This window comes from Chenopodium quinoa, unplaced genomic scaffold (genome assembly GCF_001683475.1).
Source record: "Chenopodium quinoa cultivar QQ74 unplaced genomic scaffold, ASM168347v1, whole genome shotgun sequence".
In the NCBI taxonomy this organism is placed as follows: Eukaryota; Viridiplantae; Streptophyta; class Magnoliopsida; order Caryophyllales; family Amaranthaceae; genus Chenopodium; species Chenopodium quinoa.
In genome coordinates this window covers 1,171,579-1,243,667 of record NW_018744895.1, presented here as the reverse complement: position 1 = coordinate 1,243,667, position 72,089 = coordinate 1,171,579, and the positions used below count along the sequence as shown (strand labels likewise).

The 72,089-nt window shown below is 39.0% G+C and overlaps 3 protein-coding genes and 1 long non-coding RNA gene across 11 annotated transcripts; all 4 read right to left on the bottom strand.

Annotated features, from left to right (window-relative positions):
• Positions 1-20,583: 20,583 nt before the first annotated feature.
• Positions 20,584-21,603, bottom strand: LOC110705978 (prohibitin-7, mitochondrial-like). The gene is made up of 2 exons (XM_021883902.1): positions 21,280-21,603; positions 20,584-20,973 (listed from the first exon to the last, which is right to left on the bottom strand). The coding sequence occupies exons 1-2, from the start codon at positions 21,526-21,528 to the stop codon at positions 20,923-20,925; spliced, it is 300 nt and encodes a 99-aa protein (XP_021739594.1). The 5' UTR covers positions 21,529-21,603; the 3' UTR covers positions 20,584-20,922.
• Positions 21,604-24,440: 2,837 nt separating this feature from the next.
• Positions 24,441-25,775, bottom strand: LOC110706096. Its single transcript, XM_021884011.1, has 3 exons — positions 25,522-25,775; positions 25,348-25,454; positions 24,441-24,468 (listed from the first exon to the last, which is right to left on the bottom strand). Exons 1-3 carry the CDS (start codon positions 25,681-25,683, stop codon positions 24,441-24,443), a joined length of 297 nt encoding a protein of 98 aa, XP_021739703.1. The 5' UTR covers positions 25,684-25,775.
• Positions 25,776-50,008: 24,233 nt separating this feature from the next.
• On the bottom strand, positions 50,009-57,827 carry LOC110706007 (protein-tyrosine-phosphatase MKP1-like). The gene is made up of 4 exons (XM_021883922.1): positions 57,655-57,827; positions 54,789-57,422; positions 50,801-50,968; positions 50,009-50,274 (listed from the first exon to the last, which is right to left on the bottom strand). The coding sequence occupies exons 2-3, from the start codon at positions 57,264-57,266 to the stop codon at positions 50,912-50,914; spliced, it is 2,535 nt and encodes an 844-aa protein (XP_021739614.1). The 5' UTR covers positions 57,267-57,422; positions 57,655-57,827; the 3' UTR covers positions 50,009-50,274; positions 50,801-50,911.
• A 2,639-nt stretch (positions 57,828-60,466) lies between these two features.
• LOC110706005 lies at positions 60,467-64,122 on the bottom strand. 8 transcript variants are annotated; one of them, XR_002508180.1, is made up of 6 exons: positions 63,670-64,097; positions 63,162-63,319; positions 62,167-62,232; positions 61,814-61,901; positions 60,897-60,976; positions 60,467-60,794 (listed from the first exon to the last, which is right to left on the bottom strand). It is a non-coding gene; the product is annotated as an uncharacterized LOC110706005 (long non-coding RNA). The 8 variants fall into 8 exon arrangements; XR_002508183.1 differs by having other exon boundaries at positions 60,893-61,901; positions 63,670-64,122; XR_002508177.1 differs by having other exon boundaries at positions 60,897-61,901; positions 63,670-64,121.
• Between the last annotated feature and the right edge of the window lie 7,967 nt (positions 64,123-72,089).

The window sequence follows — 72,089 nt, the reverse complement described above, 5'->3', positions numbered from 1 at the left end:
TCAGCATGGTCTTGGAGAATTGCTGCACATCCGGCCACCGGGGGGATTCATCTGCAACAGAAGCTAGATTTGGTGAGAAAGCTACATAGGCGCCACCAACAGATTGCCGGCTGCCTGAGGAACCCTCCGACTGTAGCTGAGAACGTGACTTGACCCGCATTGGCCAACCCAGCTCAAAGGGGGAGTCGAAGGGGTTATTCGTACCTTGGGGATGATGCTGAAGGCTTAGGTCACCCACATCCGCTGCAGAACTATTGGGTTTCGTAGTGTCCAACACTACGCGGAATGAAACCCTCCCAAAATCCGCACACAAATTAAAGTAACTAAACATGCATATTAATTAACAATCACATAATTAATTAACAAAGAGAAAGAGAAAGACAATCATACACTTGATGCGTACTTTGCTCCTTTTAGAGCTCGAACTTGAAAGCGTAGAGCTTCGCAAATGAGCAAGCCTCCAACGGCTCTCACCCCCGAGACCCGACCCGAACGACCCCTACCCCGAAGCTTAGTCAGGGCTAGACCAAAAGAACATAGAGTATCAGAACAAAAGTTTTCTTTTCTTGGAGATCCCTTAAAGTTCACAACTCAAGTGCCCTTTTCCCAATACCAAATGATTGGTATTTATTGTTAAAGGAGCCCTTGAATTCCAATCTCCCATCAATGTGGGAGAGATGGTAAAGTGAGAAAAAGAATGATTTAATTTAATTTTAAATTAAATTAAATATCCATGCAATTAGTAAACAACAAGTGGCACAAGAACAAGGAGGGTAGATGGGAGGACCACCAAGCCTTGGGGACCAAGTTTGGATGTCCGCTCACCACGCGCCAACTGGCAGCAGCTCCCTTAGGCAACAAGGCGTGCTGTGATAGCAGCCTTGTGCTCCAAGGCTGTGATGTCGCTGGGCTTTGTCGCAAGGCCTGGCTGGCTGCCAGCCTTGCTGTGGGCACAGCCAGCACACGCACAGGCCAGCTTGCGCGCTGGGCCTCGTGTTGGGTGGCTTTGCTGCTCACATGGCCTAGCATGCTAGCTAGGCCTTGCTTCCCCATATGCGACCTGCTGCCAGGCCCCTGCTAGCCCAGCCATGCTTTGGTGCGTGGCGTGCGAACAGGTGCACCAGCCTCGCAAGCTTGCTCAGCCAGCAAGCATAGCACGTGCATGCATACTTGGCTTGCGACATAGCCATGCTTAGCGGTTAGTGCCCTATGTTAGCCTAGCCTTTGCATGGCTAGGCCAATGCAAGGCTACGACTTAGCTTTAACTTGTTGTTTGCTTGATTTCTCGTCTTCGTCGAATCCTAAATTTGACTCGACTTACGACGATCGGTTTCGACGCTCTAAGCTCAATATCCGACATCTTTGTTCGTAATACTCTAATGAATCATTTAATCCTTCGGATTAATTCGTCGTTTCGGTTCGGTTACTCAATTAGGTGTGACCCGAAGGGTTCAGTCAAGATTAAGCTGTAATATTAATTAGGTATTAATATTGTTGATCGGAAGCAGCCTTCAGCTAGGCATTCCGATCACTTGACCTCACTAAATAATTAGCTTTCTAATAATTCTGAACCCTCTATTAGAATAATATACTTGTTCGAAGGACACTGTTTCTTTCAATCTCCCGGTTGTCCTTCCAGACAAGTGTGCTGTTCGTGTATAGCCTATTTCCTATGTCACTTAATGTCTGTTCATGAACTATAAGGTAAGATTCTATGTCATCCTTATTACGTCTAGAAGTGTTTCTCGATTTCTAAGTTCGACTGTCAATAAGTAGATGATTTCTAAAACCCATCTGAGCAAGGCCATGCATTTTCACAGTCTCGCTCTTGGAGAGGCCTTGTAAACAACAAAGACATGTTCCCTATTGTTAATAGGGGGACATTCCTAGTCTTGCATTATTAGCTTCCCTTACTAAGAGGACCTAGCCGCTTGAGTGTTGCCGTTATAATCCCCATTTATGGCAGACGTTTGACACTGTCAAAACGGACTAGTACTCAAACAAGAGAACTTACAATACTCATGGTCGAGGAAAGAGGTTCAGATAGCTATAATGAGCGATATACTTATGAAGATTGTCAAATCTCTTAAAGTATTCTCATAGGTCGATCCGGTACTGATCCAAACTAATACTTGTGCAAATGATTTATGACAATCATGTCCTTGTAGCACAAGAAATAGTGCTATAAATCATATTACACCACTAATCTCATACGCTCATTAGTCATCTAACTTTCAAATGACCTCGATTAGGGATGATTTCTATATGACATTCAATGTTTACTTAATAGGTGTTGCTGTATCCAAGACATGGCCTTGATACCCTATTTTGAATGTTCAAATTGAACGGACTCATAATTTAATTCTAAACCACAATTAAATAGAAATGGAATAATATTTACAGAAAACTTAAATTAGTCCATAAATGAATGGTTTTGACATGGTGTTTTACATTAAGATATCCACAACTTATTTAAAACACACAAATAGGGAATTCAAAGCCAATCTCCAACGTGCTTGATTCCCATTGCCTCAACGTGCTTGTTGTGTTTCACTTGAGGCAAAGGTTTAGTGAGTGGATTGGCTACATTGTCGTCCGTTCTAATCTTGCAAATTCTGATTTAACCCTCGACTTCCATTCCCTTATCATGTGAAATCGCCTCATGATATGTTTGACTTTCTGATGCTCCTCTGGCTCCCTGGACTGAGCAATAGCCCCACTATTATCATAGTAGAGGTCTATTGGTCCCTTTATTGAGGGGACAACACCAAGTTCACCAACGAACTTACGAATGCAAATTGCCTCCTTAGCTGCTTCTAAAGCTGCCAAGTATTCGGCTTCAGTTGTAGAGTCTGCAGTTGTGCTTTGCTTAGCACTCTTCCAACTAAACGCTCCTCCATTAAGACAAAACATGTATCCTGATTGTGACTTGAAGTTGTCCCTGTCAGTCTGGAAGCTTGCGTCGGTATAAATTCAACAACAAAATCATTACTCCCACCATAGACAAGAAATTTATCCTTGTTCCTTTTCAGGTACTTTAGGATATTCTTGGCCGCAGTCCAATGCGCCTCTCCTGGGTCTAACTAGTATCGGATCGTAGCACTCAAGGAATACGATACATCCGGCCTAGTACATATCATGGCATACATGATTGATCTAATAAGCGAAGCATATGGAATCAGACTCATCTTCTCTCGCTCATCAGGTGTCTTCGGACACTGTTTCTTGCTAAGAGTTATGCCATGTGACATGGGTAAGTGGCCTCTCTTGGCTTCCTCCATGTTGAATTGTGCCAGTACCTTATCAATATAAGTACTTTGGCTCAATCTAATCATCCTTTTAGATCTATCTCGATAGATCTTGATGGCCAAATGTATTGTGCCTCTCCCAAGTCCTTCATTGAAAAACACTCTCCAAGCCAAGTCTTTACAGACTCCAACATTGGAATGCTGTTTCCAATGAGCAATATGTCATCGACATATAAGACAAGGAATGCGATGTTACTCCCACTAACCATCTTGTAAACACAAAACTCATCTAGATTCTTGATAAAACCAAACTTACTAATGGCTTCATCGAATCGCAAATTCCAACTTCTGCGTGCCTGCTTTAATCCATTAATGGATTTCTTAAGCTTGGATCAACAAAACCTTCTGGCTGTGTCATGTACACAGTTTCTTCCAAAATCCCATTAAGGAAGGCGGTTTTAACGTCCATTTTCCATATCTCATAATCATAATATGCGGCAATTGCTAGGATAATCCGGACGGACTTAAGCATGGCGACAGGCGAAAAAGTTTCATCATAATTAATGTCGTGAATTTGCCTGTAACCTTTTGCCACCAATCTAACTTTGTATACATATACATTTCCATCTTTGTCGATTTTCAATTTGAAAATCCATTTGCAACCAATAGGTGTGTAACCTATGGGCGAATCAACCAAGTCCCAGACTTGATTTTCAAACATGGAGTCTATTTCGGATTTCATGGCTTCTTGCCATTTTGCAGAGTCGGGGCTCATTATAGCTTGTTTGTATGTCGCTAGCTCATCTCCATCCACAACTAAGATGTCTTAATCTTCGGCTAAGACAACACCGAGGTATCTGTCTCGTTGAGACCTTGGCTTTTACGACCTACGCAAGGTAATAGGTTGAGCATTTTCATTGTCAATTTGACTTTGCACATTATCGGTTTGACTCTGACCAATATCAACAGCTGCTTCTAAAGCACTTTGATTGTCAGTTTTATCAGATTGACTTTGTTGCTCATCTCTCGAACTTCATCAAGTTCGATTTTCCTCCCACTTGTCATTTTGGAAAGATACTCCTTTTCTAAAAAGACACCGTCTCGAGCAAAAAATATTTTGTTCTCTGACTGGTTGTAGAAGTAATACCCTTTGGTTTCTTTTGGATAGCCCACAAAGAAACACTTATCAAATTTTGGTGCTTGTCAGATATGAGTCTTTTGACATATGCTTTGCAACCCCAAATCTTTAGAAAAGACAATCATGGAGGTTTCTTCGTCCATAACTCATATGGAGTCTTTTTGACAGCTTTTGACGGAGCGCTGTTCATAGTGAGTGTCGCGGTTAACAGTGCGTGTCCCCAGAAAGAGATAGGAAGATTGCTAAGACCCATCATTGATCAAACCATGTCTAACAAAGTTCGATTTCTCCTTTCGGAAACTCCATTACATTGTGGAGTTCCAGGAGGTGTCAATTATGAGAGAATACCATGTTCTTCAGATGATCGTCAAATTTGTGGCTCAAATACTCGCCACCTCGATCCGATCAAAGTGCTTTGGTTTTCTTACCAAGCTGATTTTCCACTTCACTCTGAAACTCTTTAAATTTCTCAAAAGATTCAAATTTGTGCGACATAAGGTAGACATAGCCATATCTACTAAAGTCATCCGTGAAAGTGATAAAATAGCGATAACCATTTCAATTCTTATGGTAGCGCTCATTGTTCCACATACATCCGTGTGTATAAGACCCAATAAGTCACTAGCCCTTTCGCCCAATTTGGAGAATGGTTGCTTTATCATCTTGCCTAGTAAGCATCCTACGCAGTTTTCAAATGACTCAAAGTCGAATGAGTCAAGAATACCTTCTTGTAGAAGTTTCTTGATACGTTTGATGTTAATGTGGCCAAGACGACAATGCCACAAGTAGGCTTGATTCGACTCAATGGTCTTAGTTCTTTTGGTGGTATCATTAACATTTGTCTAGTCACATATAAAATGTGTGATCTCATAAAACATATAAGCAAGACATTCTAAAACAACCATTGTTATAGTCTTGTGATCAAACAACCCGGCGTTCAACGCCCTAGATCAAAATATGTTCAATGTTAAGCAAAACATAATAAAACAAGAATTAGTTCTATTACAAGCCAAAGAAAAATAATGTGCCTACAAGCACGACAGAAAGACCATCTTCATTGTCCGCTCGTAGTTGCACATCCACTTGTGAAGCCCTCTCACTTGGTCCCTGAAAATGAGAGCATAAAGTGAGTTATACATGGTATCCAATACCTATGAATAGCTTTATACACAAGTGTTAATGAAGAAACCTGAGGTAGATGAAACATTTCTCTTCTCCTCATCCCTTTGGAAGATCTTGCATTCCCTCTTGTAGTGGCCTTTCCCACCACAATAGAAGCATCGCATCTTCGCTTTGTTCTTGAACTCCTTCTTCTTTGCTCTCAAGGGCATTTTGGTTGCTCCATAGGAGTTGGCTTTGCAAAGTAGCTGCACTACATCTCTTAAAGAGTGTGACTCCTTTCCCGCAGCTATATGCATCCTAAGTGCATCATAGCCCGAGAAGTGAGGCAAGCGAGATATGACCCGCCATCTCATCCTCCAATGGGATTCCGAGAAGCTCCATGTGCTTGAAGAACCTAGTCATTCTAAGAACATAAGGCTGGAGGGGCAAACCGGGTCTCAATTTGGTATTGTAGACCCTTGACCAAAGCCGGTACTTCTCCTTATCAAGGAAACCCTCTTCCGGTGGCTTTATCTTCATGTTTGAGAGTGACCTAGTAACATCAAACACAAGTCCATCATAGTTGCCATTGAGACTCTTGGTGACTCTCACATTGACAATGTCCTCAAGTGCTTTGAGGAACATGTCCGGAAAATAGGAGGAGAACTTTTCCTTCCATTCTTACGGGATGGAATTAGCCATTAGTCGTGAGACTTTCTTGCAATCGGAAGACCATGCATCATGAGCTTCATCACTCATGATTCCCTGAGAGAAGAAGCTTAGAATGGGAGTATCAAGAATGTACTCCATGGAACAATTCCGAAGAGTTTTCCGGAGTATCTCTTCCCATTCCTTGAAGTTGACCAAGTTTAGGCTAAAAGCCAACTTGTTTGGGAGTTCCGGTCACATTAAGTTGTTGTTGTTATTAGTTGCAGACATGATTCTACAATTGAAAGAATTTGCAATGAAAAACCATTCATTAAACCTATAAGTTTGAAATTTAAAGCATACATGCAAATTTTCAATCTTATTGAGCGTTTTATCCACACATTTAAAATTGTCCCATTTAGGCGAGAATAAAATGATTCCAAGACCCCAAAAATCAAAAAGTGATTAAGCATGCTTTGGCTTGTCTTAACACTTAATATTTTAAGGTAAGCAATCCAATTGCTAATAGCTCTAAGCTACTCTTGGTTCGATAAAACGTCGCATCTAATGCTTTCTTGACGTTTATCTCTATTGCGACGACATCTAAGAACTCCTTACTCATATCGTTGAGTCTAACCAAAACTAACGTGTATGCGATGCCTTGCTTTGGCAAGCCCACCAACATACCTTACTTCCCTAGGAAAGTAGTAATGATGTACTTTGGCACAACCCATTACTTTTCTCGTTAGTTCCATAAGTGTCATTTTGGAATGGAAAATTTAACTCAATTTTCTTTGGGACTTAGGGTTTCTATGCTGGTTAATTTAAGTGAACTAAACTTATCATCAAAACTTTCTAAATCCTAAACATGCATCTAACATCGCAATTATATAAACAAAATGCATAAAACGTAATTCAAGATGCATTTGGCAACTAGTATGACCCCTTGAGTCTTCAAGTCTTCAAGGGTCTTCATCACATCATCTCGGCCTTGTCTTCTAAGAATCGCCATCTTTGAGACATCGCCATTAATAATGCAACTACTAGTAATTACGACTAGGACTAATTTAAATATTAAGGTACAAAAATATGCAACAGTACGCATACCGTATTTAGGTTTACAAAAATACATAACGGAACGCAGTCCGTATTTACTATCCTAATCGGGCCCCACTAGTTGCCATTTTCATAAAACTTGTGATAGAATATTCATTCCATTCATCCATTCACTATATGTGGATGGCCCATGCATTTTACAACGTAAAACAAGAAACAATGCATAACACGCACAAACTAGTAACTAACTTAGGTGGTTAATCCAATTAACGCGCCTAATTAAAACTACTCAAAGTTGTTAACCGATTTTGTGATTAAACGCAATACAATTAGCTCAAGTAATTAATGAATCTCCCACTAAATTCCGCATCCAACTTAATTAAAATTAATCCAATTAGTCTAATTAAGTAGGTTTACCCAAATTTTGCCAAATTAATTTGTAAGTTTCGGAAAAACCGAGGCCTAGCCTCGAGAAAATAATTAATAAAATAATTAAAACGACAAAAATCGAAAAATTGCATAGCCCTTCGATGCCGAGTATCTAACACCAAGCAACGAGGCTTGGTTTGTTAGGTACCGAGCCATGATTGCCTTGCGTGGCTGCTGCCCCTCGCACATCCACTTGCTGCGCCAAGCACGTGCATGTGGCTGACAGCATCGCACCAAGTGCGTTATGCTAGCCACACCAGCATGCTTGTGCGCACAAAAGTGAGGGCCTCAAAGGCCTGCTCTTGTGCGAGGTGCATGTTGCCTAGCAGCCGCAAGCCGCAGTCCACGCAACAGCACTACACTTGCGCACCAAACAGGGCACCAAGGCTGCTCGCACACGCGCGCACTTGTACGCACATCGACGCACCAGCCCAGCAACCCTCAGTAGCCACATGCGGGCTGCACAAGCAGCCCGACTAGCCGAATGTTGTGCTTTGGGGTTATGCCTCGATTTGCGTGCTTGTGCCTCAGGATTTTATCCCGATTTTGTGTGACATAAATAATTAATTCTAAATTAATTTTTAGAACCAATATTGAGCAAAAATGAAAATAAAACAAGTTCAACTGAAATAAATTCAATTTTTTAGTGCACAAACCAAAATTAATTCAAGAACCATTCTTTAAGTTAGTTTTGGCTCAACTTGATGCTACAAAAATTGAGGGTTATTCTCATAATTAATTTAACTAAACAAAAATTAATAATGAGATTTGACAAAATTAAAGGGGTTGGAAAAATAAACACAATCATGCACTGAAAAATTTCCAACACTAACTTGTGTAAACTTGAAAAATTACATCTTCAAATTTGAAGATTAATTAAATTTCAATCACAAGTTTTGAACTTTTAAGACTTTAATCAACTCAAAATGATTAAATCAAAATTAGTTCAACGTGGAATCTAGAAAATTAAGTTCCAACCAAATAAACAATTAAAGATTGGATCTTTAACATTTTTAGGGACTTCAAAATTACAAATTCACTATAAACATTCACACTTGAAGCAATTAATTTGCAAAAATGTGAAATTGCAAGTTTATGTGAAAAAATGAACACACCAAATTAAGCACCAAATGTGATTTCATAAACATGTTTAATAAGGGTTATTATTGCAGTAGATTAATGATGTAACCAAACACATAACCTATCATTAACATGCCATAATTAATCAAGGTTTAAAGATTTAAATTTTTTTATCAAAAACGAAAAATCCATCGTCGAAAAACATGTTTCTGGGTGGATTTTGGCTTTTGGAAAATCCTTGAATATGGGTCAAAACTAATTTAGAACATTGATTCCACCCAAAATTCACTACTTTTGGGTCGAAATATGAGTTCTTTAGTCAAAATCAGCATTAAAACGAGATTAAAACCAATTAAAACGAGCTTCTAATCTAATTAGAAAGCAAAACCAGAAATTTAAATCCATTTAAATCAATTCAATTAATTATTAGTTACAATAATTAATTGAATTTGGCTCTGATACCACTATTGGGTTTCGTAGTGTCCAACACTATGCGGAATGAAACCCTCCTAAAATCCGCACACAAATTAAAGTAACAAAACATGCATATTAATTAACAATCACATAATTAATTAACAAAGAGAGAGAGAAAGACAATCATACCCTTGATGCGTGCTTCGCTCCTTTTAGAGCTCGAACTTGAAAGCGTAGAGCTACACAAATGCGCAAGCCTCCAACGACTCTCACCCTCGAGACCCGACCCGAATGACCCCTACCTTGAAGCTTAGTCGGGGCTAGACCAAAAGAACTTAGAGTATTAGAACAAAGGTTTTCTCTTCTTGGGATCCCTTAAAGTTCACATCTCAAGTGCTCCTTTCCCAATGCCAAATGATTGGTATTTATAGTTAAAGGAGCCCCTGAATTCCAATCTCCCATCAATGTGGGAGAGATGGTAAAGTGAGAAAAAGAATGATTTAATTTAATTCTAAATTAAATTAAATATCCATGTAATTTGTAAACGATAAGTGGCACAAGAACAAGGAGGGTAGGTGGGAGGACCACCAAGCTTAGGGGCCAAGGTTGGCTGTCCGCCCACCACGCGCCAGCTGGCAGCAGCTCCCTTGGGCAACAAGGCGTGCTGTGATAGCAGCCTTGTGCTCCAAGGCTGTGCTGTCGCAGGGCTTTGTTGCAAGGCCTGGCTGGTTGCCAGCCTTGCTTTGCGGCAAAGCCAGCTCACGCACAGGCTTGCTTGCGCGCTAGGCCTCGTGTTGGGCGGCTTTGCTGCTTGCATGGCCTAGCATGCTAGCTAGGCCTTTCTTCCCCATATGTGACCTGCTGTCAGGCCCCTATTAGCCCAGCTATGCTTTGGTGCGTGCTGGTGCTAGCTTGCATGCGACTAGGCACACCAGCCCCGCAAGCATGCTCGGCCAGCAAGCCTAGCACGTGCATGCATGCTTGGCTTGCGACATAGCCATGCTTAGCGGTGCTAAGTCGTAGCCTCGCATTGGCTTAGCCATGCTTAGCGGTTGGTGCTCTATGCTAGCCTAACCTTCGCATGGCTAGGCCAATGCGAGGCTACGACTTAGCTTTAACTTGTTTTTTGCATGATTTCTCGTCTTCATCGAATCCTAAATTCGACTCCACTTATGACGCTCGGTTTTGATGCTCTAAGCTCGACATTCGACATCTTTGTTAGTAATATTCTCTAATGACTCATTTAATCCTTTGGATTAATTCGTCGTTTTGGTTCGGTTACTCGATTGGTTGTGACCCGAAGGGTTCACTGAAGATTAAGATGTAATACTAATTAGGCATTAATATTACTGATCGGAAGCGGCTTCTAACTAGGCATTCCGATCACTTGACCTCACTAAATATTAGCTTTCTAATAATTCCGAACCCTCTATCGGAATAATACACTTGTTCGAAGGACACCTTTCAAGAACCGCTTGCAGCTTTGGGTGGCTCGCCACCCTTCGGCCCTCAAGGGCACCCTCTTATTTGAGAGGTCTATCACCAGACCAAGGTTCCTAATACTTTTCCCACCGATGATCAGACGACCCTTCCCAAGCAGAAACTCAGGAGTCGTCTGAACATAAGACACCTTTTTGGACTTAGCCGAGCTTGTGACCTCGTCATCAGGCTTCCGTTTGATTAGTTTGGTAAGGGATCTAGGAGCCCCCTTGTCTCCATCCTGGACAAGAAAATGCAAACAATAAGTATACAGTCGGTCATAGCCATCTGTGTATGCAAAGGGAGAGAAGACTAGTGCAGGTGGTTCCTACCTGACCCTTGGCCGCCAGCTGGGCCTTCTTTTTCTTTGCATAATATTTTCTTATTTAAGCTGCAGAGCGGCAGGCGTCTTATCTTGAGGAAGCATACTTCTGCCGATTTCTGCAAAAAGAACCTTCTGTCAAATCATCAAACAAACAAGAGTTCACTAGAAGCAATAAAGACGACATAAAGATTGTCGGATGCATGCTTTACGTACGTCTATCGAACATGGTGCTCAGACCGCAGGCGGATAGAACGCCTCGTCTCTCAGCCACTCATGTTTGGGTACCCAGTTCTTGGGTACACTTATTAACTCGCCGGTTGATAGGGGTGTGGTTGTAAGCTAAAAGAACCTTGGCTCTATTATTTTCTCATATTCCTCATCTGAAACCTTTGGGAGAGCACACTTCTGACCCAATAGATCCGGCTTCTTATTGTAACAACGATATTCGAAGTTATCTCGCCGTTTGGGGGCAGAAACCAGGTAAAACCTGTTCTTCAAGTCAGACCCCTTAGACGGTTTGTCTAAGGTCATCAGATAATTAGGGTAAGTGAGCAATGTGTACCACGCCCGCCAGCCGCCTGGGCTACGGCTAAGGTAGTGCATATGGGCAAAAGCCTACCAGCCGGGATGGAGGCCCTTTATCTCACAGGCGGCAATGTAGCCTAGAAGGTTAACCTAAGAATTTGGGGTCAACTGCCACACACCCAGGCCATATCCTCGAAGGGTAGCCTTTATTGCATCATGGAGGGGGAAGCGGAGATCAGCTAAGAAGGCCGCCTCATAGCAGCCGAAATAATTGTTGGCATTCTGCTGGTCATCCTTCCAGGCAATGGTGCCCAGTGCAGGCGGCACCCGGATGTCATAGCCCTCACCAAGAGGACGTTTTAATTTGAAGTCCTCTAGGCCTTTTTCCATGTTCGCCATGTCTTTGGCAGATACATGGATCCGGAACAGATCCCCCTCACTGTTCCACTTTTCTCTCTATTTTGCCTCACTATCCTCAAGCGGCAATAGTAAGCCACTACTGCTCTCCCCAGAGCTCGACCTAGAGGCGGTCTCCCCCTCGTCTCCCTTAGAGACAGCTTCATTATCTCCCTCAGAACCAGATACAAAGGCGGCTTCTTCACTGTCTCCCTCAGAACCAGATACAAAGACGGCTTCTTCACCGTCTCCGTGTTCTGATTCAAGGATCCCATCACTAAGAGTGCTAGGTGCACTCGGAGGTGATCCTCCCTTATCTTCAGCCGGTGCCACCACCTAAGTTGTCTCTTCCTCAGGCGGCACACCGTGTGTGCCTTCTTCCCTATATTCTAGATCAGGTGTCGTCCACATCGTCCGAGCCATAGTGTCCTGCACAGACACGGAGACGGTCGGATTTGGAGATGAACAAGGGTGGTCCAAACACCCAGAGACGGCACCCCCAGTCCTAGACTCAGTCGTACCGGGAGACCAGCTGACTACTAACCTAGGTTGTGTCGTGTGTGCTGATGGTGAATCCATTTATTGAATGATATGTACACAAGCGGAAAAAAGTATGAAAGAGCTGAGAAGTGGAGAGACGGTACCTCAAAGATTTGCTTCTAAAAGGGGTTCAAGCATTGACCGGCTGTAACAGGCGGGCAAAAATCAAGCAGCTGTTTGTTAGATACACAAACGGTTAACAGACTCTCTCTCTCTCTCTAGAAAACTTCTTTTTCTCTCTCTAGACTTTTATGCAAACGTCCAAAATGAGGGAGGGGTAAAACCCTATTTGTAGAGGGTTAAATTCAGGGTCAACCCTGTAATTTCCCCCAGAAGGTGAACAATTAAAACTGTTCACCAATGATTGAGTGACAAGTGTTACAGATGCCACATGGCACGCCACGTGGCACTTGTGAGGGGAAAATGTCGCAAAACGGCGCAGCCCCCCCCCAAATCTAGGTCAGAATGACCTAGATAGGGGCACATTTACCAACGACCCTATAAATAGGGAGATTTCCCCATTTTGGGGACACGTTCATTTTATTACATAATCAATTCTCTCACATTAGAGAAAAACACCTGATCTCGGGATTCGAGAAGATCTACTTTTACATTTCCGCACTTTTTATCTTACTTCGTCCGGTTCTAACTTGATCGTCAGAGGCCGAACTCCTACCAACAGGAGCTTCTGTTGTTTTGCCGGTAGGAAAATCAGTTTTGGTGACGTAACTCTCCCGAGGGACAAAAACCCCAAAACACTATTAATAAGAGTTTTCTTGAACTTTTTATAAGGTAGGGAAATATAACACAACTCCACATAACTTTGTTATTTCTTACGAAATACAATATATAATAGGAATTTTACTTATATATGTTCAATTAATTTTTTTAGTTGACTATATGACAATATGAGTTGTAAATGACATATACAAAAATAAACAAAATCATTTGTAGATATATGTATGACTTTTTTCATCATAATATTATGCTTACTATCAAGATTAATTGGAGTAGTTCAAAATGATTGCGGATACCAACTAAGCTACCTTAGTTGCTAAAGTCTCTCAAAGATGACAATAAAAATTTGAGCTCTAATTTCACATAAAAATAATGATATTATTGACATCACAATGAATCATGATATATGTTCAAATCAAATTATTTACCCATACAATTATGTTAGCATCTTATGTACTTTATATACTACTTTCGGTTTTTTTTATGTGCAACTTTGAGTCATTTTGCGGTTCACGAAGCAAAAAATTGAAGGGTACAGTTTAAGAAAGTATAATGGTGATTAATATATTATAGGAGTATGTTATTAAGGTGGAGAGAGAATGTTTGGTTAATTAATCAAACAACCCACTGCCACCACCATGCCCAGCCACCACCATCGCCGCCTTCACCAAAACCACCGCCGGCTTCACCACCACCACTACCACCCCCACGAAACCACCACAACCAACCCCCCGAAACCACCACCACCCTCACATCTTTCCCTCCTTTTTTCGGCAGCCCCCTCCCTAACCAAAAAACCAAGAAATCTATCATTCCCCTCCACCACCACCCCTAACCACCTCCAACCCAGACCACCCACCCCTCAAACCCACCTCTAACCCAGACCACCCCACCACCCAAACTCACCTCTAACCCAAACCACCAAAACACTCTCAACTATACACACAGATCCATCAAAACAACACTCAATTCAATCCAAAGTTAACCTCAAAATAATAACTCGAATTAAAAAAAAAAATTAAAAATTTCAAAAATCAAAGAAAGAAACAGAATGTTAATCCAAAGTTTTAAGATCGTAGTGAAAACAAAATCAAAATCAAAATTGAATAACAAAAACAAAAAAAACCTCAAAATCGATCGAAGAAACCAAATTCTGGAAAAACAGAACACAAAAATTCCGATCTAACTTAAGATCGGATAAATTAAACACCGTACAAAAAGAAAGAAGAGAGGGGAAGAGTGAGATCTACCAGTTACTGAATGCAGAAGAAAACCGAGGACCCAAAAATCGAAAATCAGAAAATCGAAAAAAAAAACCCAAAAAGCCGGTGGGTGGGATGGAAGGTGGTTGTGAAGGAGGAGAGAGAATGGTGGTGGGAGGGGCGGTGGTCGTGACTCTTGAGGGAGGAGGGTGAAAGAAATGAAGAGGGTGAAGGTGAAGAGGGTGAATGGGTGGTGGCTGGTGGGTAGAGAGATGAGTAAATGGGTGGGTAAAATTAGGTTAATTATTTTAGATTAGACAAAAAAGTTATTGTGTTTAAAATAAAATAAGGATAACATTAAGAAAATTTGAATTTTTAAGTAAGGGCAAATTTGTAATTTTTAGAATTTTTGTTTACTAAAAATAAAAAGAAAATAGAAAGTTGTACATAATTATAAGCGGACTAAAATGACAAAAGTTGCATATAAAAAAAAAACCGGAGGTAGTACTTAATATGTATTTTTTGTATGACAGGTGTGAATGTTTATGGCCGGTTTTGAGATCTCATGTATCACAAAAAGTGGTGAGAAAATCAGAAAAATCAGAATATCGTACAAAAACAGAGGGAATGAGATAATGGGAGATGTCTTCCTTTGACTTATAATGTAGAACATTGAAGAAGATTTTGTAGATTAACAAAAGATTATCACATGTAATACAAGTTTTTAATTTCTTACCTAAACTTTTATGTATGAACATATGATAATTAAAAGAATAATAGAATGACAACTGTACGAGGAAAATATAATTAATTAAGCAGGAATATTCAATGATATGGTTGTTAGAATAGAACTTAGAATGTTCTTGTCTTACCAAAATTTTAGCCTCCTTTTTCTTTCTCACTTTGTTTCTCATTAAAAATTTGTGGACGGCAAGCCGACCTTTTAATTTTCTCAATCGATTTTCTTATAATAAAGTCATATTCTTACTTTGAAAAATATACGATGATTATTTTTTTCTTATTTTTTTTTATTATTTCTTTGTAGTACACAAATTATGAAGCATCTAATCTACGTGACTTGGTATTATTTTAAATCATACGAGTATTATATCAAATTTTATTACATACGTATTTGATGGTTTTTCTTAAATACAACCCTTCATTCATTTCTATTTATATATACCTAGGATTCTCCACGTCTATAAAAACTCTTCATTTTTACGGGCGTAAATTATGAATATAATTGCAATATTCTAAAGGAATATGATAGACATAGCTCTATAGGATATGTATATGAAGCTAAAAAAAGAAATATTAAAGATAAATTAACATTAATTATACCGATATATATATAATTTTGTCATGAATTTTTAACTTAATTCCATTTTAAAAAGCATATTTACTGCTTATATATAACCCTAATCTAAAATCCATCTTTATAAGAAAATGCTAGTTTGAAAGTACAAACAAAAAACCAAAATGAGATTTGAGTAGAAAATCAATTGAAAATTTTCATATTCTCTCTCTCTTGCTTTATTATTGTCGGCTTACTCGTTTTATCATCTTACCTTTGACCTCACAATAAGTTAATTTTTCAACTCACTTTTTTTTTTTATTTAATTTACTTTATTTTTTTTTTACACCCCACCCCTTTTTACAATAATATAGACATTGCTTGGTAAAGAGGTTTTTAGAAAGATTATAGCTTATTGAGTACTATTAGTGGTTTGATATTTTTAAAAGCTAATATAGGTGTTTGGTAAATTGCTTATTAAAAAAGTTTTTTGGTGTAAAAAAGCTCTTTTAAAAAAAGTTTAGTACAAGAGCTTTTGAAATTAGCTTATTGAATAATTAGCTATTGACTAATAAATACTTTGAAACAGCTAATTATAAACAACTGTTTATCAAACATCTTTACTCAATCAACTATTTAAAACTAGTTAGTCAAATCATCTAATATAACTAGCTATTCAAACTAGTTAATATAATCAGCTATATCAATTAATTAACAACTAATTACCAAACAGAGCCATATCTCTTATATTATCCTATTTTGTCTTACACCTGCTCCTTTCTTTTAACACTTCATATTTTCTTAAATGTATAGAGTATTGTATATCAATAGTAATTAAATAAAACTTAAAGAATGAAGAGGGTATAACTACCTAGATTAGATTATAAATATTGCACAAAATTTTTATATCAATAACATACTTTTTAAATATAAAAATCAATATAGATATAACTCTCAACCATATCATTTTATTACATCAAGAAAAGATAATTTTCCCAAGAGTAGGACATGCACTCCAATATGGTACCAATACGGAAATAAGGTCAAGAACCAAGTATCCTTGTAGATAAGGTTGTGTTTCCTTTATCTTGTTATTAAATTAGGAAATTTCGAGCTTTATCTTGTACCTTTTGTTTTTCTTAATTATCCATAGCTTGAGGAACATGGCCCACATGAAGTACCACACTGCCAGTCTGCCACTAATATGAAGGAGAATAAAAGTGTTAAAAAAAAAGAAAAAAAAGTGCCACTAATATGAAGGAGAACAAAAAGGTTAGATAGGTGGATACATCTAAAGGGGCCACATTGGCCCACATAAAATTATGGACCCACGTCAAGTTGTAGGTAACCTTTATGGGAGGGTAAAAGGCCCAAGAGTGGGGCCTAACTGAATGGGATAGAGATAGACTATAGAGGAAATGAAAAGTAATCTTATCTAAATTTGTCGAATTTTGTACACCCGTACCATAATAATTCCAATTCTTATCTTGGCAGAGTTTTATGTAAGTATGTAACACAAGTACTTCACTACTTTGTACTGTTTTGTCTTTTAGGTGTAATGGGTTGGTCGTTGGGATGATAACGGATCGGAGATCGGACAAAGTTTTAATGAATTTAGATTCGGTTTTTTAAGTTATTCAACCCGGATTCTTTAGGTATGGAAAAAGAGATCTCACATATTTAATTAGTATTTTCTCTAATTTTTGCAATAAATATAATTTTCAAATAGATAGGATTTTCCTTTTGGAGTAGAGACTAGAGAGAGATAGAGTTTGGCCTTTATTAAATTGGGGGTTTAGAAAATTGAGCCTTTTGGTTCCTTAGGGAAAAAATATTATGAAACAATGAAAAAATGAATAAACAGGTTGATACATTAAGATTAAATCCGTACCCAAATTCATTTTCTTTTACCAAAGAACTCAGATCCGACCAAAATTTGTTGGGCCCATGATGCACTGCCATTTCGAGTTGGTCGTTATAGGAGTTTGAATACTCCCTTTGTCTCGTTTTGTTCCTATTTGAAAATTTGGGAGATTATAATGTAAATAAAATTTTATACTATGAGGTACGCAACTCGTTAATACTAACGGTTCGGATAATCGATAACCAATATCACTGAAAATAATATCTATAAATCGAACCGATAAGTTCGGGTGTCCCTATTTTCAAATCGGATGTATTGTACCCAATATAATATCCAATAATAATATTTAAACTTAATAATGTAGTTATCTTGATATCATTCAACACTAATTAACAACAATATCACATGATCTTGACCAAATTAACAATAATATTACTAATAATTTATATTATAAAATGATTATGAAGTAAAGTAAGTATTTAGATTTTAGATAAATATATTTAAGTAGGAAAAAAAAAATTTCTTATCGGATCAGATCAGGTAATCGTTAATGCTAAAATGATACCCAATAACCATACCCGATAACAAATTATCAGATCGGATACTCAAACCGTTATGGTTATTGGATCGGATACCCTAATTTTCGGATCAGTTACGGATTGGATTTTCGGGTTTTCGAATAGTTTTGTTCAGCCCTACTTTATTTACTTTTTATACTTCAAAACACACTCATGTGGAATTTTGTTGGATTTCGTCTCGAATTTTAGTTTTCAATTATGAAATATTCATGGGTTTTTATAATACGAAGCTTAAGTTGTTTTTGTTACAATATTGCATTGAAACTGTGCAAAAAAATTAAATAGATTAAACTAATGAAAATCGGCAGGGCAAGTGCACCGGGCATATGACTTTGCCCACATTTTGGGCCTTCTTCTCCCTTCTTTGCTCCATGGCCTGATTCTCAAATCTCTTCCTTGGACTTCATTTTGGTCCATTGCTTCTAAAGCTAACCCGACTTGCTAAAGATGACCACAAATCCCGGTTCTCTTTCTTCGCCGAGCTCTTAATTACTGGGCTTGTAACTCCTAGCTCGATAATGGGCTTAAGACACCGGTCATATATGTGCGCTTCATGTCCAATGTTCGTAGTGGCTAAGTAATCTCGAGAAATGCCTCAAAATTTGCAATTTTCTAAAAAAATAATACCGAAAATACTTGAAAACGCATAATAATAATAATAATAATAATAATAATAATAATAATAATAATAATAATAATAATAATAGCTCTGAAGAGCCAAAAATACTCCTAACTATGACGAAGAGATGGGGGTAAAACACTAAAAAAATAGACACATCTAAATTCTTAAATGAATTTTCATGTGAAAATGTATCATGTTATTAGAAGAAATATCGTGGATAGATCAATTCAATTTACCATCTCATTTAGGAAATTTTTAGGAGTTGAAATTAGAGGGTGGCAATCAAAGTTGTTGAATCTTTTGGGAGATGTACTAGGGTAAGGGCTAGTCAATCATATGTCAACTAAACTAACCCTTTTATCGGTGTAAGATAATCTTTTAAAAATGTGTTAGAAATTTTTGTGGAATAGATGGATAATATCCATTATTCTCCTAGAATTAGTTAGAGGCATGTTATGAAGCCTATAAAAATTGGTGATTTGGGGAGTTAAAAGACTAAGAGTGGAACCTCACTTTCATGGATAAGCTTTGATGGAGTATCATGAACAATCCAACTAAACTTTAACTTGGTTTAAATCATCAATAATAATAAAAAAAATAAAAAATAAAAATAATAAAGAAGGCAACTTTTCTTGATTGTACTCCCAATAATTCTCAATCTTAGATTTGGAGGGACATCCTAAAGGGTAGAAATCTTTTAGCTTTCAAAATGAAACTAGGTATAGTAAATTCAAAGTCCTTTTGGTTCATCATAAGGTAAGACCCCATGCATGGTACAACATAGATATTTTAATAAGTATCTAAAGTCCAAGGTTGAAAAAGGTGATACGTCATTGCAATTACTACACAATAATGTGACGAAAATAATATGGCATGTTATCCCAAGTTTCAAGTGAGTTTTTGCTTAACTTAATTGTTTGGGAGTGGGAGATATCGATGACGATCCAACGCTGCACATATGGTTTTGCGCCGACCATTATCACTAGCCTAAAGGGTAAGAGTTTTGCATAAACATTACAACACACAAATGTCATTTTCTCCATTATTATTATAATCTTTTCCACTAAAGTTTCACAAGAAAAATGCTCTTCATGGTAAGGGTGTTTGCCCTTTTGTGGTGCATGGGTCCCACTTCTAAGCAATATTAATGATTTTTTAGTATGAAGTGAAAGTGGAAGGGCCGCTTTTTTTTAAAAAAAAGTTCTACCCTTAAGATGATTCGAGTGAGCGTTATCCAACCTTAATTTTTTTTTTTTTTTAACCGAATGGTACACGAGTGAGTCATGTACTGATCTTATCTCAAGATACGAACACTAGGGGATGGGGGAATATCCCAGTATAATGCTGGGGTGAGGTTCGATCTCTTGCCAAAACTAGGGAAAATGGGGATGCTACCACTAACCCATAGCCCAAACCCCAACCTTAAATGGCCTAAAGTTTATGGCAGAGTCAACCTTTGCTTGGTGGAAGTCCTACTTTATAGTCTGTGGTATTTGAGTATTAGACTATTTGGATGTTTTGTGGACCGTATACAATTGATACTAATCTTATTGGCTCCTAAATTTTGGACTAATGACAACGATAGAAGGTGATTTCATTCCCTTGTTGCTCTCCACTAATAAACTGACCTAAACAAATAAATGTGTGTTGAAATATATAGTGGACTTGGGTTGACCTTTGATTAACATTTGGCTGGTTTGATTGGATTTGCCCCATTACATTGATAAAACAGTAATGCATAACTTCTTGCATGTCGTTTTCTTATGTATAAACTTTCAAATGGTGTTGTTTCGTAGTATTTTGTAGGGGTTGATTTGCTTAATTTTACTATATCACAACAATTATTACACCCTCAAGTTTTGTGTAATGTACGTGTATGTTGTGTAAACCACTTTGATAAGGCCTTTTGAGTTGTTGCAGCTCCTGGGTTTTTCATACTTCCTATTGTGCAACTTGCAAGCATAAATCAATTTGTTGTTCCTCGAAAAAACATTATTTGGAAGAAGAGTTACAGTAAAGGAGGAGAAAGAGAAGGAAGATGACCCACCTATCACCTAAACCAACAGAATTTATGTATTGAAGATTGATGAAAATTGTACTTGGATTAGATTTGACTCATTTCTTGTAACCTGTATCTAAGCTCTTGAGGTCGATTAAGAGATAATCAGAGCTTAGATACACATGATTATCTGCATTTGACATCGATTGTGTTTGATGCTTCAACGTGCCTTAGTGCTATAAAAGCTTAATTTTTGGACACGGCCTCACCAATCAATTGTGCACTCTTTGCTTCACCCTGCATTCATTCAATCCAATATGTTAAATGACATTCTAACATCTATGTAAAATACTAGTATAGTAGCAAGTAGCATCTTCTAAGACCTTAGTTTATATACTCCTATGAAGAATTAAGGGTGTATCTCTTTGTTCGAAGGATATGCAATAAAATATCGATTGTCTTTCGGTGATTTGGTTGAACTATATATCATTGAGTTCAATCCTCGCAAAAAATAGACAATAACTTAATGTTCCCTAATGAAATGGAAGAAAGTTAATAGAAGTATATGGTAATAAAACAAAAAGAGTTGAGTAAAAGATCAACCTGAGCCCTAATGATGGCACTCTTCTTCTCTTGTTCAGCTTTCTCTACAACAAACTTACTCCTCTCGGCCTCTTGCTGAGCAATCTGCTTAGCTTCAATTGATTCCATGAACACTTTTCCGAAATTCAGGCTCGTAATCGACACATCGTCAACCTCTATGAAGAATGTTGATGCCCTCTCCATGAATAATTTCCGTCTCTCTCTACTAACATTCTGCACCAAAACAATTTTCATCACGATTACGATCATATAACCATGTTAACTATCCTAGGGACTAATAGATTTCTTCATTCGTGTACAAATTATTAGTTGTTAGGTTATTTAATAAACAACTAGATATCCAACTTGTGGAAAAAATCATAACTTTACTTTATTATAGGACCTACGTATCCTATCGCCCTTTTTAAAAGGAATGGTGTCCTTCGATGTATTATTCCGATAGAGGGTTCAAAATTATTAGAAAGCTAATTATTCAGTAAGATCAAGTGATCGGAATGCCTAGTTGGAGGCCGCTTCCGATCAGTAATATTAATGCATAATTAATATTACAGCTTAATCTTAACTGAACCCTTTGGGTCACACCCAATCGAGTAACCAAACTGAAACGACAAATTAATCCGAAGGATTAAATGAGTCATTAGAGTATTACGAACAAAGACGTCGGATATCGAGCTTAAAGCGTCGAAATCGAGCGTTGTAAGTCGAGTCGAATTTAGGATTCGGCGAGACAAGAAATCAAGCAAAACAACAAGTTAAAGCTAAGCCATAGCCTCGCATTGGCCTAGCCATGTGAAGGCTAGGCTATGCTACTAAAGCATGGTTGTGCCACAAGCCAAGCATGCATGCGCGTTCTAGGCTTGCTGGCCAAGCATGCTTGCGGGGCAGGTGCGCCTCGTCGTACGCAAGCTAGCCAGCACGCACCAAAGCATCGCTGGGCTAGCAGGGGCATAGCAGCGATTTACTCTCAATAATCTCAACTTACATTTATTCGGGAGCACTATGACCTTTTGGGTTGATTTTCTTCCACTACATCGATTTACCAGTGACTTAAAGAAAGGGTGATTTTTATTTTGTAAAAGTCATGTGTGATGTATTGCAACAAAATTGGTCCAAAATTTTTTTTGTAAAAAAAGAAAAAAAAAATTAAAAATCCTTCCCCACCAGCCACCATCCTTCCTCCCCTTAGCCCCAACCCCCAGCCCGACCGAAATTCAACTGCCCGCCTCCCCTATCAACTAATAACAGTCGGTCGGCCCCTCCCTACCCCTAAAACCACTCGGGTGACCCACCTAAACCATCAAAACCACCCCCCTTCCCCCATCCCCAAAATAGCCCCTCTCTTCTCATGTCGATGAAACCGCCCCTCCTCCCTTCTCTCGTCATCGAAACAGCCGATTTTTTAGCTCCCTCAATTGGAGATTATTGCCAAGAAATTAAATGTAGTTGTGTTACTCAAGGTTTTTGTGGTAGATTTTAAAAAAAAAATAAATAAATAAATAAATGGTAATTGTTCTCAAAAGTAATCATTATAATGGTAGTTGTTGGTAAAATTTTCTTAAATTTTCACAAAATTACCCTATATCTAAAGTATAATACTCCCTTCGTCCCCTTTTAATGGATACGTTTTGACTTTCACACGTTTGTCAAACACCTATTTGACTATTATTCATTACATACTTTTAAAAATAATAACGATTGGATATTAATAGAGCATTCGTTGAGACGAATTAAACAAGATCTCACATGACTCTTTTACTTTTGTGAGTAAATTTGAAGATTATCTAATACTCCCTCTATCCCGGAATACATGACACAATCAACATTGCACACATGTCAATGCACTACTTTGACTTTATTTGTATATAATTAAATATTAATGAAAATTATTATAAAAATTATATTTTGAAACTTTATATATATAACTATTTAACAACATATTTTATGATAAAATATGTTTTTATTATGTTAGTAAAAAATTATGATCAAAACTAATACATGAATAGTGAAAAAAGTCCAACGTCTCATATATTTTGGGACGGTGGAAGTATTATGAATAATGTTTAAAATTTGAACATAACCAATAAAAAGAAATGGAGGAAGTATTATGAATATTATTTAAAATATGATAATAACCAATAAAAAGAGACGGAGGGGTAACCTACAAATTTAATCATCCTAAAGTAATTGAAACGCTTTAATATACATTTTTGTTGATACATAACATTATTTTACCTATAATAATTTTGATCGTAAATTTATTATAATTAGTTGATACTATGAAATTCTATACAATGTATCAATTTCTTTGTGCATATTATTTATAGAATTTAAGTCAAACTCCTAAAAAATTATGCCGATTAAAGTGATGCGCACTTTAAAAAATGGAGGGATTATTTTTCTTGTATTAAATATCTGAATTTATTATAAAATGATTTATTATATTGTAGTTAAATAAAGATATCTTAATGAATGCTATTTTTTTATAGTAATAATTTATATCAAAGTTATCAAAATCGAGATTCCACTTTAAATTGGAAGGGACTTAGATGTGTATGTGTTACTGATGATAGTAGTCGTTTCAGAAGTTTTCCTACAAGTTTTCATTTCTCACATGAGAAGGTTTTTTCTTGTTTTAGGCTTTGAATATTTTAATTATGTAATTTTATTTTGACAATAATTATTTTTACGATATAGAAGAATCCGAGTGAGATGATTTTTAGTGGTTGTGACTATTCACCATAATTTTATTTGGTATGTATGCATGTATGAATTTTTTAATACTCGCATAGTATCATATTAAGTATTTTATATACTTTGAAATTTGAAGTGACATCATTATAAAAAGATTATGATTCTTGGATTGTTTGATGAATTCTGTTTAATGACTTGTTTACAAGCATGATAAGAAGTGATAATTTAATTATGACATGATACATTTATTAAAAGTAAACTGAATCATGTAATTATTTAATTATAAGTAACAAGAAAAAATTAATGTAAGCTTAGTTCAATTTTATAAGAAAGAGCTACATTTATTATTAATTTTTTTTTTTGAGGAAACCGGCAGCAAGTATTATATAAGATCAATGTCCGTCAAAGCCAACAAGCTTTATGGGAAAGGATCAAGACATACAAACTCATCACAATCTTTCGTATCCTACCTAGCTACCATATGAGCTAAAGTATTGCCTGCCCGTTTTACATGAGAACAAACAAAAGTATCAAAAGACAAAGAAAGAGAGACGATATCATCAATAAGAAGGAAAAAAGGAGTAAGTCCAGTAGCTTTGCGTTTGATACCCGCAACCACCGAGCTAGCATCGCTTTCCAAATGCACCCTAGGAAAACCAAGTCGTCTAGCCAAGAGTAGACCAAACCTACACGCAGCAGCCTCTGTGACGTCCACTGCCCAACCAGCTGTAATACCCCGTATTTCGTATTTTAATTTAAATAAGTATTTCTTAAAGTATTTAAATATTCGAGTGAGATGATTAATTTAAAAAATTTATTTTAATTAAAAGTTTATTTTTAATTATTTAATAACCTTAAAAATATTTTATTTCATGATTTGGAAATATTGGGGCATATTATTTTATAAAAGGAAATTGTAAAGTCAATAAGTTTTTAAAGAAAGTCAAAATACTAGTTTGACTAGGAAAGAGATCATTAAGGGTAGTAAAGGAATTTTAAGTAGGAGGGTGATTGAGAGAGGGTATAAATACCCATCATATGCCTAAGGTCGAGAGCACCCAAAGGTAAACTCTCTCTCTCTCTCTCCTCTTATTTTCTTTTCCCCTTTATTTTTGCCCTTCCCCTTTATTTTATTTTTGTTTCAATCACCACCCATACACACGCCACCAGACCACCGCCGCAGCCACCAGCAGGCGCTGACGACAGTAGAGGCACCACCAGCAGGCGCGCAGTAGCATCCCTGCTGTGGTGTCGGTGCTGCGGTGTTCGAACAAAAAAAAAGATTATTCTTTTGTTTTTAAATCCTAATCTAGCCTTGATCAAATTATTGTTTTGGGGTTTGTGATGATTTTATGATGTTTAATGATAAGTATTAACCTCTCCGGCCGAAGACTAGTGGTAGGTGGTCCTGCGGAGCTTTCGGAGAAGGGTAGCCTAGTGTGTAAGCACAGCAATGAACCGCGGCGAACCCTCAGACGACCCATCTAAGATTAGGAAGGAGATCCTCAGTAGTGGTGACCCTTTCACTCTTCCACGGACTTAAACATGTACCAAATGCTCATACGGGAAAGTTGACTCCTGGGTCTGGAACCTGGGGGGTTGCTCCGAGAAATCCTTTCTTTCTCGTCCACTCAGGGGGGTGCGGACACACCTGCGCGGATTACAGGTGACGGTTACAAGAATGGCGGGGAAGTGAATAGTACCCGACGACATTCAGGGATGGATGTAGACCCATCGAGCAGGGGTAATCATTCTGGTCCTGGGAGAGGTAGCGACCCTTCTTAAGAACCAAAAAGACTGAGCTGAGGGAATATAAATTTTCAGATTTGGTTTTGAATTAAAAAGCCCCAAATTATAAACCCTAGGTTTCTAAGTTTGTGTATATTGATGGAAATTGTTTATGGATGATTAAAATTATTGAAATAAGTGTTTTAAAATACAATTACACCAATTTTAGATGATTTATTAAAGCTGGAATTTTTATATATAAGCTATAATTATGTTTCTTGAAAGGATTTTTAATTACCTAATAATTGGGAATAAAAGTAAGGGTTTTAAATTAAATTTCATCTTGTTTTAGAGGGTTTATGAGTGATTTAAGGAGTGTATATATTGCTGGAAATTTGTGTGGAAGAGGTATTAATACTTCTATGTAATTTTGGTTTGTAGGAGACTTCCAAGTGAGTGATTTTATTTAGTCGTGGCGATTTTGAGATCATAATCAAGGTACGTTTCGCATACTTGGTAATTACTTGAATATGTAAGGGCATGCTAGGCTTTGTTTAATTTATTTCAAGTAGTATCATGATAGGTGTTGGTTGGAATTTGTTGATTGGATTGATGCTGGTAAATGATTTGTGATGTATAAATTATTTATGATGAATTGGTGATTGGAATTAATTATGCTGGCATGTTAATTATAAGGGAATTTTGTCTAGAACTACCCGCAAGATAGGGTCATTTGTGAACAACTATCCATTTTTTTTTATTTGTTTAGAACTACCCGTAAGTTTAAAAAAGTTTGGGTAGCACTACCCATTAACGTTTTCTATCCAAAAAACCCTTAGTGGGCCCCACATTGTACACGTGTCAATTATTTATTGGATAAAAATTTGAAAAAAAAAAAGAAAGATTAGAACCCAACCCCACCCTCCTTCCCCGACCACCCCATCCCCACTGCCCACCGGCCACCGGAACCCAGCAACCCCATTCCCCTCTCCACTGGAAAACCCACAGCCCACAACATCAAACAACCACCATCACCACCAACTTAAACTCCAATCACCACCCATTTTTGTGAAGAACCCTAAAAAATTGTTTTGTTTGGTGAATCAATTCATAAAATTGTTTGCTCTAATTGATTGTATGTTGAATTGTGAACATTCTGGTACAAGTTTAATAAAATTTGGTGAAGAAATGATGGTCGGCATCGGCGGAGAAATGGCGGCGAGAGAGAAGGGGGGTGGGGATTCGGGGTAGTGGAGGCTGGTGGCTGGGGTTCCAGGACCGTCGGCGGCTGGGGTTTGGGGTTCAATTTTTTTCTTTTTTTTTCATTTTTTTATCCAATAAATAATTGACACGTGTACAATGTGGGGCCTACTAACAGTTTTTTGGATGGAAAACGTTAATGGGTAGTGCTACCCAAACTTTTTCAAACTTGCGAGTAGTTCTAAACAAATAAAGTTCTAAACAAATAATAAAAAAAAAAGGTAGTTGTTCACAAATGACCATATCTTGCGGGTAGTTCTAGAAAAAATTCCCTAATTATAAACCACACTTTTATTATTGACATGATAGAGAGCATGTTTAATTAAACTAAAGGTTTAATTTGGTTTGGAATATGAAAAGGAATTTTATTACGGTTCATATAATTTTTATTGATGCTTTAAGCATGGGAATTGAGCTATTTAAGTGTCTTAGTACACAGGAATAAACTATATTGCGGTGCCTACATGCACTTAAGGTGTTTCTAACACCGATGGATAGGATTTGCGGTGCATTATGCGTTTAAGGTGTCTTTGACACCGAGGTAGATTAAAAAGGGTTCAACAATTATTTTATGTGGTCACTAATTATTCAAGAATTAAATTGGTATGTTTGATTGCTTGAGTGAAGTATAATGTTTGATTATGCTATGGTTGAGAGTCATCGCCAAATATAATAATATGTAAACAACGTAAAGTGAAAGAGATTCTGCACCAAAACTCTTGGAACGTATATACCTTGAGTATGAACATATTGGGTGAGTTATGCGACTTTATATTTGACCATAACTTCTACTGGGAGTACAGGATGCTGTATTTTCCTTTTTATTTATTTTATGCGCAGGACGTCCAGTCACTTCATGTGACATTTGCCTACCCGGTTAGCTCCTGGTGTAGTTTACCTCAGTTTATTTGGGGCAAGGATTTGGTGGGAAACCCGTTCGATGCGTAATCAAATTAAATAAGCAATTTAGTTATTCATTTATTTATTGATTGGTAATTTGGTATGTTGTATGCTTGTAAACAGGTGCAACAAGGTAAGTTGTGTGATGATAGGATGAAAGCATGTTAATGTGTTTTGTTACGCTTATGTACTCAACATTGCTGATTGTGTGTTGTATGTTTGTTTGGCCTTGTCTTTACTTTGGCCCCATTTCTAATGGCGAGTAGTGGGGACAAGTAGAGAGAAGTTTTCAGGTGATGAAACATTTTCATGATGGGCATGAGTGAAGAGCGAATCCTGCTTAGTTTCCATAGGATTATGATGTGTTTTATTTGCTTTGATTATTATTATTATTTATTTATTATGCTCATGAGACTAACGTAAAGGTTTTCAGTATTGTTTGGTTTTAAGGACCTACAATGGTTCCAAGTTGTAGGTTGATTTTGTTTGACTTTACTTTCATTTGGTTTGACTTTTGAGTTGACTTGTTTTAAATGGTTTTAGAGATAGTCTTCCACTGTGTGCGTCTTTGATATTTGCCTTAGCCGTTTTCACAGTGGCGGTAATGTCTTAGATTTTCCTAAACTATTTCGTATTTTAAAAGGGTAAAATAGGTATTTTAAAGGATAGGAATTTCTAGGGTGTTACACCAGCCCCAAGTCTTCTAACTGCCGCAGCAACAATAGCCCCATTCACATTTCTTATCACCACCCCCACCTTCGACACAACTCCACAGTGAGCATCACAATTAACTTTCACCACCCCCCCACTTGGACAGCTCCATGAACTTCTGCTCTACATATTACCACGGTAAGGGTCCTTAAACACCTTTGAAGCATACCCATTATAGTCATGAACAAGTCGAGAGAACCCCATAGCAATACCCACCGGATCAACCGCATTGTTCTCGAATGTAAATTCATTCTTGCAATGCCATGAAGCCCAGGCAAGCACACTGTCAGAAGTTCTTCTTTAGATACGTTTTCTGCAAACCACAACAATATATCCCCAAAGTGAGAAGTCGGAGCCTGAGCAAAAAGTGATTCAAAAGCACTCCCTCTCCATATATCTTTCGCACCCTTACACTCAAAAATGGCATGTAAAATTGATTCGTTACCTGTCTCACAAATGGTACACCTCATATCAGATATAATGTATCGGTGATATAATCGTTGTCGAACAGCTAAAAAACCTTTACACGCCCTCCATAAAAAATGACATAGTTTCGGAGGAGCTTTAAGGTTCCAAACAATCTTCCATGTCAAGTCTTCAGTATTAGAAGAAGCATCAAAACCATTTTGCTTAGCAAACCAATAACCAGATTTTACTCTGTACACGCCATCCTTAGTGGGCCACCAAAACATTTTATCATTAGTGCTACAATGTGACAGAGGGATGGATAAAATCATTGCTTGCTCCACATTATTAAAGGTACTTTGAATCACCTCCAAATTCCACACGACTAACATGGTCAATTAAATCAACCACTCTCAATGATAAATCACTATTAGCGGTCGGTGTAGTAACAGCAGTTGAAGTATTTCCCGGAAGCCAAGCATCACTCCACACATTAATTTTATCGCCATTCCCAACACGCCATTTCAAACCCTCAGGAAGGAGGGATTTAGCACCCCACATACTACGCCAAGCATATATAGCTAAGATCAAACCCCCTATACGCACCCAAAACATCACTATATTTAAAATATTTGACCTTTAATAGAGTGCAAGAGTGTACCCGGATTATGGTGAAGCCTCCAACACTGTTTCGCCAATAGAGCTTGGTTGAAACACCTAAGATCACGAAACCCCATACCTCCATGACTCTTCGGACGACATAATAATTCCCATCTTTGCCAATGTAACTTCTTAGTCGACACGGAAGACCCCCACCAAAATCGAGACAAAAGATCATGAATTCATCAATGAGAGTATCTGGGATTTTGAAAATGCTCATCATGTATGTTGGGATAGCTTGGACGACCACTTTTATAAGAACCTCTTTACCCGGCTGTGACAATTATTTTTCTTTCCACCCCAAAATAAAGCTTTTTCCATATTCTCTCTTTCAACCCTGCAAAAATCGCCTTTTTTGATCTTCTGATGATATTGGGAAGTCCAAGATACTTCTCATGTCTCACAACCTCACGCACACCCAAAATACTGATAATTTCTTCTCTTCGATTAGAACTAACCATTTTGCTAAAACAGACTTATGTCTTGCTAAGATTGACACTCTGATCTGATGCTCTCTCGTACTTGCTAATTATGTCAGCTATAACCGAGCATTCTTGCACATTGGCTCTTGCAAAAAGGATACTGTCATCGGCAAAAAATAAATGAGAAACCCGAGCGGCTCCTCTACAAATTCTGGCACCATGAATAAGGTTACCTGCAACCGCTTTAGCTAGTAAAGTGGAGAAAGCATCAGCACACAATAGAAAAAGATACGGAGAAATTGGATCCCCTTGCCTCAATCCTCGAGACGGAGAAACTGAACCTGAAATTTGCTCATTAATTTTAAAAGAAAATTTAACACTCTGCAAACACTTCATAATTCGATAAATCCAGTTCAGAGAGAATCCCATCTTTTCCATAACTTTTTCTAAAAACACCCATTCAACCCAATCGTATGCTTTACTCATGTCCAACTTTAAAGCTATAGAAACATTTTTACCTTCCCCACCACACTTCATAGCATGAAAAATATCAAAGGAAACAATAGCATTATCCGTAATGAGTTTCTGCGGTGATTTTGAGACACCACCTCTTCCAAGAACCCTTTTAATTTATCGGCTATAGTTTTTGAAACAATTTTATAAAATACATTACAACAACTAATAGGCCGAAAATCAGAAATCAACTTCGATTCATCACATTTGGGAATAAGGATAACACAAGTATTATTTATCTCCGATAAATCCTCATTTCTTTATCTCTTCTTGCAAGGGTTTTTTGCTGACAAAATTTTGTTCCTGCTGCTCTTGAGTGAGGTACTCACATTCGGGTCCAAAGTCTTCATCACCGTCGTCGACCTGCATGTCCTCCCTCGTGGGGGTTTTTGTAGTCTAAGACAAGGGTTAGTCTTCAAACAAAGCTCGAATTTCAGCTCTGGTATCTCTAGGCTTGCTAGACTCTTTGGTCTCATTTGGTTTACTTGGGGCTTTTGCCTCTACAGGCCTGCTAGAAACCTTCGCCTCTAGAGCCTTAACCTCAGGCAGCTTGCCTTGAGCCTTAGACTCATCCTTCTTAGCAGCCTCATCCATATCAGATCGCCTACTCCCCACAGATGGCGCCAACTGTTGTAGCAATCTTAACTCAACAGTACACTTGTTTGAGTGCGAGGTAAGCGAGGCGTCACGTTAATGCTACTGAGGTGTCAACAAGGAAATCTTCTCGTACGAAGGCTCCAAGTACCTGCAAAAAGGAGAATAATCCTTATAGGATTATCTCCCCTCCAATGCCTAAGTTAGCACTCAACTAGGGGGTAAAGTAACTTAAAGAAAGGTAAAGAAGTGTTTACTCTCTATTTTGGGAAATCTCTGAATGATTGATTGTCCTTTCTTTCCCCATTTGGGGGGTATTTACAGTACTCAATTCTCTCTTTGACATATGATGTTGAGCCACTTGTATGGCCACATTAATTCTTGTTTTTTCCTTTCAATCTCATCCATTTGCTTCCGCTAACACTTGTCGCTTTGTGGTGAAGAGTTGAAAGGTTGACTGTCCACTTTATGAAGGACACGTGGCATTTTATGATTGGTCCCACATCAGGTTTTAATGGGTTCGATGGTAATAAGTTAAACAATATAAATTAATGAAACAAACCGGAAAATATATAAAACTATTATCACTATTCAATAAACAATGATATGAATTATGTAACAATTTGGGCAATTTATAAGACAATGGTATAAATTAATGAAATAACATGGACAATACGTAAAGCTATTGTGTTTATTTTAAAAACAAATGAATAAATTAATGAAACAATCTGGACAATGTAAAAGACAATTGTAACAATATAAAAAAACAAACGGGTGAATTAAGGAAACAATTTGGACAATATTTAAAATAATTTTGATAATTTAAAAAATAATATATGGATGAATTATTGAAGCAATGTATTTTTCGTTTTCTTGGGTATAATTGTTAGTATTTGAATCATAGTGTTTTAGTCCAAATTATTTGACGTAGAACATCTTTAAATTTTGTTTAATATAAAATAATATTAATCATCTATTAAAAATAGTGATAACCTAATAAGCTGATAGGATATAAAACAAGAGTAACAATTTATAAAACCATATTCATCATTTGTAGAACAATGGTGGTACACTATAAGAGAATTGGTCAAATGTTTTAAGAAACAATGGAAAATGGATATAAAATGATAAAATAATTAATTTAATTTTATTATACATCCATTCGAACACTTGGAAGTGATCAAGTGAACCACAAAATTCTAGATTGCAACAATTACAAGCATAAACATGTTGTAGCAAAAACTTCTTGCTTTGACTAAGGAGAATAAAGCTTTGAAAGCTCGTGAGGAAGCAAGGAAGAAAGCAACCAAGGAATTGGAGGTAGCCCCTACTTCAAGACCTCTTAAACTTAAGACAATGGCAGTAAGAGATAGCGCTGAAAAAACTCGACCAAGCTCCAAGGTGACGAAGACAACAAAACAAGTTCCTTTGAAAATTGCGAGAGCACATACCAAGGTTTACCGGACCACACCGATATCCTCTCGCAGGGCAATCTCACGTGAAGACGAGGCTGAGTCTTCAAGGAGAGGTCCAGTGCAAGGAGACGCTTGACAATATCTGAGGTCCAAGAGGGCCGAGGCGGCCAGGATAAATGCAAGGAGAATTTTCGAGCGCTAAAGGGCAGAAAGAGAACAACGAGATCGAGAACGGCCAAAAAGGGAGCACTCTAGAACAGGCTCCACACCTATTTGTTCCAACCTCGCTTACTCAATGCACATGTTTAGAGCTTCTAATCATTCACCAGTGAGAAGGGAGACTCCCATTGAGAACCCTCAGGTATCTCTTACCCACCATGGTGGAGGACATTCTAATATTGATGTCTATGGGAATGTTAGAACCCACCTCGGTGGAGGGCATTCTAATGTGGGAGCCTATAGAGATGCTAAAGCCCCCCCTCTGCCACTGAACAATCAACTTCAGGCTTTGTCCTTAACACATCAAACACCTTTCTCTCCAGCAATTATGTTAGCTCCGAGAATGCATAAAGTGAAGTTTCCTAATATAGAGGCTTATGATGGCAAGACTGACCCTGATGATCATCTTGCGATGTTTAAGCATTTAATGCTAACTACAGAAGCAGATGATGCCACTTGGTGCAGGTTCTTTCCTACCACTTTGAAAGGCGTGGCACAAAAGTGGTTCAATGGGTTACCTCCTGGTTCTATCAATAACTTTTCATAGTTGTGTATCTTGTTCACCGACCACTTCATGGAAAATCGCTAGGAGAGAAAGAGTAGCATGCATTTGGGGAAGATTAAGCAGAGGGACAATGAAAGTCTTAGGAGCTATGTGAAGAGATTTAATAATGAGACACTTCAAATTCCAAGGCTCTCAAAGGAGGTGGTGCTGGATAACTTTTATCGAGGACTTCATGATAACAGTGATTTAAAGTTTGATCTCATGAAAGGACGAAATAGCAAACATAGTCACTAATCCCGCATTACAACAAATAAAGAATGGAGCTGCACCCTTATACAATGAAAAAACTCCTTCATATTTAACCATTTGTTTCACTGCGTCTGTTTCGGGGTTTTTTGATGTCCTGGGGGAGAGTTACAATTCCAAGACTGGATCCGTGCGCATGTACCTGCAAAACAACGGAAACTCCGGTTGGTGGGAGCTCCGCCTCCGACGATCAAGTTAGAACGTGTTTAAGGAGTAAAAGGTGCGGAAAGTAAAAGTGATCTAGTTCCTCTAAGGGGAGGAGTGATCGAGGAGTGCAATTAATGGTAAGTCTGGTCTAGCAAGTAGTATGCACGAGGGTTTAGGCTTCTCTTGGTGAGATCATTAATTAATTCTGAATCTGTTTAATGAAGGCTAATTACTGTATTTATAGCCTCGAAATACGTGCCCAATACTAGGTTAGATGGTAAACTAGGACTGATTGGGCTTGCCTCGGGATTCGGGCCTCGTTGGCCGTTCTCCAGGTTGGCAATATAGGTGCCACGTGGCGTGGCATGGTTGGTCCACGTTGGACCTGCTGGAGTATGACACGTGGCAACCCCTGATTGGTCCACGTGGCTGACACGTGGCAGGTGCTGATTGGACCACATGGCGGGGAAAAATCCCCTAAACATTTGCCCTCACTGGGGTCACGTGATGCCTGTGACAGGTGTCGGCTCGTAACTAGGCGACGGCCTGTGACAGGTGTCGGCCTATGGTAGGCCGTCTGATTTTTCCCGCCTATTTTTGAATTTAGGGTGTGACCCTTCAAATTCTTGGATAACCCTATATAAGGGCATTTTGACCAAGGTCTATTTCACATTTGTGAACTTTGCGAGAGAACTCAGAATCTCCGAACTTAAGCTCTGAAATCTTCTGGACGACTGTTATTCATCCGACTATTTGCGCTAGCCGACTATTTGTGGAGACCGGCTGCTTTAGACTTCCATCTCCTTTCTAAAAGAACTTCCAATCTTCAGGTAACCGTCTGCTCTTGCACTTTTTCATTTCTTTGCACTTTTCTTTTGAAGATATACTATCCCAAATGCACCCGGCATGACCTAGGTTAGTGATTAGTCGGTCACCGGGGACGGCTGAATCTAGGACTAGGAGTGCCGCCTGCCCCTTTTTGGACCAATCTCTGCCCTGTGCTCCAAGTCCGACTGTCTCTGTATATGTGCAGGACATTATGGCTAGATATACAAATTCAGACGGCTCCTCATATTATGTTTAGATGAGTGAGCTCTCAGACCAGCCGCCTGGTCCCCCAAGCACTCCAAGTGATTCAATTTTGGGAGAATCTAAGGAGGTTCAGGGGGCTACTCCTATGCTTGTTGATATGTCAGGACTAGAGCCGGTCCTTTCTGAGAAAGAGGAGTCGGCCTCTTCTGAGAGCTCAAGTGACTCTGAGTCCAGCTCATCCAGCCGGCATTCCCCGGATTCAGAAGAGAGGCATTCTCGTCTTCATGAGGCGAGGGCTTCTCATGCTATCAAAAAGGGGGACGGCTGGGCAGAGCCGTCTGCTTCTCATATGGAGTTGAACACCCCCTTCTATTGTCATATCCCCAAAGGCAGGATTAAAGCCATGGCCGAGAGTCTAGGGACATTTTAGGCGGACCATGTAATGGGTCTTGATTATTTCCTAATAGTGTCGAATGTTGAAGATACGGTAGTCTGGCCTGCGGGGGCCAGCTATGGGGACGCTTGTTTTGGCTGCTATGAGGCGGCCATTAAGGCTTGGTTAAGATTCCCCTTGCATCCGGCTGTTCAACAAATTCTGGATGGGTACTAGGTGGGGCTCTGGCAATTGGCCCCAAACTCATGGTCCAACATTCTGGGGTTGAACCAAATTTTGCAGCGTTCGCCCAAATGAACTATCTGAGTCGGACCCCAAAAGCAAGCGGCACCAGCTAGTACCTGATTTCCAGCCATAACGGCTACTTGATGACAAGGGGGAAGGAGAACAAGTGGAAGGACTGGAGGAATACCTTCTTCATTGTTTCCAGCCCCAACAAACTTCTCAACAAGAGGTACAATAGATGGAACAGGGATCCAACTCTTCTCGCAGGCGGCTCTGGGCTGCCGCCTGTTCCTCGTAAAGCCAAGGAGAAGATCCTTGATCAAGGTCTCTTTAAAGTAGAGATCAGGTCCAACTCTGCTACAGGGGTACGAGAGTTAATCCCCTAAACTGCATACCCAAATTCAATTGGTTATATGATGAGTATTTCTTGGCCGCCTGTGGCCTAAGTGAACATACCACTAGAGGTAGTCGGCTCTTTTTATGTTCTTGCATTTTTTGTTTTGCTTGAATTTTTACTAACTCTGTGTTGCATTTTGTAGCTGAAGCCATGGACAAAATCTCTGCTTCTAAGAAGGCGGCCACCCTTCTTCGCGCGGCTATCATTGGCCAGAAGCGGCCCTCTACCGACTCTCCCTCAAAGGAGAAGTCCAAGGTGAGCTTCCCACACTTGTAAACATTCTTTGTGCTTTCCCCCTTTTTACCATACTAATAACTTTTTCTTGTCGCAGGACGGGGCACCCAGATCTTCTCCCTCCCAACAGCCGAACCCCAAGGTTCGGAAACAAACGACTGGGAGTACACCTGGTTCTACCAGAAAACATCCGGCTGAAAAGCAAGCGCGGACCCCTCAAAGTGGGTCAAAACAAACAACCGTCCTTAGGGACACTCGGCCTCCAAGAGGTAGAATTGGTTTAAATTTGTCAACCTTTCTTAGATCAAGCGGCGTGTTGCTTTCCCCTTGTCTAATTTTCCATGTTTTCTTTTGCAGGCGACCATTAGGAGCCGGACTTGGTCCAGATGGCCAAGTCTATGGTCAAGGCTATTCCCTCAGATGACAGGGAATCAGTCAGGGGAGTCGGCACCCTTGACTTGGAATCTATAATGGGTCTACTCTCTGAGGTAGACTTGGTGAATTTTCTTCGACATTGGGCAACATTGGCATTTAAGTGCCGCGTGTTTCTTGGAAAATTTTGACGCCTGTTTTGTTGATTCGCAGGCCTTACTTCGTGTTCATGGTCTCCGCCGACCCATCAACGAAAAGAACAAGGAGGTAAAGGCTGCGAAGGCCATGGCCGCCTCTGATTGTGACCGGGCAATGTTTCAGATTGCCCAAAATGAGATTTTGACAACTGACATTCTGTATTATCAGGCAACTGCCACCTTGCAGGTCAAAACCGAATTGGAGGCGGCCAAGAAGAAAAACTTGGAGCTGGGAAGGTGATTAAGGACCTTCAAACCCAGTTGTAGCCGCTGAAGCATGCATAACATGTGGCTGAAGTGCTTAAAAAGTCAAACCAGAAGCTCAAGGAGCGCCTGTCAACCCAGGAGGCTGCCCTGACCAAGCAACTCAGCGCTAAGGCTGAGTCCATGAAGATGGCCTTTGCCCAGGATATGATGGAGGACTCTTCGGCCATCATGAAGATGATCTGGACTGCCCTCTTCCCAGACTCAGACTATGAGCAATGGGAGTCCAAATTCGCAGCCTGCACTGAAGAATATAACATCAAGATTATGCAGCAGGCGAACGATGAGGATGAAGTGAAGGATGAGGCGGTCGGCTCCTCTTCGGAAGGTGAGGATGAAGATGAAGACGAGGAGGAGGCGGACGTCAACAAGGGGGAGACTGAGAAAGAGGAGGCGGACGCCAACCACGAACAAGCGCCGGCTAATGAGCCACAAGAGAGTGTGCTTGAGGAGCAAACGCCTATTGCCAAAGCTGATCAGGCGGCCGCCGTTACTGAAACCCCTCTCTCCAATGCTTAAGCTGCTTATTTTTCAACTCTTCTTCGGCCTGCTTGACGTCTTCATTTTTTGTATCTCTTTACCCAACCAAGGCGTCGGGGTCTACGAATATTTTTGCCGGCCTCAATGGCCGACTGTTTATGAATGAATTTTGGCGACTATTTAGTCGTCTTGTCCAGAAATCTTAATTTTTTTATTTCCCTTTGCCAAGTGTAGAATGTCTTTAATAGCCGCTTGTTTATCATGCCAACTGTTCTTGCTTGTTGTCTTCCTTTTTGCATCAAAATTTGCCATTTGAATGTTGCTAAGTATAGAAGACGTCTTAGTGGGTGTTGCAACCGACTGATATTGTTGCCCCTGGCCGACTGATTGTTTCTTTATCATTCAGTCGGTCATGAGTTCAGTCGGCCTTCCCTTAAAAAATTAGGATAGCAGACTTTCCAGACTTGGATTATTTTGGGAACATTACCCAGGCCGCCTGTTGGTCGCGCTTGGGCACAGGCGGCTGTTTTGAGGGTTTTAAGCAATGGTCGTACCAAGATCTTAGCAGGGTTCCCCAAGCCTTGGACCATTGTGGGTAACCGCCTAGTTTGATGGAAATAGGCCGTTTGTAAACGGGACGCCTGCTTTGATGGGATCCGCCTATATTTGCTACAGACGTTCCCTTAGCGCGAACGGTAGTGAACAGCCACCTGTTTTCAAGAACAGGTGGTCCTTTAATACTGTTAGTTCTATTCAAGGGAGGGCGACTGGTTATCCAGTCACCATCTATTCTGTTTGAGTAGTAGGAGGGTCAAGCAGTGGAGGCCGCTTAACTCCCTTTATTCGCCAAGTTTCATTGGCTATTAACCCTAATTATGCCAAAATGTTTCAGCAGTTTACAGGGCGTTAGAGTTTGGTAGAGACAGGCCGCCTGTTCATGTGGGCGAGGCGCCTGGTCTGTACAAATGCGCCTGTACTGGTGGACGTAGTTGGAATAGTGGCCCAGTACCCTTGTTTGCCAAAAAATAAATGTTCTTGTGGTTCCAAGCTAGACTGATTTGAGTAGTAGAGATACCAGGTGGCGTAGACCGGCTGGTCCCCTTGATTCTCCAAGTTTTGCTTGGCTATTAACTCAAAAGGTACCGTCTGCATTTATCCCAAGTAATGACAGGCGGTCTTCCGACTCAGATGTAAACTAACTACCACTTTTTTGGTTAGTGGTAGTAGTTATCTTTATCTCAAGTGTAAACGGCAACAAGGTTATCCTTGGGGACAGTCGTTCGGGTCCGTTTGTTTATAGTTTATAAAGCATTATTCCACCCAAAAGGGAGCTTCTCTCTGCGACGAATCTCATCCAGAGGGATGTCGCCGGACGCCTGCTATGATGTTGGGACAGGTCGTATTAGTTTAATTCTAAGGTAGGATCAGTCGGCCTGGCGTCTGGGCTGATCATCCGGCCATAGGCCTTGTTTAGTTCATGGTGAACGTAGATGCTAAGTTACCTTAGACTTGAAGTATAGGAGAGTAGTCATCTGTTTTAAGTTCAGGCGGCGTGCCTATCTGATAAGTAATACACATTGGAGAGTAGCCGACTATAAATGTACGGGCGGTATGCCCCTCTAATAATGAGAGTAAAATACATTTTGGAGAGTAGCCGCCTGCAAATGTACATGCGGCATGCCCCTCCAATGACCACAAAGTGTTAAAAATAATTGCAAGTTTTATTATTGATCCCTTGTACAATTACATCATTCAGAAGTAATACTTCTTCAAATTGTCTACATTCCATGTTCTAGGTAGAAGTCGGCCGTCTGGTGTTTCCAGGCGATAGGTGTCGTCTCTAACCTCTTCATAGATCCGGTAGGGTCCTTCCCAGTTGGGAGTTAGCTTTCCCAACTCATTAGCCCTACCGACTGCTTCCATTTTCCGTAGTACAAAGTCCCCCACTTTTAGTGGACGCCTGTGTACTCTCTTGTTATAAGCTCTGGTCATTCTCAGACGGTAGATCTCATGGCGTAAGGCTGCGTTGCCCCTACGCTCGGGAAGTGAGTCTAATGCTAGGCGCATGGATTCCCAATTGGCCGCCTCGTCATACAGCATGACACGAAGAGTCGGCTCATAATGCTCAATGGGTAGAACAACTTCTGCCCCATAGGTCAAGAGGAATGGGGTTTCCCCAGTCGCCCCTTTTTCAGTCGTCCTTATGTCCTAGAGAACATGTGGTAGTTTGTCTGCCCATAGGCCGCCCGCTTTTTCAATCTTTTTCTTGATACCGTCAGAGATAATCTTGTTGAACGCTTCTACCTGGCCATTTGCTTGGGGTCGGCCAACTGATGCAAAGTTGTACGCAATTCTTTGATCCCCCAGCCAGTTCTTGAGAACAGGCGTCTCGAACTGAGGACCATTATCACATACCATTGACATAGGCACCCCAAATCGTGTAATGACGTTCCTCCAAATGAATGAGATAACGTCCTTGCTCTTGATACCTTTGACAGCCTCGGCCTCTACCCATTTGGTAAAGTAGTCGACTGTTACCAGGATGTATCTCCGGCCGCCTGTTGCGGGTGTATACGGACCCAAGACATCCATGCCTCACTTGGCAAATGGTAAGGGGCTATGTATGGCCGTCAGATCAGTGGCTGGACGATGGATTAGCTTACCAAACCTATGACACTTGTCGCATTTTTTCACCATCTCCATAGCGTCTCCTTCTAGGGTTGGCCAGAAATATCCCTTCCGCCTGGTTCTACGAGCTAGGGACCTGCCGCCTACGTGGGAGGCGCAATATCCCGAGTGCAAGTCCTCTAAGATCTCTCGCCCCTTTTCCGGGGTGACACATTTGAAGAGAGGTTGGAGATAGCCCTTTTTGAAAAGTTCCCCTTTATGCATTTCAAAGTTGGACGCCCGTTTTTTCAATAGGACCGCCTCTGAGTGAGTTGCCGGCAGGGTGCCGTCTGTTAGGTATGCCCTGATGTCATCCATCTAGGTGGAGCTTCTGTCTAGGATCCCAATACGGTCCTCCTCGATGCTTCTTTTATCCATTACCTCCCAGAAAATTGTCCTAGGTGTGTCGCAGGAAGCTGATGATGCCAATTTAGAGAGGGCGTTTGCCTGATTATTCTCGGATCTGGGCACCTGATTTAGGTGAAATTCCTCTAGTGTCCCGGCCTCCTATTTTACCGCTTGTAGGTACTTGATCATAGCCGGATGTGTGGCTTCATAGTCACCATGGTATTGGCTTACGATCAATTGTGAGTCTGAACAGGCGGCTATCTTCCTTGCCCGGCCGCCTTACACATGCGGATACCAGCCAATAGAGCTTCATATTCCGCCTCATTGTTTGAGGCTTGGAACTTAAACCGTAGTGCGTACTCGTATCTGTCCCCTTTAGGGGACTGACATATTACGCCTGCACCACAAGCATTCATTGTAGAGCTCCCGTCCACATAGACTTTCCAGACTTGCTCAAAGTTCTCTAGATCAGTCGGCCTGGTTAGTTCCACTATGAAGTCAGCGAATGCTTGCCCCTTCACTGCTTTCCTTGGCTCAAAAGTGATCTCTAGACTTTGGATCTCGATGGCCCATTTGATCATTCGGCCTGACGACTCCATGGTTGTCAGTGGCCGCTTGATTGGCTGGTCGGTGTAGATCACAACCGGATGTGCCAGAAAATAGGGCTTCAATTTTTTAACTTCCATGAAGAGGGCAAGTCCAAACTTCTCAACCATAGGGTACCGTAACTCGGCGTTCTTTAAGACGTGGCTGATGAAGTAGACCGGGAACTGGCAGCCGTCCCTTTCAGCAAGGAGGATGACACTAAGGGCATAGTCAAAAACTGCTAAATACATGTACAGTACTTCCTTGGGTAGAGGGCTGACCAGCCTTGGCAAGGAGTGCAGATGTTGCTTTAATTTTTGGAAGGCCGCCTCTGCATCCGGCCCCCATTCAAACATGATCTTCTTCTTGATAGCTTAAAAAAAGTAAAGACACTTGTCGCTCGACCGGCTGAGGAACCTCCCCAATGCCGCCAGGCAACCCGTAAGCCTTTGAACTTCTCGGAAAGTGCGGGGCGACTGCATGTCTATGACCGTCTGTACCTTCTCAGGGTTAGCCTCTATCCCCCTTTGATTGATTAGAAACCTGAGGAACTTCCCAGACTCAACACCAAAAACACATTTCTTGGGATTGAGCATGACCTGGTGCCGCCTGAGTGTGGTGAATGTTTCTCGGAGGTCAGCTAGGTGGTCCGTCCGGAGTTTAGATTTAACAATCATATCATCTATGTACGCCTCCACATTCCTTCCAATCTGGTTAAAGAAGACCGTAGTTATCATTCTTTAGAAGGTTGCAGGCGCATTCTTTAGTCTGAACGACATGACAGTATAGCAAAAGAACCCCTGATCTTTGACGAAAGCCGTCTTCTCTTGATTTTTCTTCCACAAGGGTACCTGATGGAAGTCTGAGTAGGCGTCCATGAAGCTCATCAAGGCATGGCCGGCTGTAGAGTCGACCAGGAGATCGATCTTTGGGAGCGGGTAACTGTCTTTGGGACATGCCTTGTTCAAGTCTGTGTAGTCTACACACATGCGCCAGGTCCCATTCGACTTTTTGACAAGTACTACATTCGCTACCCAGTCTGGGAAGTAACACTGTCGAATGAATCCCGCGTCCAGCAATTTCTTAACCTCGGCGGCTGCCGCCTGGCTTCGTTCTTCACCATGGTTCCTCTTTTTTAGCCTGACCGACTTCTTTTTGGGATCCACAGCAAGCTTATGTATGGCCAGATCCGGGCTTATGCCTTGCATCTCATGAACTTCAAATGCAAATACATCTTTAAATTCCCTTAGCAGTAGGTGTAGTTCAGCACCAAGTTCAGCAAAAGCAGTCGTCCCGACCTTAACAGTTCTCTCAAGGCGAGAATCGTCTAGGACGATGTCCACATGTTCACCAGCCGGCTGAGGGCGGAAATCATCTGACCGCTCCTCGGCCAATGATTTCTATTGTTTTTCTGTTTTTTCGGCCACTAGGTGGGTGGCCTTTCTTTTCTTGCCGGCTGTTGTTGGGGCTAGCGCGGCTCCCTTGACTTGCTCAAGGTCTGTAGTCTCCCCACTGGGGCCGGCTATCGCCACAGTGGGTTTGATGTCAGAGAGATAACATTCCTTTGCCATCTTCTGGTCTCCCCTAAGGGAGCCGACTGTTCCATCATCTCTCTCAAACTTGAGAAGCATGAGAGATGGAATGATAACAGCTTTTGAATTATTCAGGGTGGGTTGCTCTAAGATCATGTTGTAGGCCGACAGTTCTTCGACCACCAAGAATCGGACCACCATGTGACAGCCCTCCCCCTTCTCGCCTTAGCGGATATGCAGAACCACCCGTCCAACTGGGTGTACGACCCCTCCTCCAAATCCCACTAAGGGATGGGAGACCGGGTGTATGTTGTCGGACTTGTACTTGAGCTTTGCCAAGCACTTGTTGCTGATGAGATCAGATGAACTCCCAGTATCTATGAGAATCCGGCCAACTCTCTGGTTGGCCACCTTGCATTCAATTTCAATGGGGTCATCATGCGGCCCCCTGATTCCCCCGAAGTCTTCCTCAGTGATAACAACTTCTGGAAATGAACTTTTGGAGGTCCGTCTCTGGTCATCGGAGTTAACATCTAGACGTCTGATGTTGTCCTTGTTGCCCCGGATAGTAGGGCCTCCTCCTGCGAAGCCGCCTGCTATAGTATAGACTAGCGCTTCGTCAGTGTCGGAGCTTTCAACAGGTGTCGCCCTTTTCCCACCTGTTTTTGTTTAGGGTTTTGGGTACCCTTTGATTTCTTGACATAGGAGTTGAGATCTCCTTTATCTGCCAATTGGTCCAAGAGGCGCTTGAGACTGATGCACTCATTGGTGTCATGTCCAATGTCCTCATGGTAATAGCAACACTTGTTCTTGTTCCGATTGTTGACGGAACTCTTCATGGCGGTCGGCTTCTCAATTGAGAGTCGGTCCTTGATTTCTTTGAGGATGGCATAGCTATCCTTGTTAAAATCATACTTGGGGGAGTATGGTTTAAATTCCTTCTTCTTCTTCTGGGACGGCTGTTTAGAGGAGTCGGCCGCCCAGACTTCTTTTCTCTTTTTCTCTTCTTTATTGGCCGACTGCTTTGGCCGGCTCACTCTTTTGTCGGACTTTTTTTGTGGTCCGACTTCTTTCCAACATTACAGAGGTCGGTCACCTAAATGTAGGCTTCCACCTCCATCATTGCTTCTTGGAGGGTGGTCCCCCTCTTTCTAACGAGGTCGAATTTGAAGTTCGACACGTCCTTCAAACCTTTGAAAAAGTCTATGTAAGCTACTTCATCAGGTAGTCCTTGTATCTGAATTCTCATCAGATTGAACCTCTTGATGTAAGAGTGTAGTCCTTCTTTCTCTCCCTGTTATATGGCCCCCAGATCAAGGGTGGTCTTCTTAGCAGGAATGTTCATTGCGAAGTTTGATGTTAACAAGTAGGCGAGGCTCTTGAAATTGTTAATACACCCGATCGGCAAGTTGCCGAACCATTGCTGGGCAACGCCCTTCAATGTGGTCGAGAAACACTTGCACCATGTGGCATCATCCAACCCTTGGAGGTACATAATGTTGGTGTATGCCATCAAATGGTCTTCTGGGTTGGAAGTGTCATCATATGCCCCTACCAACACGTTTTTTACTTTGGCCGGCTGGGCGGCCTATATTATTTCCTTAGAGAAGGCGGAGGGTTGTTCTCCAAGTTTGAGCAACCTAAGTTGCCAGTCCAAAGGCTGGACATTCCTCGCCGCTTGACCTCCAAAAAGAGTAGGCTGCATGAAATATTGGGACTGCGGAACGTATGGTTGAGGAGGCACATACGGGGTCGCATGATGTTTCTGGGAACCAGAACGAGAGGAGGCTCCGGCCGTTTGGCTCTCATAATTTGATTTTGAATACCTCAAGGAGGTGTTATGTAGACTGTCTTGAAAATCAGACGTAGGCGCCGACTCTGACAGTTGGTCATTCTTTTTCTGCTCGAGCAACATTCGAGCATCAGAGTATGTTCTCTTTGACCCGTCCGGCTGAGTATAACGGATGGGCTTTCTCTTCCCTAGTGAGGGGAAGCGGTACTTAGTTAGGTTGATCAATGGCGCCTCCCTCTCCCTAGGCTTAGGGTAAGTAGTCGCCTCCCAATCCTTTACAAGCTTCTTTCTCCCAGATTGGGAGGGTCTTCTGGCCGACTGTTCCTTTGGTGGAACGGTCTCCCGTTTGTTGATAAGCTCCTGGATCTCCCACTTGAAACTATTCATGAAGGTCATGAGTTCGTTTCTGGTGATTGGGGAAGATCCCTCGGCCGCTTGTTGATGATCAAGCGGCTGGCCGGCTGGTTTACTAGATCCAGCCAGGCAGTCCTTCCGTTCTCTCCTTTCGGTGGGACGGGTGTGTCGAGCTCTTAAGGTCCCGTCAAAGACCATATGAGTCTCGACTTCAATTTCATTGTCAGTATCCTGGTCCGTCTGAACCAGGGGGTTGTCCATTGGACGCTTCCCACTTAGAATCGGTACAGACTGCGATTCCATCTCGAAAGTACTCTCCCCACAGACGGCGCCAAAAATGTTTCGAGGTTTTTTTATGTCCTGCGGAAGAGTTACAATTCCGGGACTGGATCCGTGCGCCTGTACCTGCAAAACAACGGAAACTCTGGTTGGTGGGAGCTCCGCCTCCGACGATCAAGTTAGAACGTGTTTAAGGAGTAAAAGGTGCGGAATGTAAGAGTGATCTAGTTCCTCTAAGGGGAGGAGTGATCGAGGAGTGCAATTAATGCTAAGTCTGGTCTAGCAAGTAGTATGCATGAGGGTTTAGGCTTCTCTTGGTGAGATCATTAATTAATTCTGAATCTGTTTAATGAAGGCTAATTACTGTATTTATAGCCTCAAAATACGTGCCCAATACTAGGTTAGATGGTAAACCTAGGAGTGATTGGGCTTGCCTCGGGATTCGGGCCTCGTTGGCCGTTCTCCAGGTTGGCAATATAGGTGCCACGTGGCGTGGCATGGTTGGTCCACGTTGGACCTCCTGGAGTATGACACGTGGCAGCCCCTGATTGGTCCACGTGGCTGACACGTGGCAGGTGCTGATTGGACCACGTGGCGGGGAAAAATCCCCTAAACAGCGTCCATGGAACCCTTGTATCTGATTGCTTCACCGGAGTTCACAACCATTCTTTGAATGATAGTAAGAGCAAGGTAAAATACGAGAGGAACATTCACTAAGGCGAAAATGGCACAAGCAATGTGGCCAAACCGGCCAATCATCTCCGAAATTGTAAGTTTTTCTTGTGGATCAAGATCATTTATGGTTTTGAGTAAGTCGAAAAAGAGGTAGGAAAACATACCAAGAAATACAAGTAAATGTAGTTTTTCTTTGTACTTGGTATGGAGGATTTAACATAGAATGATAGTATTAACATAAATTGAAACCACAAGTGCAATATACTTACCCAACACATAGACTACATAGTGGTATTTGCTTTGATAATCAGAAAAAATTGTCTTTTTAATGGAAAGTTTTCCAGAAAAGACCTTTTAAAAATATTATTTTTTTTAATGAAAAAAGACCTTTTAAAAAAAAATTTGCAAGGACGAACCTTGAAGAAAAAAAATTTCCAGAAGGATCATGTGTTCGTTTTCCGATGCATGTTGACTGCTATTTTCCGGCATTGACTACCCCTCTTTCACTAATTTCACTCTCTATTTCTCCAATCTATCTCAAGCCTCATCTAGAGGTGTCAATTCAGTTCAACAATTTAGTTATGGTTTTAACCAAACAGTTCAGTTTGTTTCAGTTCAGTTTATTTCAGTTGAAACGTATACATTCTCAATTCGGTTCAGTTCAAAAAACAGTTCAGTTTGGTTCACTTACAGTTTATTTCGGTTTTCACCAATCAGTTCAACAGTTTAAACAATTCGAACCACAACTATTTTACACTTTTCGACCATTTTTTTCAGTTTTGAATCAGTTAGTATTAGTTTTGAACCTATTTCACATAAGTTCGGAGTAAGATTGTCTCAATGTATTTTTTTTCCAACAAATTGTGAAATTTCGTATCGCGTTTACAATGAGTGTTATTCAGCTTATTTGCATGACCAACAAATTTGTACCAATGATGCCTTGGATTTTGTGTTGGTTATACATTGAAACAAACTGTTCGATTTAGTATATACGAATAGTAGTTGACCTAGTTGTTTGGTGATATCACTTATGTATTTGAATTAAAACAACTTATATTGTCTTATTAGCTAATTAACAAACATATACTTCTTTATATATATATATATATATATATATATATATATATATATATATATATATATATATATATATATTTATATATATATATATATATATATATATATATATATATATATATATAGTTAAGTTAAATTCAGTTTCTGTTTCAGTTTAATCAGTTTCAGATTGAACCAGTTTGATTTCGGTTCGGTTTAGTTCTGTTTATTGATCAACTTTTTAGTTATTTTGCAGTTTAGTTTTAACATTTTTCTAGTTTATTTCATTTAGTTTTCAATTAGTTATAGATCAGTTTGTTTCAGTTAAATTTTCAGTTCATTCAGTTCAACCAACAGTTCATTAACCAAACTGACAGCTCTAGCCTCATCAGCACCATTACCCCTACTGCCCCAGCCGTCGCCGAGACCGCCCCACACTTCCACCCACCCCTCACGCATAAGCCACCACAAGTCCACAACCACCCTCACGCACCGTTGCACCACCCTATGCACCCACGCACCTTCAAACCCCATTAATGGAGTGAAAAAAAAGGATGGAAATGAGAAAAAATGAGTGCAAATAGAGAGTCAACGCCGGAAAATGTAGTCAAGTTTCCTCCTCGTAAAGTTTTTTTTAAAGGTCCCTTTCTACAAAAAAAAATTAAAAGGACTTTTCTCAAAAAAAAATATTTTTAAAAGATTTTTTTGGCAAATTTTCCTTTTTAAATTGCACTTTTCTTTTTTCAAAATAACAACTTTTTCCTCTTTGTTTTAATTAAATAACAACTTAACTATTTTTATTTTTTAAGGGAAAGATGAGACATGTGCCAATCCCAGTGTTTGTTTTAGGTATTGTTTGATTGATATGTGAATTTAATTCCCATAGAAATTTGTATTTCATGGGAAATTAATTCCTTAATGAAATTTCTAGAAATTTCTTAAATGTGTTTGGTTGACAATAAGGGAAATTGAAATTCTCATGAATTTTGGTTTTCCAAGGGGGGCCTTGGGAATTTACTTCCCATGTTTTGTGGGAAGTTGAAATTCCCATGAATTCTCACTTGCCCCATTTTTGTTTTTTTGTGTCAACTAAACAACCACCCACCTTTTCAATTCCCATGAATTTCCAATTTTCCCATTTTATAATGTCAACCAAACAAGGCCTAGTATAAAGTACTGCATTTTATTAATATCAATCTATGTGTAGGAATTTTTGGTGGGGACAACAGGGAAATGAGAAGAAAATGGAGTGATTTCCATAAATATTGTTAAAAGAAATCAAAATTCCACAATTACACTACATTTTATAAAAATTCCCTACATACAGTCCACATCATCTTTTTTTGTTTTTTTTTTTTTTTTGTGTCTGCAGAACAAACCGCTAATTGAATTAGCAGTTATATTTAGATAAACTGCTAATTCAATTAGCGGTTTGTTTGAGTAAAAGAATCACCTTACAAAAAATTGTGGGTTTAATATAACGTAAAACCGCTAATTGAATTAGCGGTTTTATGCAAGGTAAAACCGCTAATTGAATTAGCGGTTTTATGTAAGGTAAAATTGGTTTTGCTCTTAACTAGGAATGAAAAAAAAAAATCATATTTTTAGAGGTTGGATGACGTGGACGGTATGTAGAGAATTTTGATAAAAAGTGGAGCAATTAAGGAATTTTGAATTCTCTTAGGCATGTCCATGGAAATCGCTCGAAGAAAATGGCTTTGATTGGATGGGAAAAGCTTTGCAGACCGAAGAGTGATGGGGGCCTAGGCCTCCGAGATATGAGAGCTTTCAATACTGCTCTTCTTGCAAAACAATTCTGGCGAATTCTTGAATCACCAAACTCCCTTGCAGCTAAGGTATTGAAGGGGAAATATTTTCCTCGGTCATCTTTGTGGGAAGCAAAAATCGCCCCTAATGCGAGCTACACGTGGCGATCTATCCTTGGTGCAAGAGAGCTTGTCAGGGAGGGCTCAAGCTGGATTATTGGAAATGGAAGAAAGGTGTCTGTATGGGACGACAAATGGATCCCAAACCTCCCAGGGGGAACGTCTGACATCGTGCCCTGCTTCGGAGAATGATCTCAAAATCTGGGTATCTTCATGGATATCAATTACAGAAGAGGGTGGGCAAATTTGGGATATTAATCATATGCTGAGCCCTTTGGAGGTGCAGGCTATTGAAGCTATCAGACTGCCAAGGTAGGATCAGGAAGATATCTTAAGATGGAATCACTCAAAGAACAGCTCTTTTACTGTTAAAAGCGCTTACCATCTTGAAATGAATCGTAGCAAAGGTAATATTGGTTCTTCGAATTATGTGAATGACCAAGCCATATGGAAGAAAATCTGGAAGGCAAGAGTTCCTGAGAGAGTCAAAAACACAATGTGGAGGGCAATGCGTGTTGGGCTCTCAACCCGTGCAATTCTTGCCAATGTGTATCAATGACATTTGCCCTCGCTGTGGTGAGAATGTGGAAACCATCATGCATATGGTGGTGCTGTGCCCGGAAAGCCGTCTCTTGTGGCGTCTTTCCCCCCCTAAGACTGGAGGTAGATGACTGTTGGGCAGATTTCAATTTTTTTGATTGGGTTTCTGCCATGATCAAAGTACGTGCCATATTAATAGCTGGGAGTTGCTGCTCATGTTTGTCTGGAAAATATGGAATATGAGGAATTCGTGGGTTTTTGATAAATTGAGGATCAACCCTGCCATTGCATGCTACAAGACTCTCAGCTTTCTTGGGGAATTCGAAGCTGCCCAGTTAAGAGACTCTCCTGCCCCTCCTGCTAACAATGTTACTTCTTCTGATAGTGTTTGGAAACCTCCTGCTCTAGGGATTTTCAAGCTGAATTCTGATTCTTGGATTTGCAAAGATGGCAAAGGGGGGGTGAGTATGGTAGTACGGGATCAATGGGGTGATGTGTTAATGTCCGGAGGTAAGCCTCTTCGCAAAGGGTGCAGCGTTTTGGAAGCAGAAGCTGAGGGCTTGCTCTATGGGATCCTTCGAAGTTATGAGGCTGGTTTCCGCAAGCTAGAAATCTCGATTGACTGCCTACCTCTTCTGAATCTAATTGAACGGAAGACGCAAGAGTGAAGCCCAGTACAGATGATTATTTGTGATATTCTTAATGCCACTAGCAAGTTTGAGTTTTTTGTTTTTCTTTCTTTCCTAGGCCTTGTAATGAAGTTGCAGACTTCATTGCAAAACTCTCTTTGTCATGGCAGGAGGAGTTAATTTGGATGGAGTACTGCCATCCTTCTGTTCTTTCCCTTGTCATGTTTGACAAGGCAAACTCTATTAATATATATGATATGCCTAGAGGAGTTTTTTGTCAAAAAAAATAACATTGGATTTCCTACACATTTAAACTTTTACACTATTAACACCCAATCGCCATTTTATAAATTTGCTGATGTGTGCCAGACATGATGAAAGACCAAAGAGTAATGCAATGACAAAAAATGATAGGAAAGTTTTGGCACAAATAACTTTTGCATTTAGCACCTTACTAATAAGTAATTCTGAATATACAAGGCGCTTCTATTACATCAGTATCTGAAGAAATTCTTAATGGCAGTTTTGAATGTCGTCAAATGGATGTAGTCTGTACAAACACCCATCCTGGCCACTGCAGGCTGTGATTCAAAGGAAAACCAGCGCTGTTAGAAATGTATCCAATTAATGATAGGTAGTTAAAACATAGCATATAGCACAGACCATCAAAGTTAACAATAACCATGTCTGTTTGTCGAACCAGCAATAAACATGATCTTCCAATTCAATAGTGTATATAGACCACCCTTGAACAAAACAATTCTTTCTTGGCCAAGTCTGGTTCATCTACACTTGGCTTAAGGAGGGACTCACAAAATGCACCCAAAAGACAGTCCTGGTACTTTTCTAAATGACGGTATTCATTCATTTTCTACATTTCTTTGATTCAGAGCCATCTAACAACTAACAAATACATTGCACAAGAAAAAGCATGGCTATTATGTGTCACACATAACTAAAAATTTCAAAACTAATTAAGACAAATGAAGGAAAATAATAGACCCCTATCTCACACAAAGGTCTCTCATTCACAACCATCAAAAATAATGTTCAAGTAACAAATTTTAGGATTTCAAAAATAAAATAGTCAGGCTGAATTTTCATTACCTCAAAAGCTTTGTAAGGCAATAGTTCTTTCTTCACTTATAATCTGTTTAACGAAGTTACTTCGTACAACGGATGAGAAGAATCTTCCCTAGTTAGTGTACTGCTAGTCTGCTACAATGTACTCAAACTTTCAAGGAATCCTGCTGGTTCTTCTCCTTCTCTGATAATCTGAAACACGTCAACTTCATATATTAAAATATCTAAAATCAACATCACTCAAGTAAAAGTAAAGCAATTAATCTATCCTGTCATATTTACACTTTCCTCTTTAATTCATTTGGCCATTTGGGTGTCTGGCAATTTTACAATATATAGTTTATTCACAATGAACTATTTCCCCTTATTCATTCTAAACTTATAATCTTTGTATGTTTGTGCAAACTAATTAGAGTGGGCACAAGAATGATAAGTGACAGCGTAAGATCTCCATTGGTGAGCTCTTGTAGGGGTTTCAATATAATTTTTTATGCCACCTTATTCGGGGCTTTGTGTTAGAGATGCATTCTCTTTTTGTCAGCTCCAAATTATTAACTAGACTTTTTTCTGTATTCACTTTCAAAAGGAGCAGCCTGGAAAAAACACATATGGCATAATAAAGCTACATCATCACCTCGTAAAGTAAGTGTTCTAAGGTTGTCAAGACAGATGCAAAAGGGAACTCCCTCAACAGAAATATCTGGCTCAAGAAAGGTCAAGACACATGTGAAACCCACAGCAAAAACATGCTCTAGCATTCACATGGATTCAAACTTTAAAAAAAAAAAAATCAATGTACAAATTCATGTTAGAACAACTTATAAGTTATAAATGATATATATTTTAATATAAAAAAACTGGTTGCCTAAGGCACTTTTGGTTGGGAGGAAAGGAAAAGAAAGGACAAATATGGATTCCTTTGTTTGGTTTTAAAATTAAATGGGATTTGAAAGCAAATGAAGCAAAACTCCCTTAACAAAATCTTCCCTTTAAAATTGGAGGAATTTGGAAGGAAGGAAAGAAATTAAATATATCAAGCTTAAAATTAGTTTTCCCTTACCTTCCCTTCCTTTACCAATATCACGGTAAATAATGGATTCCACAACTTTACCTTCCTTTACTACTATCAAACCAAACATTGAATGATATGTTTTTTTCCCTTTCCCTTCTTTTCCCTTCCTTTCCGTTTCATTCCTTAACTAATATTGAACCAAACAATGCCTAAATGTTCTTTTAGCCTTTGGTTCTGATCAGTTCTACATATATTCAAATTATGATAAAGTAATTAGAGCTTATAGCACCGCTTAGTTGCTTGCTCATGTAAAAGACAACGACAACATTTTTCAGATACATCCAAAAAACATTTCAATTTGGATTCAATTTCTAGATCAGCCAATTATAGTACTATTACTATACTCCGTCCACCCCACCAAAAAAAAGCATGAGAGAAGGGGAAAGTAGTTTGACATGTCTATTTTACAAAAATATGTATCAAATGTGTCGAATTGTCGATAACCAAATCAAACAACTCTAGCAAGGATAATGAGTTTTTCAATAATCTCAAGGAAATAATTCATAAAATTGCATCATACCTCATTATATTCAATCTTATTTTCACACACATGCTGAAGGGAACCCAGCACTACACCATGAGATTCCACCCCCCCCCCCCCACCCCCACATTGGGGTGAAAACAATGAGAAATCATCTCAGCAAGAGTTGCACAAAGGGGCCAATATATACTTCCTCCGGTTTTTTTTTTTTTAATATATAATTGGGTTGGGCACAAAGTTTAAGAAAGGAATAAAATAACAAAAATACCCATGTGACTACAAACAAAGGAGAGAGAGTAAAAGTGAGGTAACAATGGTAAATATCAAATGTAAATAAGGGTAAAATAGGTATTTGGTGTGTGAACACAAACAAAAAGTGTATGAAAGTATACCCATTATAGAAATGGTGCAATTGACACGCAACTTCCTTAAAAGGAAAATGGTGTAATTAAAAAAAAATGGAGGAAGTATTAAGTTTTATAATAATCAACGCACTGCTAAAAATTTGTGATCATGTCTACAGCCATCTCATGGTAAATACTTATAGAAAAATAACATTCTGATGATTAATATTTCTCCATTATTTTTTGCTTGACGCAATTTGAGGAAGAGATTAGAGAAGATAAATGGATTAACAGTTTAACACTAATAAGAGGGATATATTGGGGTTTTATGGTATTACTTTATTTTTATATAATTTGTGTTTATCTCTCTAATCTCCTGCTCAAATTGTGTGCCAAGGAGCGATTAGTCAAGAAAAAAGAATGGATGAAGTATATAATTTGTTGTAAACTCTATCCTAAATGGATTGTCTGGAAACTGTCACATTTTTTGGGAATTACATAGCAATGCCTAGCAAGTCATATGGCAATTACCAAGCTTGAAGACAAATAACAAGTGAAACACATAAAACAATAAAGCAGTAAATTCCACAGAAAAGCCAGCCCAACCAAGAGAAACTAAACATGTTTTCATGGTCAACTATTGACTATCCCAGAACTAAGAAATATAATAAGTTGAAGCACGGGTTTGAGAACCTAACAGTGTATTACACACTTCGGATTATAGTAATGGTCATGAAGTCGCAGAAGCACCAGTTCACTAATCTGATATCGCACATTGGAGACTTAAATTGACATACAGAAATTTAATCCATTTTACCATGGCAATTCTAATGTATTTTTTTATTCATTCATATTATAATTGAAAATATACTTTCCCACATCTTGTGAAGAAATTAACTAACTATATCTAGCTAGTAATTTTTAATAGTAGTCATATAAATATATTTTTAATAAACAATGTAAGTAGTGAATTGGCCTTTAATAAACTATACGTACCATTACAAAACTCTTTAGCATGCCCTCGGAATTAATAAACCCTTTATATGCATGATTTAAAACAGAAATTGTGTGGTTATCACAGATTAAGTAAGTTTTGACCAATTGACCTCTGCCCTCTGTTCCATGTGTTATTTGGTTTCTTCTCCCCTCCCACCCTTCTTTCCTCTATTGTTAAAGGATTTCCTGTGCTGAAAGACCTATGACACAGTTGTGTGAAATTGAAGGGAAGAAATATATAATAGCTAAGTGAATCTCACAGTAACAAATCAGTAGCTCTTATAATCATTTAATTACAATAAATAAGAAAAAGAACTTGCCATTCATTGGTAATCAAGGGCAGAAAAAAAAAAAGCATCAGGGCCAAAATAGAGGATGCTACCAAAGGAATTGGTAATGCCATACATAGGAAAGCACTCATAAATAGCAGAGATAAATAGAGCTTTTGCACATTATCATTCCCATGAGTATATCTTCATAGACCTATGGATCAATACAGCAGTGGAGTACCTTTTAAGCCTCGAAGGTGATCCCAATTTGTTAAAAAGGTTGACTAACATTAAGTTGCATCACCATTAATTAAAAAGGTGGACTAAGATTAAAACTTTTAATAGGCATAGAAGTTTCCTATAATTTGTAAGCTTTTAATATTTTAGAGACAAAGCAACAAAATTAATTTAAATTGTATAAAAGAATTAGCCAACTTTTATATTGCATCCCTAGTTAGCTTCTAGTCCACCACTGCTAAGAGTGCTAACATCCCAGTTAGTTTCTAATCCACCGCTGCTAACATCTCAAACAGAAAAAAAATTAATAAGAAAAGTAAAGACATGGAATTGGTCTAATCCTTTTTTTTTATGGCAGAAATTAATAGAAGAAGAAATAAAATTATAGATCAACTGTACCAATAAGCAACTATTTATTTCTAACTTCAATCTAACGGCAAACAAAAGATTTCAAGTGAAGAAAGCATGAAATCTTAAATTCAGAGAATCAGCTATTTACATGTAGACTCTACTCTAGGTCACTGTGAAATTTGCAACTATTAGATATTTATATTGATTAGGAATCCATAAATTGCATAGCTAAGAACAGAAAGTATGAGCACGGGAAACATACCTTAATGTCGGTGGTTTCGGGGAGACCCATGCGAGATAGAACATCAGAACCAGCTTGCTCCAAGTCAGTTAAATCTACACCACCTACTTTCCTATGTGCATGAACTTGACTTTGACCAAATTTGGAAGACTTGCCAACCCAAAGATAGATATTTGAATCATTGATGGGGCATGAAACTCTCTCTGGAGCAATGACAATAAACGCTGAACTAGAATCAAGTTCACATATTTCTGAAACTGATACTTTCTCTAGATCTGGTAAGCGGTAAACAGAAGGCAGCTTGATATCACACTTTGTGGAAACCACCGCCACAACTCCTGCAGTAACACATGGGGTAGAGTTTTCTCTAATGTTATTACAAACACTTGCTAAAGCAAATTCCTTTACATGTGAGCTACTCTGGCTTGCTACTTTATCAGAATCAAGATCTTTTTCAAAAGATTCATTCTTGCTAGCTGCAATCATTCCTCCCTTATCCAGCTCAAATGATATGCAGGTATTATAATTTACGCTATCATCTTGTTTGTTGGCAAAAAACTCTTGGGGAGATTCTTGCATCCTTCCATCACCAACTACATTTGGCAAAGTCAGGCACCTGGTTAAGCTACCCCTACGCTCTGCAATTGACAGAGGTGACCTTCTGGAAGGTAAGTTAGTGGACCTTAAAGGATTTGAACCAAAGTTAACCTCAATATAGCCTGGATGGTTAGATACATTTGTAGAAGTTTTAGAAGAGAGCAGAGACATGTTAGAAAATGCTGATATAGCTGATGATAGTGACAAGGGTGACTCTAAAGGAGACTCAGAGGAACACTTTGAGTTATTACTTGAATCAGAGGAGATAGATTCTGGAGATAGATAAGGTGATGATGACAAAGATGATAAAGATGGTGATGACAAGGAGGAAGGAGACGAGGACATTGAGGGCACCAATGTAACATCAGACTTACGTGAGTTACTGGAAACAATGCTTTCACCATAATTATTGAGCTTAGAATCGGAGTGAAGTTTATTGAGAACCAGTTTTGGAGCTAAGACAAACTCCTTCATATGTCCTGAGGCAAACTTGCGTCTCAACACACTCCAGCTATTCTCTCGTGCAGGCAGATGTGTTTCATATTCAGTCTCTGATGATGTGACGGGTGGCACAAACCCCCCTTTAATTGCCTTTTGAAAGATCTCAAAATCCACATCATAAGAAGCTACTTTCCTCTCACCAGGCTGAATTTTAGCCTCTCCATGCTTTACTTCACTAGCAGATTTGTCCATCACAAAATCAGAGAAGATATCCCAAAAAAAGGATGGCTCCTCACCTTCCTTAATTACAAGGACAGGCACCTGCACCCTTTCATACCGCACAATTTGAGTCACGGCACCTCTTGCCTCCCTCTCCATTATAACTTCACAATTCTTGCCCAGCCAAACATAAATTGCAGAAGACACTTGTACAATAAAGGCACCTCGGGAATCAAGGGCTGAAGGAGACAAATCGTTTAACATTTTTGGAACAAGATGTAAAGGGTCATATGGAGAATGGGGAGCAATCCTGTATACTCTTAATAATGAACTTGGACTGAGAGGAAAAGCATGGACTCTTTTCTGGCATTGCAGCAGTTGGCAAGCAAACCCCATATTTGGATCAGCAATACCCCTAGCTTCTTTCACATACTGAAATGCATCATCAAAGCTCTGCCCCTCCCTCCACATAAGATATGCAATCACCAGCGAAGTAGATCGAGATACACCTTGACAACAATGAACGAAGACCTTCCCTTTCTGCTCCCGGACATCTTCAAAATAATCAAAGACATCATAGAGTATGCTAGTAATATCTTCTGAAGGACTATCCTGAAGCCACAGTGTTCTATAAACAAAGTCGGCTTTAAAATACTCGGGGCAAACAAAACCCACACAATTGAGCACATGGGTAATCTCATTCTTCTTCAAAATATTCCTATCCTTAGCAACAGCATCACCTCCAAGATAAATGTGATCTGCCACCTTAGAACATTCTTTGTCAAAGAATGCAATCTTGTCTTTCTTAACATAACCCCCATTCCTCTCCGAATTCGTCTGAATAGCAGACATATCAAGCTTCAACCTTTCCGAACCTTTAATCACATCCCTACCACTAGGAGTGGGTGGTCCCGGCCACTCTCCTATATCATCTGAGCCAGCCTTCGGCCACTCATCCAAGCTCCTTCGAGCAATGGCGAGTGGCTGCAGTGGGGGCAAACACGATCTAGCTTTACAATTTTGTTGGGAACGAGGAGTTAACGGAGCAGGGAACCTTCGTGCTTGTATTCCGTTACTCCCAGAGTTTCCATTTGGATCTACATTATCATTATCATCAATATCAGGGTTATGGCCAGCAGTTCTAGATGCCGACCATGAAGCTGACCTCCAAAATTTTTTGGGGGCATTATTGCAAACTTGATACTGACCCCATGAACTAGCTTCATCCTCTTTACCTACCATGCCCACTTCCCTCCACAACTAATTAACCCAAAATCAACAAATTCCCAATATTTATATACTTCTCCTAAGCTTAATTGAAAATCTGACAACCAATTAACTAAAAATTATAATATCACACCAAATCAGCTCAAACAAGTTGTACATACCTTCGAGAACCTGCAAAAACCCACTCATTCTAGTGAACAAAAAAACAAAAATTGAAATACCCATCTAACAAAAATGTAAAAACAAAACAAACCCACAAAAATCAAGCACTACAACAGCAAATCTACGAATCAAAAACCAAGAAAAGACAATAAATTATAGCAGCAAATACATTTTTAGGGTTTCCCCAAAAAATCAAAAAAGAGAGAGTGAATTCGAGTAAAGTAAGAGATTAAGAACTTACAGTGATAAAGAACGAAAGCATCCATGAAAAGGGGAAGAAAAGTGCAGAGTGTGTGATAGTATACTTGGGTTCACGAGAGAAAGAGGAGAGAGAAGAAGAACAACAACAGCGAAAGGGAGGAGAGTACAATTTTTTTTAAAGAGAGGAGGCTGTTTATTATTATTATAAATAAACTTATTAAAATGTAAGATTTGTGATGCTTCAGTTCAACACCCATACTAGTATTACTCTCTTTTTCAATTCAATGAGTCTTGTGTTGGGTCCCTGTGTTTTTTCCTTTTGAAATAACTAGTCGTTGGAACACGCACTACGCGCGTGTCCCCGTATGTAAGCTACGTGGCTGTGATCATGTTTTAAAGTTTGTGGTGTTTTTAACATGCTGATTAAGGGAGCTTAATTTAATGTATTGTCAAAATAGCTTGTTTTACTATCAAAAGGTAAGTAGTTGGAATCAACAAGCTATATTGTCTATAGGTAATATGTTGTTGACTATTCATGATAGCAATCTTCGAAAGGGGTAATATGATGTTGACTATTCATGATAGCAATCTTCGAAAGGATCTTTGAATAGGCATTGGAGTTCTATAAAGGTAAGTAAGGTTGTGGATTATACATTTAAAGGTTGGTTATTGCAAAAAGGTGTTGTGTTCTTATTTGGTAATTTAAGGGTTGTGCTTTTTTTATTTTTATGCTATATATTATATGTCTCTCTTGTTTATAGTCTACATAATTGGTGTGATCTAAACTTCTTCAAAGCTTGTTTTTGTATTTATATATTTTTTCTTTGAGTTGCATATTGAATTTTAGTGCTATTTTTATCCTCAAAATTTGTTTTTCCTGAGTGAATATACGATTTAATTTAGGCAAAAGTATTTGTCTTGGAAAAAAACGTAATGTTTCCAATATTGAGGTATAAATTAAAATGAATTTCCTTTCGCTCTCTCCTAGACCTCCTCTCTCTCTCTCTCTCTCTGCCCTAACCCCTCTTGTCCCTATTCCATCTTTAAAAAGGATTTGAAAATTATAAGCTGCACTTGTCTCCCAATCCATATCCCCTGACGCTACGATATTTAATATAGTTAATGTTAATTGTTTGTCGTTATCTCGAAGATTATAAAAATGCACGTAAGTTTGGTTTTTATGTATGTATAGTTCTTCCGGCCTCTCTCTCTCTCTCTCTCTCTCTCTCTCTCTCTCTATCTCTCTATCTCTTTCCTATCCCTTTATCTCTATTTAGTACTCTAGCTTTATTCGATCTTTATTTCTACCTTCTCTATCTCTTTTGGCCCTCGTTCTCTTTCTATCTCACTCTATTTTTCCCAACCCCTCTTTCTTATTCTATCTCTTCTCCCGGATCCTCTTTCCCGTCTCATGGCTCCTCTCTCCCAGCCCTTCTCTATCTATCCCCCGACATGCCCTTTACTCTTAGCTCATGACCTGCCTTTTCTCTTTCTTTTTTAACCTACCTTTTCTCTCATTCATAGCACCTTTCTCTCTCAACCTCTCTCCCCTCCTCTCGCAACCTTGCCTTTTCTCTCTGTAATTTCCTAGCACCTTCATCTCTCTACCCCTCTCCCTCTCATTCTCTCTCTCTCTGGGCATTGCCTTCTCTATCTATCTATCCATTCTCTCTCTTTCTCTTGGCCTCTTTTTCTCTCCCAACCCTTCTCTCTCTCTCTCTCCTCCAGCCCTTTTCATTCTTGGCTCCCTCTCTCTTTTTCTCTCGACCCCTCTCTTCCTTTCCTATCCCCCCTTTTTCTCTCCCTCTCCTCCTATTGCTTCCTCTCTATCTCTCTTTCTCTCCTCTCTTGAGTCTCTCACACACAATTTGTAGTCATAAATTTGTAGCTTTATTCTTGTCAATTGTTCCAGTAAGATTTTTCAAATTGTATGGTTGTTTAGTATATGTGAATCGAATTCCTTAAAATGGTGGGGATTAATCGGTGCAATTGTACATGTATTAAGTAATAAATAACAACGTTTTTGATACATGTGTATTACGTTTTAATTATTAAATTTATGATAATTATAAGTTATGTTCACTTAATAAATATCCTCAAGATTGTTTCATAATTAACATTAATAAGTTGTTCTTATATAATTTTACTAAAGAGCTTTTATAGGTTTGAATAATAGAGTATGTTGACTTTGAATATAGTTAGCTAATTAAACATGTAACTAACTCTAAGAGTATTAAAATTAAACAAAGCCTGTTTGGGTTATTTCACGAGAATTAAGTAGGTTGTAGATTCCTTAAAATTAATTATTGAGGGTACATATGTGTAATGTGGAGTTAGAGAGAGAAAAATTAGTTGGGAATTATTATAAAGACTTAGAGAGGGAGGGAGAAACTATTTGGATTGACATCAAAAGGCATCAGTAGTACAAAAAAAGAAAAAAAAAATATGACAACTCATAAAAAAGGGGCAATATTGTCAAAAGTATTGAAATAGGCTTCTAATTTTAACTTACCTAAAAAAGAATGCAGACTTTGTAATATGAGATAGAGAACGCAGTACCTAAACTTGTGCTTAATTAAATAAGTCTCATTGTAATCAAGCTAAGCCAATATTGAGTGATTCCAAAATTCATCCTATTGTTAATGACATTAGTAATTAGTTAATGGTTACAAAATTAACACTCCTATTTGATAATAACTTTGAATATGGGGTATATTTCAACCCCCTTAGACATTTTAATTTGTTTAATGACTCTAAGAAACTGATCTTTCCTGTTTGATTTTCTATCTTTCATGTTTGCTTTTCTTTTATGCATCTCTTCCTTCATTGAATTTTCAGAATTATATATGAAATTGACATAAATAAATGTTAATAGAAATTGATCAAAGAAATGAATCTGAATACATCTTAATCGCATTAAAAATCTACAAAGATTCACAATGGAATCATGGATCATTAAGATTTGTTTTAACAGTATGTAGGTGACAGCTGACATGTAATGGAAGTTCTCCAATTGCAGAATAGATGGTTGCAAATTCTGCCTCTGAATCATCAATAGCTAGCTGAGCTCTAGAGTGGTTAGCCACATCAACTTTTCTCGTGTATACTTCTATGCATTCAAGCTCAAGCTCAAGCTTTGGCCCTAGATATTTCAGGCTTGCCCACTACATCCCAAATTATCTGAATAAAACAGTAGAATAAAAAAAATAGAGCTAATCACTGATGAAAACACGATAAACAATTAGCTTCTATTATACCTAAAGTTCATAAAAAGAGACCTACAAGTAGTTTCCTCTTGTGAAAGAGGAGCATTCTGAATGTCACCCATGTTAAGAGATATTTGTAAGCACCAAATTATTAACCTGCAAATATATCAGTTACAGAGATAAGCAAACAAAAAAGAACAAATGTATTAACTTGCGGACATATATTTAAGACATCTAAATGATGATTAAGGCATATGCAAAAACTGATGCTTTAAATTCAAGATACTTAATTCTACTATTCTAGCTTCCTTTAACAGCTTATACACTTTATCTGCTATAGAGCTCGGGGGCAAATCAAGGTCTAGACTTATATACACAAGGCACAAAAAAAAAAAAAAAAAAAAAAAAAAAACCTAATCTGCATACACATTCGAAAACAAAGCAAAGAAATAAAACAAATCTGACATAACTAACATAGACTCGGCCTTTAAGATGTTTATGTGTGCAACTTAAGCTAATTCACAAAGTCTATCCCATAACTTCCTGTCTTGCGCTTGTGAGTAGCTTGGTGTATTATATGTCAGGAAAATGAACCCTTTTCATTACCCTCCCCTTTTTTATAATCAAAAGAGAGAATGCAATACATATATATTGCCTTTATTATCTCCCAGGCTCTTCCTTCCAATTCATCAACCCAAACATAAAGCAAAGGGATTTGAAGCCTTATGTATCAAGTTAGTAGGATGTATGCAAATATTTAAACTAAGCATTTAAAATTAAATCGCCTATAAAATGTATGGAGGTTGATTTGCTTAGTATAAAGTTTTCTATAGCAAATTCGATAGCTCGTACATTAAGTTATTCAAAGCTCATCCAAGCCTCATCTACTTTAGGCACATTATCTATTTCCTGCTTCTTTAAGAAGTGCAGACAGAACATACAATCAATACAAGTATTTGACAGCAAAAGTGAGAATGTAATCCCAAAATTGACCTAAGTCTTTCTTTGCTTGCTCAACTTTCCCTTGTTCCTGCAGCTTCATTTATCTTTCATGACCCCTCTCTGTTTTTCCAACTCCTCCCTAAAAATTTAAAACATATCGTAGTCATATTATGAATAGTGTCGCAATCTTCATGCAAACAGTGCAAAAGCATCCAACAAATGCAATCAACTAATAACATCATTTTATGATAAGCAGATTTTCTTTCCAACTGATAAATCTAGGCTGATTGCTGCAAAGTGTTAAAAACATGCCAAACTTCATACATGAGGTGGCAATTTATACAACTACACAAAATGCTCAAGCAACTTAGTCTCATTCTTGTTTGTGAGATTCCTTTTCCTACCTTTTCATGACCTTCACCTACATTGAGAGTTTCTACTATCTTCACCACCTCTTCTGAAGTTCCATTCTATACCAAAAGCAAAAAAGTATAGCTAAAAATCTCAATATCAATACTGAAAAAATTAAGTTTTGCAGTGATTGATTCAGCTTCCTATTCCTCCATAATAATTATCGAGAAATTAAATTAAATACCAGAATTTTATAGGAAGGTAATACTAAAATGCATTCATGAAATAGATTATAAGAAAAATGCCACTCGCTACTTATTTGCTCTCTAAAGAAAATTATATCAATACACGAGAATGGACTCAACGATCCACTATGCCTATATTATTAGAATCGATAAATTACAATGTAATCAAACATATTTCTTACTCCAGATTTTACCAAATTACTTCCAGAAATGAATCATATTATCTTACAACACTAAAAATGCCTATCCTTTGAGCTACCTTAACAGATTTAATAACATTCACAACACTAAAAATTCACTTATTAAAGTTCATAAATAACAATTACGGAGTATCAGTCATGTTATCAGCATGTACATAAATTCTCAATTCAAGGTAAAGCTAATTTTAGTAACCGATCGTTAATGTATGAGTTATCGTTTCCCCAAATCTCACTAATACTCGCATCAAAGTAGAGAAACTCAAATCAATATAAACATAGATAGTTGAGAAATCAAAGGGCAACCAGATTTTAACTATGAGCATAATGACCACTTTTGGATCAAATTGCACAAATAAATTCATTTTTTCCCCTCTAAATAGAAATCCAACAATACCCATAAAATAAACAAAACCCAAATCTCAGAATTCAAATTCATCAAAATAGATACCCAAAAAAAACCTGAGATATGGACTAAACATAAATGAACAAAGAAAGATACCTGCCAAAGAATTAAAGGATACTGAAAACTGAAGGCATTGGAGGATCGAGGAACTAACTTAATACTGAAAACGGAAGGCATTAGAGGATCGGTCGAAAACTAACCGTGCATACAAGCCAATATCTTTCCAAGATCAAAAACTGAAAGACCATGCCTGCTCTCATCCTTAAAGAACAATTCCAGCTTCCTCAATTCGTTGAAAGCTCCCATAGCTTCCAAAACACAGATAAAAAAATCATGGAATTTTTTTATCATAAACCATCTGCAAAAATTCATACAAGCAAGAAATCACTCACATAATTGAAATGCTACGAATCTGATCCAATAGAAAAGTGATTAAATTTTTTAAGAAAAAAGTAATCTCCATATACAATTCTCAGAACAAAGGGAAAAAATTAACACACAAATTATGCAAAGAAGTATTAGCAGCCCACAAAAAAAATCCCCATTTCAAACATGCAATAGTAGAGATTTAGAGAATATTAGTTTGATAATCCGACACATTTAATCCCGAATCAAACCAAACAAATGCTAACATAAGATCAAAGACGAATTTAATCACAGTGAGAAAGCAATAAAATCATAGAGAGGTAAGGATTAGAGTTTGCAAACCTTGAGAACAAGGTCAGGAGTTTTTTGACGATGAAGGGTGCTCATTCTGTTCAAGTTCCTCAAGCTCGAAGCTGTATATCTCCCCATTCTTGTGATAGTTGAGCCGCCGCCCTTGGATTTCACCGCTGCTGCTCCATTCTTGTGATGTAGCTATGCTCAGGAAATGTAAAATGGAGGGAGGAGAGAAAAAATGGAGCTAAGGAGAGAGAAAGCCAGAAAGATGACTGGTTTTGAGGGAGTTCGGGAAGAGGCGGCAAAACGAAAGGCAGCGAGGAAAACCAGGAACCGATTAAGGAAAAGTACCTGAGCAAGTCAATGCAAGCAGGGCCAGATTGGGCAATTCATAGAGTAATAGCATCAAGAATCACTATTCATAAGCACAGTAGAGAGCAAGTTGATGGAAGTTCTAATGTTTATATGGGTTATAGATAGATTAAAGTTGTATGAGATTCTATCCCTATGTCTTACTTCCTCCGTTCTTTTTTACTTGACCCGCCTTAACTTTTACACCATTCACCACCTCTCCTTTAACCGTGTTTTGTGATTAATATATAAGGAAAAACCATATTCATGTGGGATCTTGTTAGAATCAATTCAATAAGTACTATCACAATATATAACTTTGATAATTTTTACTTATAGAGAAATAAAGTTATTGATGGTTAAAGTTGTGGATCGACAAGCGTGATAAAAGAAACAGGTCAAGTAAAAAAGAACAGAGGAAGTATTAGGATGATCGAGTACTACTCCCTCCGTTCTCAAATGATATTTTCATTTGTCAAATTTTGAAATAAGAAATAGGAAGATAAAGTACATTAAAAATTGAGAAAAAGACAAGAAATGTGATTGAGTCCAATATAATTAGTATTCCCTCTGTATTTAAATATTTGCACCGTACTCATATTGTGCTTTATTAAGTTTTAGTTGGGTAAAATTATTGAGAGAGAAAAATGGTGGGACCTAGGTGTTATTTGATTAGCATTAGAAAATGTGGAAATTGGAAAATCCTAGGAATTGTAATTGGGGAGAGTTGTTTGGTTGATAAAAAAAATGGTGGAATAGGGGAAGTAGGAATTCCTAGGAATTTTCACTTCTCACACAATGTAGGAATTTAATTACCTAGCTCCCCCTAGGTAAAAAGAAATTCCTATAGGAAGTCATTTTCCACATTGCAAACCAAACAACTTTAGAAAAATCCCATGAATTTAAAGTAAGCAATTTAATTCCCACAAATTCCAAAGTCATGTGAATTTCTACTTCCTTTGTTAACCAAACATTACCCTAAATTAATTTTGTGAGAGTATAGTCGTGGTCCCTATGGACATATATGATTTGAGACTATTTATAAGGGACACCCTTTTATGGTAAATAGGGCAAATAAATAGAGACAGAGGGAGTACATTAAAAAGATTAAAGTGTATAAATGCACATGGGTGGGCACAGATATTTAGATAAAATGCGAGTGTATTTTAGATAGTTGAGTGAATAAAATAATTTAATCTTTTTATAGTGTCTAAAAATGGGAAAATGTGAAATGGGAACAACAATTTGGGAAGCCTTAAAAGAAAAATGGGAAGATTTATTTGGAACAATGGGAGTATATTAAAGTTGTGTTTAAGGGTGTGTTTGGCATTGTGTTTTGAGTAATCCCTTTGTTTACAGTATTTTTTAAAAGTGTATCGTTCTGACTATCTAGAGTTAAATGGATTAAATTATTGGCTAGGTGCGGTTTGTTTGGTAATACTATTAGTTAATAATAAAAAAAAAATGAGAGAAATAATTTTTAATCTTTTTTTTTTAAAAAAAAAAGGTAGAAGTGGGGACAATCTATGTTGGGTTTTATGGTGTACAAACACCGCACGGAACCAAAACACGCCCAAGGACCACATGCATAAATTAAAGCGACTATACTAAAACATGCATACAATTAATAAAACAATAAACACTTAATAAATAAATATATATATATAGAGAGAGAGAGAGAGGAGGGAAAAGACGTTCATACCCTTGAAGCGTGTTTTGCACCTAGCACGAACACGAACTAACCCACGAACGGAGCTAGAGCCTCAAATGTGACTCCTCTAACGAGGTCCGCCCGCGCGCCCAAAACTTGGTTGGTATTAGTGGCTAGGATAATACGCAACACTACTGCAAGAGGTTTACGTACTCCAAAGGATTTTCTCACGTTTTATGTGGAGATGCCCTTTTCGAGTCCAACTCTTGCAAATAATTCCCAAGGCATATGATATGTTCATTTTATATAGTGATTTACCTCTGTCCCTTGGTCATATTTAAGAATATTTTTGGCTCTACGGAGCTATTTTTATTGCTAATATGCATTTTCTAGTGTTTTTGTAGCTTTGGTATTGTTTTACAGGAAATTGCAGACTTTGAGCATTTTCCCGGACTTAATTGGACCACTACGAGCATTCGATATGGATCGCATTGATATGACCATACTCCACAGCCTAAGACCGCGTTAGAGTAATCAAGCCAGTGATTAAGGGCTCGGCGAAGAAGAAGAGACCGAGGCAATGGACCGAGTTATAAACACCCAAGGAGGAAATCCGAATTGGGCCAAGAAGGAGCCCAATCAAAGAAGTCCATGTTGCCCAGAAGCCCGCGCTGACCAGGGAGTGCCCTCGCCCTGAGGCGCGCCCGGCCGGGCGAGGAAGAAAGAAAAAAAGCATCTCACGCCCGTAGGCGTGCCTTGCCGGGTGAGTGAGAGAGATAGAGTCACACCCGAAGGCGCGCCCGGCCGGGCAGTCAGGCGCTTTGCCGGGCGCGTATTATTAAAGGATGATTAGGACGTTAAAGCTCTGTTTAGTTTTAGGATTTCTTAGCTTTGATATAAATACGCTTTTATTAAGCAAGATACTCACGTCATTCATTAATTAATTTCCAGATTTTAGTTTTAAGCTTACATTGTTATTTTTGTTCTCTCAACACTTTTGGTTTATGTAATTCATTAATTCCGTTTATTTTGGTAACGATTTCTTCCCCTTTAATTTTAAGTAATTTAATTGCTTTGATTAATCATGTCTTGTTTTATTGCTTTGCTCAGTTTAGATTTCAATATGTGTGAGTAGTTTATTTCTAGGGTTCGTGGGGATCTATAAATAATATGAAGGGGTAATTTATTATTGTTGATTGTCAATGCTTGATTAATATCCTATAAATTTATTTAATGCTATGCAATTAGATTAGGCCTGGTTTAATTGTATGAGTTATGTAATATTGATTCGAAATTTGACAGATGAGAATTGATGTTTAGGCTTAGTTTCAATAGACAGGTTAATTTATAAATGGTTAAGTCAAGATTCGAGAGATGCTATTTAATACCGCTAGATTAATTCTGTGATTGTAATACGTAGCGAAAGCCCTTTATGATTTGATTAATTGATACATTGATAATTAATTGTTGTGTTTTACCTTGGAATATTATTTATTGGTGAACCTATACCCTAGGCTTTGATTTATTGTTATTCCCCTTATTTTTATTCGCATTAGTTTATTTCTTCTCCTTAGTTTAATTCTCACAATAACAATTTGGTTACTTGATGATTTAGATTATATTAATTATTTAGGAATAGAAAGACATTGTTTCCTAGTGGATTCGACCCTACTTCCCTATCTACTTTAGTTAGAGCACTTAGCAATTATTTTTGATTTGGTGATACGGCTAGAACCTGTAAAATTTGGCGCCGTTGTCGGGGAGACGGTTTTATTTTTATTTCTAATTATTTTTGTAGTCTAGATTATTTTCCCTCGTCTTAGAGAACGTAAGTTCTTTGGGACAATTTCTCATATTTGTTGTTTAGTTCTTTGTTTATGCCTAGGTGTTCAAGATCAGGTTATATTCCATTCGATCCTGAGATCAAGCGCTCTTTCCATAGACAAAAGTATCTTTACAAACAAATACTGGCAGGTTCTGGGAGTAACATTCCTGTGGACCCTCCATCTGATTCTAGTGACACAAAAGTATCTTCAGAACCAGAATCAGAGATGACTGCTCAGCGATTTTTCAGAGCCGTCCATGACGGATCTTCCACATCTTGCTCCTCAATGGCGGATCCAGGATTTGGGGAATGGGGGTACGAAATTAAGTTTAATAAAAATAATTTACAAAATACAAGGTAATATGTTGAGCATAATATTTTTTTTCCTAACTAAATTTTGAGTTAATAGACCATTTCACAATTGTATTAGTATTTGAGTGCACTATACACCCTATCTTCTGACAACAAGGTTTATAATTGTGTGACTAAATATGTTTGTAAGTAAAAAAAAAAAAATATATTATCTAAGAGACATATTGTTTGTAACAGTAGGTCTCTTTGATCAAAAGTACTAATCTACCATGGAAAAAATGAACAATATCATCTAAGAGACCTGTTATTTGTAACAATAGGTCTCTTTGATCCAAAGTACTAGTCCATCGAGAAAAATATTAAAAATATCATATAAGAGACCAGTTTTTTAAATAGGTGATCTCTTTGAATTTAACAGAAAAAAGGCGGGCTGCTCAGTTGTTGTGGGCCTTGTGGCAAACTACATAATAGTATCTAAGAGACCGCCTATTTGATACAGGCGGTCTCTTTTGTTAGCAGTTTTTTTCCCCCGCAGAATGGGGTACAGCTGTACCTCTGTGTACCCCCCTAGATCCGCCATTGTTGCTCCTCCACCAGATCTCGAGGGAGTACAATTTGAGATCAAACCCCAGTTTATTACTATGATCGAAAGGAAGCAATTTGGCGGAGCTAAGAATGAAGACCCTAATCTTCATATTTTGATTTTTGTCAATATTGCAATACCATCAGACAAGCTGGGGTCATGTAAGACCAAATCAGGGAGATTCTTTTTCCCTTTTCTTTATGTGGTAAAGCTAAATTGTGGTATAATGGATTGAATAAGACTGCTCTTGGTAATACTGACTGGAATTCTCTTGCTTTGAATTACTATAATAAATTTTATCCTTCAGAGAAGATTGCTTTATTACAAAGTTCGATCCTAAATTTTGCCCAAGAAGCCGATTAATCTTTATATGAAGCTTGGGCAAGATTTAAGGATTTGTAGAGAGAATGCCATCATCACGGGATTTTACAGTGGCAGTTGATCCAAGCCTTCTACAACGGGCTTGGAAATTCTTCGAGATCAATCATAGACTCTGCAGCTAACAAAAGATTTATGAACCTTCAAGAGGATGTAGCAGGCATATATTAAGGAGATGTCAATTCATAATTCCCAATATGGGAATCCTAGAGGTTTTGCAAACAAAGGGAAACACCATGTTGACCCGTATCCTTTTTGCATGCTCAATTAACCTCTATTTGCCGGAAATTAGATAGTATTAGTAGTGCTATTCCTTCTTTTGTAGCTAATGTTTCTGCTATTAATAATACTATTACTGATGCTATTTGTGAAAATTGTGGAATTGTAGGTCATTGGGCACAAGATTGTAGGAGTTCTGTGGAGCAAGTTAATGCCTTCCCAGCCTATAGGTAAAATAACCCATACTCCAACACTTATAATCCTGGTTTCCGGAACCACCCAAACCTTTCTTATCAGAGTACTAATGTGCTAAATTCTCCACCTCCACAACAACAAACACCACAACAACCACAGAAAAAATATTACTAACCCCCTAACAAGAGAACCCAACCACAAACTCCACCTCCATCTACTGATCCTGCCCTGTCAGAAATTAAAACTATGTTAGCCAATATGCAGAAGCAAATGCAGAGTAGGGATGCGCAAATTGACTCGATGCTAGCACATAATAAAATCATATATACTCAAATTGAGCAAATTTCCTCTACTCTACAAACTCGCCACCAGGGAGCCCTACCATCGCAGCCAGTACAACCTACATATCACACAAATGCAATTACCCTGAGAAGTGGTTCACATTATGATGAGCCTTTTATGCCTAAAGATGATGAACCTATCATTACAAAAATTGCTAATCCTGATTCTGCTATACCAAATGATGTTGTTACTAGCCTTGTAGGGCCCCAGGGTAAAACTAACTCTTCTGATAATTCTTTGCAGGGTAAAACTCAGGACAAGACTGTAGGTGTGTAGATTCCTGCTATCAAACTTCCATTCCCCAATAGACATCTAAAGAGTAAGTTGGATAAGCAATTTGGTAAGTTCCTGGAGGTTGTTAAGAATTTCCAGGTAACAGTTCCTTTCACAGAATTAATTACACAGGTTCCTGCATATGCTAAATTTATGAAAGATAATATTAACTAGGAAGAGAGCCTTTAATGAGGTAGAGAATGTAGCTTTTATAGAGGAATGTAGTGCATTATTGAAAAATAAATCTCCACCTAAATTAAAGGATCCCGGTAGTTTTTCTATACCTTGTCATATTGTAAATCTTTTCATTGATAATGTATTATGTGATTTGGGTGCTAGTGTTAGAGTAATGCCATCGTTTGTGTGTTCAAAGCTTAATATAGGTGATTTAAAAGTTACTAACATTACCTTGCAAATGGCAGACCGTTCTGTTAAATACCCCTTAGGTATTCTAGAGGATGTTCCTGTTAGAGTTGGTAAATTTTTTATCCCTGTTGATTTTGTTGTTTTAGATAAGGTTGAGGATACACAAATTCCTATAATATTGTAGGGTTTCGTAGTGACCCGACACTACGCGGAAGGAAACCCACCAAGACCCGCCCCTTAATTAAAATAATTAACAAGCATATTAAACTTAATAAAAAAAGATTAAGAACAAGAATTATACCTTTGTCGCGTGCTTCGCTCCCAAAGAGCTCTTACTTCAAAATCCCGAAAACACGAGATCTCCGACGGATCGTACCCTCAACCCGACCCGAGCGTCCTAAGTCTTGAAGGTTAGTCAAGACCCGGACAAAATAACTATGAGTTTTACGAATCAAAGGTTTACTCTTTACTTAGAGTTGGAATTCCACTCAAGGTTGTTCATTTCCCAATACCCAAGCATGGTATTTATAGGGAAATGAACCTTTGGTTTTTCATCTTCCACTAATGTGGGAGTGTTGAAAATCAATGATTTATTTAATTTCCAAATTAAATAAATAATCAAGTTAATCACCTTTCGACAAGTGGCATGATCACATGCAAAAGAGTGGTGGCCAAGGTTAGGTGGGGGACCATATGCCTTGCTCCCCAAGGCCTTGATTTGGTCCCCACATTCTACGTACTAAACCGGGTCAAGGAAGGGCTAGCTGGCTGCCAGCTAGGGCTGCCAGCTAGCAGTGCCTTGCTGCCCAGCACCCAGCCAGCCAGCCAGTGCGTGCTGCTGCTGGTGCTTGTGTGCTGGCGCTGGGCGCTGCTAGCACGTAGTGCTGGCACTGGCTCCTAGCAGCCCACGCACACTTTCCTTGCGCGCCATTGCTAGCACAGCCAGCATGCGTGCTGCTAGCGAGCCACGCATGCTGGCCCTTCCCTCGCATCATTCTACGCACCACGCACGCAGCACGCCACGCACCATGCACCACGCAACGCTCGCACACGCATCAGCCAGTGCCTAGCACTGCTATGCTTGGTGCGAGGCACGCACACACATAGGTGCGCTGTGCTTGGTGCGTGGCCTGCGATGGTGCCTACACACGCAAGGCCAGTGCTGCTTGCTAGCTCGTTGTGCTTGGTGCTGCCATGCGAAGGCACGCACACAAGCACACAGCTCCGTGCTGCTTGGCGACGGTGCACACGCACACGCACACACGCATGTGCCTAGCACTGTGATGGTGCTGTGCGTGGTGCTAGGGTGCTGCGATAGCCTGCCATGCGCACCCAGGCTAGCACACTGCTAGCTGCGATGGGCTGCCTGGTGCTTGTGGCACTTGCGATAGCTTGCCATGCGCATCCAGGCACCCAGGCTAGCACGATGCTAGCTGCGATGGGCTGCCTGGGGCTTGTGGTGCTTTGCGATAGGCTGTCATGTGCACGCTTAGGCTGCGATGGTGCGCCTAGGCTGCGATGGTGCGCCTTGAGCTTGCGATGGTGCGCTTAGAGCTTGCGATGGTGCGCCTAGCACACCTAGTGTGCTTAGGCTTACGCCTAGCCATGCTAGGTGCATGCTAGCTTGAACTAGCCTAGCATCCACATGGTTAGACCATTGTGGTGCTATGGCTACACTCGTACTTGTCGCTTGTGATTTTGCGACGCTCGGTCTCGACGCCCTAGGCTCGATTTCCGACGTTTGTATTCGTAAAACTCTGCTGACTCATTAAATCCTTTCGGATTAATTCGTCGTCTCGGATCGGTGATTCGATTGGGTTCAACCCGAAGGGTTCAGTTAAGATTAAGCTGTAAAATCAATTGTACATTGATATTACTAATCGAAAGCGGCCTCCACCAAGGCATTCCGATCACTTGACCTTACTGAAGAATTAGCTCCGTAATAATTCTGAACCCTCTATCGGAAGAATACA

Bases quoted from the DNA above. Each gene is read 5' to 3' on its own strand.
- LOC110705978 (XM_021883902.1), bottom strand. From the start codon at position 21,528: ATGATCGTAATCGTGATGAAAATTGTTTTGGTGCAGAATGTTAGTAGA. The intron at 20,974-21,279 runs GTTGATCTTTTA...GAATGAATGCAG, and splicing joins GTGCCATCATTAGGGCTCAG to GGTGAAGCAAAGAGTGCACA.
- LOC110706007 (XM_021883922.1), bottom strand. From the start codon at position 57,266: ATGGTAGGTAAAGAGGATGAAGCTAGTTCATGGGGTCAGTATCAAGTT. The intron at 50,969-54,788 runs GTATGTTTCCCG...GACGTGTTTCAG, and splicing joins CCGAAACCACCGACATTAAG to ATTATCAGAGAAGGAGAAGA.
- LOC110706096 (XM_021884011.1), bottom strand. From the start codon at position 25,683: ATGTCGTCGGGTACTATTCACTTCCCCGCCATTCTTGTAACCGTCACC. The intron at 25,455-25,521 runs GTACATGTTTAA...TCCTAATCTTAG, and splicing joins CTTTCCCGTATGAGCATTTG to ATGGGTCGTCTGAGGGTTCG. The intron at 24,469-25,347 runs GTTAATACTTAT...TAAAACGGGCAG, and splicing joins ACTAGTCTTCGGCCGGAGAG to GCAATACTTTAGCTCATATG.